Source organism: Maniola hyperantus, chromosome 26 (assembly GCF_902806685.2).
Source record: "Maniola hyperantus chromosome 26, iAphHyp1.2, whole genome shotgun sequence".
In the NCBI taxonomy this organism is placed as follows: Eukaryota; Metazoa; Arthropoda; class Insecta; order Lepidoptera; family Nymphalidae; genus Maniola; species Maniola hyperantus.
The window spans coordinates 1,839,389-1,896,906 of NC_048561.1; the positions used below are offsets into that span (position 1 = coordinate 1,839,389).

General features: G+C 38.9%; 6 protein-coding genes and 1 long non-coding RNA gene across 12 annotated transcripts; 5 read left to right on the forward strand and 2 right to left on the reverse strand.

Annotated features, from left to right (window-relative positions):
• Positions 1 to 1,975: 1,975 nt before the first annotated feature.
• LOC117994356 (zinc finger protein 271-like) lies at positions 1,976 to 6,338 on the reverse strand. Of its 2 annotated transcripts, none has more exons than XM_069507451.1 (8): positions 6,122 to 6,338; positions 5,426 to 5,597; positions 5,145 to 5,237; positions 4,913 to 5,047; positions 4,459 to 4,836; positions 3,998 to 4,098; positions 3,775 to 3,818; positions 1,976 to 3,696 (listed from the first exon to the last, which is right to left on the reverse strand). In XM_069507451.1, the coding sequence occupies exons 1-8, from the start codon at positions 6,214 to 6,216 to the stop codon at positions 2,054 to 2,056; spliced, it is 2,661 nt and encodes an 886-aa protein (XP_069363552.1). In that variant the 5' UTR covers positions 6,217 to 6,338; the 3' UTR covers positions 1,976 to 2,053. The 2 variants fall into 2 exon arrangements, with proteins under 2 accessions (XP_069363552.1, XP_069363553.1); XM_069507452.1 differs by lacking the exon at positions 6,122 to 6,338 and adding an exon at positions 5,888 to 6,049.
• A 6,098-nt stretch (positions 6,339 to 12,436) lies between these two features.
• On the forward strand, positions 12,437 to 14,323 carry LOC138404209 (uncharacterized). Its single transcript, XR_011238233.1, has 3 exons — positions 12,437 to 12,623; positions 13,103 to 13,237; positions 14,187 to 14,323. It is a non-coding gene; the product is annotated as an uncharacterized lncRNA (long non-coding RNA).
• Positions 14,324 to 14,709: 386 nt separating this feature from the next.
• Positions 14,710 to 16,624, forward strand: LOC117994378 (cytochrome c oxidase assembly factor 4 homolog, mitochondrial). Its single transcript, XM_034982299.2, has 2 exons — positions 14,710 to 14,864; positions 16,471 to 16,624. The coding sequence occupies exons 1-2, from the start codon at positions 14,763 to 14,765 to the stop codon at positions 16,579 to 16,581; spliced, it is 213 nt and encodes a 70-aa protein (XP_034838190.1). The 5' UTR covers positions 14,710 to 14,762; the 3' UTR covers positions 16,582 to 16,624.
• An 807-nt stretch (positions 16,625 to 17,431) lies between these two features.
• On the forward strand, positions 17,432 to 18,984 carry LOC117994353 (ribosome assembly protein METTL17, mitochondrial). Its single transcript, XM_034982267.2, has one exon. The coding sequence runs from the start codon at positions 17,659 to 17,661 to the stop codon at positions 18,964 to 18,966; it is 1,308 nt and encodes a 435-aa protein (XP_034838158.1). The 5' UTR covers positions 17,432 to 17,658; the 3' UTR covers positions 18,967 to 18,984.
• A 2,407-nt stretch (positions 18,985 to 21,391) lies between these two features.
• LOC117994383 (uncharacterized) lies at positions 21,392 to 31,519 on the forward strand. 3 transcript variants are annotated; one of them, XM_034982304.2, is made up of 8 exons: positions 21,392 to 21,474; positions 23,593 to 23,783; positions 24,185 to 24,330; positions 25,834 to 25,976; positions 27,090 to 27,208; positions 28,389 to 28,523; positions 28,754 to 28,918; positions 30,421 to 31,519. In XM_034982304.2, the coding sequence occupies exons 1-8, from the start codon at positions 21,405 to 21,407 to the stop codon at positions 30,661 to 30,663; spliced, it is 1,212 nt and encodes a 403-aa protein (XP_034838195.1). In that variant the 5' UTR covers positions 21,392 to 21,404; the 3' UTR covers positions 30,664 to 31,519. The 3 variants fall into 3 exon arrangements, with proteins under 3 accessions (XP_034838195.1, XP_069363658.1, XP_069363657.1); XM_069507556.1 differs by having other exon boundaries at positions 21,400 to 21,479; positions 23,615 to 23,783; XM_069507557.1 differs by lacking the exon at positions 28,389 to 28,523.
• Positions 31,426 to 38,546, reverse strand: Vps50 (vacuolar protein sorting 50). 2 transcript variants are annotated; one of them, XM_034982242.2, is made up of 4 exons: positions 38,267 to 38,546; positions 37,742 to 37,836; positions 36,713 to 36,853; positions 31,426 to 35,969 (listed from the first exon to the last, which is right to left on the reverse strand). In XM_034982242.2, the coding sequence occupies exons 2-4, from the start codon at positions 37,814 to 37,816 to the stop codon at positions 33,507 to 33,509; spliced, it is 2,679 nt and encodes an 892-aa protein (XP_034838133.1). In that variant the 5' UTR covers positions 37,817 to 37,836; positions 38,267 to 38,546; the 3' UTR covers positions 31,426 to 33,506. The 2 variants fall into 2 exon arrangements, with proteins under 2 accessions (XP_034838133.1, XP_069363551.1); XM_069507450.1 differs by having other exon boundaries at positions 37,742 to 37,924.
• Positions 38,547 to 39,263: 717 nt separating this feature from the next.
• Positions 39,264 to 56,154, forward strand: slmb (beta-transducin repeat containing E3 ubiquitin protein ligase slmb). Of its 2 annotated transcripts, none has more exons than XM_069507532.1 (12): positions 39,264 to 39,413; positions 41,550 to 41,666; positions 42,371 to 42,479; positions 43,739 to 43,925; positions 44,800 to 44,935; positions 45,462 to 45,590; positions 46,007 to 46,198; positions 46,781 to 46,924; positions 47,932 to 48,122; positions 49,004 to 49,121; positions 50,364 to 50,546; positions 51,215 to 56,154. In XM_069507532.1, the coding sequence occupies exons 1-11, from the start codon at positions 39,372 to 39,374 to the stop codon at positions 50,544 to 50,546; spliced, it is 1,548 nt and encodes a 515-aa protein (XP_069363633.1). In that variant the 5' UTR covers positions 39,264 to 39,371; the 3' UTR covers positions 51,215 to 56,154. The 2 variants fall into 2 exon arrangements, with proteins under 2 accessions (XP_069363633.1, XP_034838144.1); XM_034982253.2 differs by having other exon boundaries at positions 50,370 to 50,546.
• Positions 56,155 to 57,518: the final 1,364 nt, after the last annotated feature.

A 57,518-nucleotide genomic window follows, 5' to 3' on the forward strand; every position in this document is an offset into this window, starting at 1 on the left:
GGGTATAGCAGCAACGCTATGCTAAGTACGATGTTTTGCAGTGCGTTCGGTTTGTCAAGCCTTTCATTTCATAAACAATTAGGTACTTAAAGGACTTTTTGCTGTGCGGACGCATAGCATTAAATGGAGCGCTGTGATTGGTTACCGTTGTGTTGCGACTCGAGTCGAATGATAGGACAGATAAGATACAAACGTCAAAAGGAATTGTCACCTGTCATTGCTCAATAGAATTTTTGATTTTCGCATCTCGTTAATTACGCATCTTTTATTTCTGGTCGGTGTTACGCATATAATTGAGAGATCCTAATGAAAACTGTTCAATAGGTAACTAGGCTCTACTTTTTAATGTTAGTTTGTTTGATTGTGAATTTAAAACTATTGGAAAGTAAATAATTGAATTGTAGGTAACTAACCTGGAAAGTCCCAGATGAATAAAATCTCAAGGCAACCAATAACTGGTAAATAGGGGGCACAGGAAGGCCTCTGCTGGCTAATTTCAAAAGGTCTGCATTTATTAAAGGCAGAATAACATTTAAAACTATATCTTTTGAATTCCTCGGCACTGTAATACCTAGTCAAAAGGATTTTGAAAATCCCGTATCACTTTTCGAGTGGTTATAGTTCTTCGGAAGTACAATCTCTCACGAATATAATTATCAAACTCTTCTTCATGATTGTAATACATTGTATTAAAAGCAATAAAATACGACAAATCACTGGCAAGTTGCAATCAACAAGCAAACATAACCTATATTAGGTTCGGCCATACAGTTTGACAAGCACTATGCGTCCCGAAAAGTACCTCGCGAGCTACTTTACCTGTGCGCTCGTTTTGGTGAACGCATACTGTCGCTCGACCCTCAAGTGTTGTTTATGAATAGGTTTTCTGTACGCTGTGCGTTCGAGCGCACTATGAGACCTCATAGTAACGTTTGTGAATACAGGTGAGATTTGTGTCCTCTACTTTGAACCACAACGTAGGGGATCCCGAACACAACGATACTGAACTCGATTAGTTTATTGAACTCAATAGCACGTATTAAACCGTGCTACAGATGAGATATTGGCGCGAGACAAAGGCAGACAGCGTCATCTAGTATGATTTTTTGTTACTAAAACTAACTTAGACAAATTTAACCTAGACAGAAACATTTAGAAATCTAAACTTCGAGAGAATAAAACGAATGCAGAGTAGGTATCATAAAGATTTATTTACAAGTTTAAAAAATATTTTACATTTTATTCTACCATATTATTTGTAAGTTTGTCCAACATATAATTAGTTCTTGCAATTCACGAAGGCGAGTGAACTTTACTTGTGGTTACGATGTATACATGAGCATTGCGTGAGTGTGCGTGCATGTCGGACCAATCAGTTGCGAGCAAACGTTCGCAAACGCACACATTGTAGCTTAGACCGGCCATACACGGACAGCTTGAAGCAGTCAGGATGGACTGCTTCAAGGTGCGACTGCATACTGAACTGCAGACTTCTACGTACGTACATTCACGAACCGCTCAAGCAGTTGCAACTGCTTCGGGCGGTTGCTCGACGGCAGCTTCAAGCTGTTGACTCTGACTGCAAAAGCTAGAGTGTATGTTGATCACTGGCTAACCGCTCGAGCAGTCCGTGTATGGCCGGCCTTACTTTTACCGATTCAACTTAGACCAGCCATACACGGACAGCTAGAAGCAGTCAGGATGGACTGCTTCAAGCTGCGACTGCGTATTGAACTACAGACTTCTACGTACGTACATATACACGAACCGCTCAAGCAGTTTGCAACTGCTTCGGGCGGTTGGGCGGTCAAGCAGTCGCCAGGCATACACTGACTGCTGGAGCCGTCGACCGCTCTCGCGCAGTTACCTCCGCCCGTACTCCTCATTCCACGTCGCGCACGCTTCCCGCCCGCATTGAAATTGCTTGACTCTGACTGCAAGAGCGGTCCATGTATGTTGATCACTGGCTAACCGCTCGAGCAGTCCGTGTATGGCGGGCCTAAAACACAAACATGAGTCACTCGCCACTCGGTGGTGGAGTGACACGTGCGGCTCACGAACATGATGAAGGCTTTTCACCAGTGGCAGTGTGAGTTCTTATATGATTTATTAGACTACATTTATATGCACATTTGTACTCGCATATCTCACACGAATATGGCTTTTCACCTGTGTGGGTTCTCATGTGCATCACTAGAAGGTTATTTCGTGCACATTTGTAATTGCATAACTTACACGAGAAAGGTTTTATACCAGTGTGAGTGGTCATGTGCGTTACTAGATGACTATTTTGTGCACATTTGTAATTGCATAACTTACACGAGAAAGGTTTTATGCCAGTGTGCGTTCTCATGTGCCTCACTAGATTGTCATTTCGTGCACATTTGTAATTGCATATCTTACACGAGAAAGATTTTATACCAGTGTGAGTGGTCATGTGCGTTACTAGATTACTATTTCGTGCAAATTTGTAATCGCATAACTTACACGAAAAAGGTTTTATACCAGTGTGGGTTCTCGTGTGCCTCACTAGACCACTATTTGTTGTACATTTGTAATCGCATAACTTACACGAGAAAGGCTTTATACCAGTGTGAGTTGCCATGTGCCTCACTAGACTGCTATTTTGTGTACATTTGTAATGGCATAACTTACACAAGAAAGGTTTTATACCAGTGTGGGTTCTCATGTGCCTCACTAAAAGGCTATTTCGTGCACATTTGTAATTGCATAACTTACACAAGAAAGGTTTTATACCAGTGTGAATTCTCATGTGTGACACGAGACTGCTATTTTGTGCACATTTGTAATCGCATAACTTACACAAGAAGGGTTTTATACCAGTGTGAGTTGTCATGTGTAACACTAGATGGCTATTTTGTGCACATTTGTAATTGCATATCGTACAAGAGAAAGGCTTTATACCAGTGTGAGTTCTCATGTGCGTCACTAGATGACTATTTTGTGCACATTTGTAATTGCATAACTTACACGAGAAAGGCTTTACACCAGCGTGAGTTCTCATATGATACATTAGACTAGCACTATGTGCACATTTGTACTCGCATATCTCACACGAATATGGCTTTTCACCAGTGTGGGTTCTCATGTGCCTCACTAGATGACTATTTTGTGCACATTTATAATTGCATATCTGACACGAGAAAGGCTTTACACCAGTATGAGTTCTCACGTGCGTCTTCAAATCACTTTGATATTTACATTTGAACTGGCAAATCTTGCAAGTGAACAGTCTTAGTTCAGCATGAGTGTTTATGTGATTAACTAAGAGACTTTTTTGTTTAAATACTATTTGACAAATATCACAAATGTACCATTTATCTTCCATGTGTGAACTACTTTGTAACGAACATTGTATATCAATGACATTCTCCAAACAAACAGTTTTACTTTGTAACGTTTTTGATCCAATTTCTTTTACCGATTCTGTTGTAGAGACTTCATTGTCACTTGTTGCCCAATAACTCATATCTTTAGAGACAATGCTTTGACTTACACAACACCTAACAGCTGTTCTGTCTCGTCTTGGTACAACTTTCTTAGAGAAAACATCATATAATTTGACAAAACAATCTGTTAATCTGTTGTAACGGCAACTGACGCTTGTGTCGGCTTCTTTAGTCTTAGACACTTTTATATCGTTATTCGTCGCAAGACTCGCGGGCAGAGGAGCGACTGAAACAAAACATATTGACTATTTCCTTGTTTATAAAATGTGTAAAATGTAAAATGATAAATAATGCCATATCTTACCTAAGGTCTGAGCAGAATGTGCAGAAGGGCTGGGGTCTGCCTGCCTGTGAAATATATCATCAGAATGTATCTATAGTGTACTGGGGAGCCACTAGCCAGCATGTAGCTGTACTGGATATAGCAGGTTACAGAAGTAAAGAGTATTACAATTTCTGATACTAGTATGAGGGTATACTAACTGCAACTTGAACTAAACGTTATTGGTACTGGCAGGTATACTGACCTGTTCTCAGTGATGAGTGGAGAGTGTGCAGAGCTGGAGCTCACAGCTGTATGAGGCTTGCATACTTGTGGCATCTCACATTCACCATCACCGTCACCGTTCTGCTGAATACAAAAAAATAGCATGTAAAGTATAATTAACAGCACGAGAGCTGGCACAAGATTAAATGTTAAAATAAAGAAAGGTTAAGATTAAAATCTATGGCAATAACTACTTGGTACAACTACAGCACTACACCACTACTTGGAGGCCCCAAAACAGCTGATTTTCAACGGTATACAACAGCCGTACAAGTGACGTATGTACTATGAACGTTACTTCCGCCAGAAAAAGATCTAAATTGCTTTCAAGAAATCTCACAAAGGAAATTTTACTTCATAAATTCATTCCCCTCCACTACTAACAGAGGTAATGAACTTAAAAAGTTGTTAAAAGTGTTTCATGGTGGAAAACTATTTCACCTCAAGTTTTTCACTCATTTCGGGCATGTACACATGTTTCATCTTGAGAGCTTCATCCAGTGCTTTATCTTCCAACATAGTGTTATCATCAGATATATTTTTATCATCAAAAGTTATAAACTCATCTTTGACATTGTATGCATGATTGTCATCTTCATTCATCACTCCCATGTCCTCGTCAACCGACATAGAGTCATCACTTCCTTCAGTTTTCACTAGACCTTGGTGTCCGGTTTCCTCTAATTCTGCTTGTTTATCTTCTGAGGGATGTTCTTGTATGTATAAGTCACAGTGGTCAGGTCCTAGCGTTGTCAACACCATATCACAGTTTAGTTGGTGTTTTGTGCGGTTTATCATTTGTATATGCTCTCGTGTTATCTGTTGAGAGACAAGTTAGTATTTAATGTGTACAGTACAAGGATAAGAAAGGATGCAAGTTGTATTAAGTACTTACTAATTCATGTTTTTCAACTAAGTCCATCATCAGTGCACGGGCTCTCAAGCTCTTGTCTCTAAACCTACTAAAGTTTGTCAATCTCTGAGCACATCGTACACAAAGTGTATGTTTTAGGTTTCCTTGATCACACAACTGAAACAACATGTAATTAAAATATTCAAACATTGTTTATACAATCCTTGTTTATACATATTATTCTCTATTCTTAGATCATAAATTAACAACTTACAGGCTGTCCAGTTAACTTTTCATATGCTTCTTCCAATTTGTGTTTACTCATTAGTACCAGCTTGCTGTCAGTGTCTAGGCATATCATGCAAACCTGGAAATATTCTATTAGTTACTTCTACATTACTATACTAACCATACAATACTAAGACAAATGAGGAAAAAAGGCAAATTCAGATCCAAAGTCATAGCTCCTTCTCCGTCCTCAGCCACACTTGATCTGATTGAATTACTTTTGATTTACTGACAACTACCAATACATAACATGACATTATGAGTTACCTGCACTGTTGAAGGAATAGCACCAATACGAATTTGCCTTAAGCCACTCTCAGTTTCATAAATATCATCAGTTAAAAAATGCTGCGAGCAGACCACAGCAGAGTCTGGTAGGTTGTGTTGTTGGCCGAGGGCTCTGAGCCAAGCAGCGCAGAGATGCACTTCACTGGGGAAACTGGAAATTACCTTTAATGTTATACATAACAAACCTGTACCATAGTACCATAGCCACCTATACTCATGTATTATACAGTAATCTAAATACGTAAAACGAAAAACGCACAGGTCAAACTACTGGATCAGGCTGAAATTTGCTATTCAGACTTAGATATCTGCTAAGAAAGGATTATTGAAAATTCAATCCCTGTGGGGGTAAAATAGGGGTCTAAAATTGGTGTAGTCCACGCGGGCGTAGTCGCGGGCATAAGCTAGTCAGTTATATTTAAAGTAAGTACCTACACACACATTTTGATAACTTCTTAAAAGCTCTTGCTTTGCTGCAAGTGGGCTGCAGGACAGTTTCAACGACCACCAGCGTGACTAGCTGATCTGTACTGACTACTGCTCAGACCCAGTCTGCACAGAACTGATTAGGACAATCTCTCAACGTTTACATTGTGGAGTTTGACAAGTGAGAACTCGTAAGGTTATGAGTACGGTTTAGGAGTCAACCACCGGAGTCAACTGAAACATACTCACCCATGAAAACTAATCCCTTTCCCTTCTCCCTCCGATGTTGATACATTGTCGGAAGACTCGGAAGTGTATTTACAGAAAGGAACACAACACCGCATTTTCAAGGCTTTTTATCAAAGAGAATATAATCACTTCATTGTATAAAATTGGATAAAAAAAATAGGTAAATTATATTATGTTATTATATTATGTTCCTTGCCTTTTTTTTTTTTGCTTGCCACTTGCCATCAACCACAGAGTACATTATATATTGATATATACTGCCATCAACATATTAATCTATGCAGCACAGAGTACCATAGAGATAGCAGAGTACATTGAATGCTATGCAGTATGCTTGCCATTTGCCACTTGCCACGATAAAAGGCTATTTGCCAAGCTTGCCACCAAGAAACATATTTACGTGATATTTACTCTCTTGCCACTATCCACATGATCCACCCATGATCCACCCACTATCTCTATGGTACGCACAGATCACTATTATGGTACGGACTACGGGCAATAAAACATAGCATGTCTCTGTAAAACGTAGGTATATAATATACCCTGTGAATATAGGTACCATAGTTTAATTATGGTTTAATTACTGGGTCTCGCTCCGCAATATAGGTACATATACTCTTTGTTCGATGGGTGAATTTTGATGGTGACGAGCATGTGACGAGCATAGATTATCTACTTACTAGAGGTGACGAGTTACCAAAGAAGTTAGAAGTACTACTACGTATGCGAGTTACTCACAAGCTTTTATTTCTGGTCGGTGCTCACAAGCTTGTTCACAAGGCTCAAAAGGGCTAGAACCCAGAGTCGTAAAAACAGGTAAAAAAAAGATATTTACAGAGGACTTTGTAAATACGAGTTATTGGTCTGTGGTCTGTAATATTTTTTTCCTGTCAACTGAGGGCCATAAAAGATGCATCAGTCCATTTCTTTCGCACTTTCTATTCCTCTTTCGAAATCCACAGGACTATCTCGCTCCACTCACACAGTATTAAAGGCACATGTACATACAGCACACCTATGATATTTTTTGCTCAAATCTTATTGGTCGGTGATTAGATCCAATCGGCTTTCATTACATAGAATTTCGAAATAAAAACATGTCGGTTTTGAGAGATTTTATAACCTAACCTAAAAAACTCAAATTTTCTAGTCTTTAATCCATTGCGAGAGTTTAAACGTTATTGGTCCGTGGTTTAAACCTTGAAGTGTGCTGCAGTTATAACAGGATATTCATTTTATATTTCTATTTTCAGTTTTTTATGTTTTTGTTTTAATATGACGGTTTTACATTACAATAAAACCGATATTATGTGCCGAGAGGGAAAACATACAGCATTTATGTATGAAGAAGCAATTATGTACTCACCGCATATATGCGCGCTTCATCCATAAACATGTATATTCCTATGCAATAATGTAGTTTACCTTACCGGATATAGGGGCGCTAGTGTCTCACCCAGCAAGGCAGTGAGCCGCTGCCATCTTGGATGTCATAGTCTTCACCAGGAAGAAGTTCCTGCAATGCTGTATGTTTTCCCTCTCGACACATAATATCGGTTTTATTGTAATGTAAAACCGTCATATTGATGTGCCTCCGGAAAACATACAGCATTTATGTATGAAGACGTGTTTGTTATCTGCTGGTGAAATGTATTACCCACAACGCTATGATGAATCAAAGGGAGTTAATCTGTCAATTGAATAACAAAAATATTAATCGTTAAGTTAGATCATATAACCACGTCCCCTTCATTCATTGTCACCTATTAAAGTTATTGTTATTTCTAACCAGGGTTAATAAGTTAAAATATAATGTCTAAAAGACAAACAATTTAAATGATTTATGTCTGTAATTTTGATAAGGATTACTAAAACTCAAACCGGACCATATAATGATTATATTGAAAAATAAGCTTCAGTTATTTTGAGATCTCCTCCGGGCAATAATGATTTCAACAAGAGTGTCTGGTAATTTCCAGTTACCACGAGATACGAGTATATCGTCCATTGATTGGTTATCTGTCCCCAAAGAAACTACTGTTGATCCACTGATGAATCCCTGGGGATACAGGAATGCTGCCACATTGCTTAAGAACTGAACTGTTCCAGTGATCTATTACAGTACGTGATGCGGCTTCAGTTTCATTACAGTTGGTGATAAAAAGATTACAATATATTTAAATTCTTAACTTCATTCTGCTTGACCTATTTTCCTGTGTCAAAGACATACATGTAGTACTACTGTAGTATACTAGTACATTAATAGAGAATTATGTTTTCTGTTATACTATTATGTTTTGAAAGTGTCCATCCGTATTTATGTTAAGAGTGAGTGTCAGTCTTTGGGCCAAATAAAGTATATAATATATTTTTCCCGGTGACACAGACTTTCAGTTGTCAACCCTTCGTTCCAGGGCAACAATTGTCCATATAGGTTCGTCTAGATATCTCGGGAAGTGTGTGCTTAAATGAGAGCTTCTGTAGTTAGCGCTTGAGCTCTACCTTAAGGTCCTGTATGATAAATGGTTTAGTAATTTTGAGTTTAGCCACGTCAATAATTGCCTAGTGTCCACATGTGGATCATAGAAAGTTAACCGCCACCAGGTTTCGTACCAGTTTAACCATTTTTGATGTCTGGTAGGTAGGTAGGACAAAAATTGCTTCCAACAAGCACCTGTTCTTTACTTCTCGTATAGACTACTCCTTTATTTGGGCACCCATCCTCAATTTTTTCAGCTTCCGTGTAAATGTCTGGTGGACACTGTAATGTCGTGACATCTATCAGAGTCCCTGATAGGTTCTATAGTTCATTTGAGCTCTGCTTTCAAATCTTGAAGCCCAAAGGTCTTTCACGTGCCACATTTAAGTACACCCCAGCTGCACTTGTTCAAGTAAGTCAGTACTTTTGGCAATTAGTTTGGAGAAGAAAACACCCATGCTAAATTGATGTCTCAATGACCTGTTGAAAGCATCTATAACTTGCTGATCAATCTTTGCAGTCGATAAAGACATCACACCATCTTTATTCCCTACTACAGTAATCTGTTGTGCTGCAACCAAATCGATCTCGGACGGCGCTTGAGGGAAAAGATGACACTCTGTGGGAGGTTTTCCTCGTGACAGCCTTGAGCCAATAATGTAATCTGTTATGTGCGGGAGTTCGATTGTTAGAATCAGTAAAACCCACGACTTTGTTCATTAAAATGAACGTTAGAACGAACGAGTGAGTGAACGAATGAGTGTTCGATTGAACTAAGACTTGCGATTTTTACAGAGTTCTTGTGCTGTCTTCAATTGCCACTATAACTGCATAAAGTTCCTTCTATTGCTGTGCTATCATTTTGATGCACTCACCAAGTTTCTGGCATTAATTTCCCGTTTAATTGGGCACTAAAAGCCAATCAGAGGCATTATTCGCCAAGCAGTGGATGGCAGGTTTTAGGTGTACATATTGGCAGCCTGAGACATGTGGTTCCGCGCCGCCATGTCATTCCCTGTTCCACGATTGTGGATTCAGCAGTCTAAAACATATTATCGAAACGTTTGAGGCGTATTTGGATCTGATCAGAATGTAGTCTGCTTCTGGGAGTTACTAAACTGGCGAAGTCTGACTGTCCTAGCAACCGTTGCATTTCGTGAAGAGTGATTTCAGATATTTTCAGTAATAATTCTCTCAAAGGTCTCGTTGATAGTTTTTTACTCTTTATTATGGACAAGAACATTGAATTTTCTTATAGTTTGCCAACGAATACCCAGGTATTGTAGGTCTTGTGTGAGTGTTAGAATTGACTTTTAGTAATTGATCCCGATGTTGCTTAACTTCGGTGATCGGACGAGAACCGGTGTCTTCAACATGGTATGGACGTTGGCTTTTGGTAATTGATCCCCCTGCCCCGAAGTTCCAAGGACCTCACGCTTCCGCAGCGTGAAGGAATAACCTGGATTGGTCTTAGTTGACCAGAATTGCCAGCCCAGAAGTTCCAAGTGCCTCACGGCTTCCGCAGCCTGAAGACATAACTTGGATTGGTCTTGATTGACCAGAAGGAAGTCGTCTAGGTAGACTAGCACTCGACATTCCTTCGCATGCAAGGTTTCCGCAACCGAGCATGTTACAGGTGGGGCGCTGCCGCCAGACCCAAAAATTAGACAGGTTGTCCAACTTTTGTTGTAGAAAGCTACGAACCGGTATGACAAATCAGACGGGATAGTTTTGTTTCACAAATTTGTTTCGTTCTCGAGGGTCGAAAATCAGACGCATCGATCCAACGTTTTCCTTCCGCAGAAAAAGCTCGGAGATAAAACTGGGCATTTCCTTGTGAACCACTTCTACTAGTTTTGGTCCAGTAATTCTTGTGTCATTTAAGTCGTGACAGGTGACCAGGTTGCATGTTGCATTATTTGTTTTGTGGGCATTACCGGGGGTAGTTTCTTGTATTAGGGTATTCGAAATACCGTAATTGACATTTACAAAAACTATTTGCACCAAAAGCTTGCCAACGATATTAGAATGTCATTACATAACCTGTAACATATTGTGTTGGATAGGTTTTTCGATTGTAGGCATTTATAGCTGTAATATTTATAAATATGGGCCACCAGGGGATTGCATAAACGCAGTGAGTGTTGCTTTATCCAAAAAGAACCTCGTCACTATTGTTAAAGGCCAATCCGGTATTTGACAACTAGTCAAATCAGTATCCTATAAAGCGTTAAAACACACGCTCAGCACGCGAGGCCCCATGAAACACTGGCATGTGACGTCACAATGATTTGACGTACTTTTCCAGCTTAATCAATAATTTAAAATGGTTATCACACCCAAAACTAACAAAGGGTGCGGACCTCACATATCAGATATGTGAGGTCCGAGAGGCTTCCAGTGGAAGACCCTCCATTCAGCCATCACTGAGAAACCATTCACTTTTGACATATGCAAATACCGTATCCAAAATTTCCTTAGAGTATTTAAAATAAACATCTCCATGAAAATTCTGTCTGATATTCATCTCCTGCGCCTTACATAATATATTATGCTATACATTCGCCTGTTACCCAAACAATTTGTAAAGTTTGTTCTGATAATTTTTAAGACAAAGATGATTTGCTGAATGTTATTTATTTATTTGACCATCTTTATTGCTAATCATTATATTCAAAAGAATAAAAATGCAGGAGATACTTAGACCAAAGGGCGACTTTATCATCTGAATGTTTCAGTCATTTATTAAAGGGGGTATCTGGATTCTTAACTGAGTTCTGTTTGGTATAATAAAGCATTGGTGGTAACGGCCATGATGTCCTCAGTGGGGCCAAATAAGTGTTAGCTATTGTTTAGTGAGTACAGTTCTCCGTTATTTTCAGTTTACGAAACCCCTTTAAATGAGCAATTTAACCAATGTCTTGTTATAACCAACATCTCGCCACGTGGGCGAGATAAAATGTTATCATTCGATTCACTGGCGTAAAATTTAAATTGCACTCAATTCACTTTGTACATAAAATAAATAGATTCAATAACCGATTATAGGTAACCATTGGGACTTTTCCTCGCCAAAATTTGTATTAAAGAAACCTAGATCCAGATTTAGATTTCGGTGTCGGTGTCGACACGTTCGTCAACCAAATCGCCATTTGTTTAATTTGGTTTCTCAATTAGCATCTCATTTGCATTAGATACACAATATGGTTAATGCATTATAAGATATGTAAGAAAACTCACCTGGTTGTATAACGCATCGATCCGAGGATCGATCGTTACCTGGTAATTTCTCGCCGTTTCTCTCGGGAGTCACTCTCAATCCTGCTCGTTGCTTGAATCGCTGCTGGATGTCGAGGTATCCCCTTTTTCAAGAGCCCTCTCAGGCACCAATAAGCGCGAAACACCAGATCGATTAGCTTACGTAGCCTATCGACATTGTTCGCGCACGTGGGGTCCAACCAAAATGTCCCCACGGTAATATTACGAAATAATAAGAAAATATATATCATGATCACCGTATTATCACATTTATTGCACTTATTGAAAATAATTTTTTTGCAAAGGAAGACGGATTAACGATATAATTTTAGATTCGACGCGCACGCGGCGAAAGTACACAACGCTATGACATCCAAGATGGCAGCGGCTCACTGCCTTGCTGGGTGAGACACTAGCGCCCCTATATCCGGTAAGGTAAACTACATTATTGCATAGGAATATACATGTTTATGGATGAAGCGCGCATATATGCGGTGAGTACATAATTGCTTCTTCATACATAAATGCTGTATGTTTTCCGGAGGCACATCAATTGAGAGATATAGTGATGTGCTCTTTAACCTTGCCTGCCTAATTTAGGCTTAGTAATAATTGTTAGTGTTTCTAAATACCTAGTATCCTTTTTATCTGATATGAGGCAGTGTAGTGTACCTAAGTGTAAAAGCACCCTACATTTACACGCCGTACCTTTTACCGACACAACTAGATGGAAAGCATGGTTGATTAACTGTACATATTTGCGTAAGTACTCCCTTAGGCAATTAAAAAATGTCAGGATTTGCGAATCCCATTTCTTACCTCGGTATATCGTAAATAATAGATTGACAAAAGATTCAATTCCCACGCTGAATTTGCATATTACACAGTCTTCTAAAAACCCTGGTATAGTACATTTTAAAATTGACAAATTTCTAGAGATATCCCCTTTACAGACTGGTAAACCCCTCGATGTTAACATAGTCGATATCCCATCGACTTCACAAACAGACAAACAAAGTAGGAATGAGCAAGCTTCTGTTATTTCAAGTCCTATAGATTTAGTAAATCCCTTGCCAAATATCCCGATTCCTGACAAACAGAAGTCACCAGATTTAAATCAGCACTCTATTTTAGAGCCAACAACTTCTATTACCTACTCATTACTCTCAACCACTGAGTCTCAAATATATCATATATATGATGTCCCACATTTACTCAAATGTTTCCACAATAATTTTCAGAAGAAGGACTTGCTCATCGGGAGTCAGTGGGACTACATCGAGAAGCTGTTTGCTGTTGATGGTGTGGCAGGTGTTGGATGGTCTACCAAATTAACAGACAAGCATGTGAAACCAAATTGATATGACAAGTTGAAGGCAAGTAACTGAACATTTGTTTTGTAACAATAGCTTTGTGATAATGTCCTTGCCATGGAAAAAATCCAATAAAACTATGGTGCGCAGACCTGAGTTATTGGTACTAAAACTTCTTGTTTTCATGGTGTCTATGTTATCACGTTTTTGAAAGCACTGTCTCTGAAACTATGGGTTGTAGACCCTGTTGTTGGTCAATTTTAAGTTTCAGCTTACAAAAATCTCTTCACGTGATCACATCGACACCATAAAAACAAGAAGTACCAATAACCAGGGTCGGCGCCCAATAGTGTCGAAGATAATTATGAGCATACTAGGTGATGCCAGCGACTGCGTGGATTTTCATTTTTCAAAATCCCGCGGGAACTCTTTGATTTTCCAGGATAAAAAGCAGCCTATATGTTAATTCAGGGTATAATCTATCTCCATTCCAAATTTCATCCAAATCCGTTCAGCTGTTTTTGTGTGATTGAGTAACAAACATCCAAACATCCACACTTTCACATCCATACTAATATTATAAATGTGAAAGTGTGTCTGTCTGTCTGTCTGCTAGCTTTTCACGGCTCAACCGTTCAACCGATTTTGACGAAATTTGGTACAGAGATAGCTTGCATCCCGGGGAAGGACATTCTATGCTACTTTTTATCCCGGAAAATTGAAGAGTTTCCGCAGGATTCTTAAAAACCTAAATCCACGCGTACGAAGTCGCGGGCATCGGCTAGTTTATAATATTAACATTAGGATTAGGATAATTAGGTTTAGGATAGTATAATTATGAGCATAAAAGATAATTTTTTGAACAAAAATTTGAATCCTAATGAATTTCCAAACTACTCATTTAAATTCTTTAATTATATTTTAAACCCAATGTCTACTTTAAATCTAAATTGCATTATCAAATTTAGTTTATTAACATAATTATCTATAAAAAAATAACTATGCATTACAGGTGAAACTTGCTGCGCAAGTCTTCAGCAGAGATGTGGCCCACAGCTTAAGAATACAGATGAACACTTATCGTCAACTACAACTGGAACATGGTTATTGTCTATTCTTAATAAAGTTTTTATATTTTGATAAATTTGATTGATTTTTTTTTGAAAAACTAAATTCCTTAATAAATTATTAGTAGGATTACCGATAAATGCTGAAAATCGGTAATTAATAGCGAAACCGTTAAAATCTGTAAAAAGGACATCACTAAAAAGTTACGGTTTTCCTGCTGTCACGCCATCCCTAATTTACGACAATCCGGGCATATAACTGCTATATATTATATAAAGTTAGAAAGAGATGGTCCTGTGGATTCTCATAGTAAAAACCAATAAAATGTGAGACAGACGATCACTACAACAATGACAATTTGTTATATAAATTCCTTGCCTCCCACTTCCCCTTACTACTGAAACAAACATCGTCTATGGAGTTGGTGGTCTGTATCCTATATGTTATTGGTCCGTGATTTTTTTCTGGTCGGTTGTAATTATGTGGTTGAAATTACCGTAAAAATAGTATAAAAATTAAAATGACTATAAAACCAAGGGCAAAATTGGCTGATAGTGACGACGATCCAGTAGAATCTATGTTAAAAAAAGCTGGGTGTCTCGATTTACATTATAAAGTGCAAGTAGGTATTATTTAGATTTTCAATGATAGTATCGTTCAACTTTCTCAAAGTTATTTTTGTAGCGCTAAAAGGGTATGAAAAGTTTCTTGTTTAATTTTTAATTAAACAACACGTTTTAGCATATGTAATACTAGCTTATGCTCGCGACTTCGTCCGCGTGGACTATACAAATTTCAAACATCTATTTCACCCCCTTAGGGGTTGAATTTTCAAAAATCCTTTCTTAGCGGACGTCTACATCATAATAGCTAGCTGCATGCCAAATTTCAGCCCGATCCGTCCAGTAGTTTGAGCTGTGCGTTGATAGATCAGTCAGTCAGTCAGTCACCTTTTCCTTTTATATATAACAAGCTTATGCTTGCGACTTCGTCCGCGTGGACTACAAAATTTCAAACCCCTATTTAACCCCCTTAGGAGTTGAATTTTCAAAAACCCTTTCTTAGCGGATGCGTACGTCATAATATCTATCTGCATGCCAAATTTCAGCCCGATCCGTCCAGTAGTTTGAGCTGTGCGTTGATAGATCAGTCAGTCAGTCACCTTCTCCTTTTATATATATAGACTAGCTTATGCTCGCGACTTCGTCCGCGTGGACTACAAAATTTCAAAACCCTATTTCACCCCCTTAGGAGTTGAATTTTCAAAAATCCTTTCTTAGCGGATGCCTACGTCATAATAGCAATCCGCATGCCAAATTTCAGCCCGATCCGTCCAGTAGTTTGAGCTGTGTGTTGATAGATCAGTCAGTCAGTCAGTCAGTCATTCAGTCAGTCAGTCAGTCAGTCAGTCAGTCAGTCAGTCACCTTTTCCTTTTATATATATAGAAGATATATAGATAATGATACCATATAAGATAATAGTCATGTACCTATGTGGTTCAGTTGTGCCATATGAATGAGTCAATGAACCAGTTCCTGCGTTTCTATTCTATATTGAGCTCACACAAGCAGAATAAAAAGGAAGCATTATAAAACTAGTAAATAATTACTAAAATAATATAAGTAAGGCGGTAAGATTGGTATAATAGTGCGTCAAAACAGGGTTTTAGGATATCATTTACGTAAATATATATTTTATTGAGTAATTAGGTGGGCTTGGATGTTATTAAACAGTTTACAGTCGGTGATTGAGTTTTTTTATAATTTTTATACCATTAATTCCATTGAACCATCGACTTTTGACATTGATTTTTGACATCTTTCCAAAGTTACCTGTAGCTACTATACCAACTCGGTGATTCTTTTTGCCCCCCCGTACTATTTACTTTTCATAAAAATCTGGTAGCACTGGAAATGTCAAAAAAACGTTTAATTAAAAATTCAACTATAGGCTGCATCATCCCTTGCTAGTGTGATTGCAGTCAAGCACAAGCCTGGTTGGAACTTAAAAAATAATAATCAGTACCCATATATGTAAATGCGAAAGTGGGTTTGTTGTTGGTTTGTCCTTCAATCACGTCGGCAACGTTGCTTTGACATTAGGGGAAAAATCTGAAAACCGTGAATTTGTGGTCACATAACAAAAAAAATTAAAATTAAGATTTTTTAGATTGGTCAAAACTTTAGAACTATCAAATTAAGAGATTATAATCTCGTCTTTTTTACAGGAATGCATAAACACGACAAGGGACTGGAGGAAATGTCAAGGTGAAGTCAACGATTTTAAGGACTGCATCACGAGGCACAAGCAAGCGGAGATGACTAGATCAAACAGTTGATTTGTTTTTGTTATTAATTTATTAAAATAATTGTTTAACTATATGAAGGCATTTCACCACCAGAAGGATATTATTATGATTGAGATTGAAGACTGAACCACTAACAGTAACGTTAGGTAATGGTTAACCGGATACGTCAGGTTTACAACCTTTAGATTAACTGAGCCTTCGTGGGCGCACTGACAATGTTCTCGCACACTACGAGTGACAACACAAACTACCCTCAACGATAACTATAGCAACCCTCATTAATTATGAGCCATGACAACAACGTCTAATATGACCAGACAACGCTTAAATACCCTATTCATATATTATAATAGGGTAGTATTTAAACGAGTGACTGTAAATTAAAGTTTTAAGTGGCAAAAATAATTTAAGTTATAGTATTACTAAGTGAGCGACTGACTGCGAGAAACGAGAAATCAACAGAACGGCAACTTACAAACACTAATTTGAGTTACTTAAAAAACAAAATGAGAAGCTAATATAATTATGTTCCTTGTTTTATATGTTACTCATTGACTTATTATAGAAACTGGTAACGTAAAGAATTACGGGGCCTACGAGTTCTAAAACTTCGTAGAGTTGCGCAGTTGCGGAAAGAATAGAGCGTTTTGTCCAATTTAGCGAGGGTTGAGATACGAAAACCGTTAAGTTATCTTGAGCCTGAAACCATAGCAAGCCTAAAAACTTGAAGGTGTTTTTATCATCAAGCGGTATGTCTTCAGATTGTCTGTGCGTTTGAGGTATGTGACGTAGTAATTCGGGAAAATTACTAGTCCATTTAATTAAGTCAAATCCACCGGATTTGAATATGTAGATCAGCTGCTCAGCTATCTCTACTTCTTTTAACTTTTGGCAACACTTTTAGGTTTAAAAAGGCTTGAATCCAGAGCCGTAGAAGAAGTTTAAAAAAACATGTTATATGTCAAGAGTGCCAAAGATGTATTTTTTTAGTGATACAGATGCACAGAGTACCCCAGTAACCAAAGAGTATATAATCACTCCAGTAACCATAGAGTAAAGTAATACGTACCTATTGCATTTTAGGTTATAAAATTATAAACAAACAAAATGTTCAGAAAAATTAGATTTTCACAGTTATCATTGTACTCAAATTATTCGACAAGAGTAGAAATTGATGCCAGTTTACGTGAAAACTTCGATAAACAGGAGTATAAGCCCCGAAAGCATCCTGGTAGGTCACAGGTTAAAGTGGCTGTGATACCAGCCGATATACAAAAGGCTATCAAACTCATTTTACAAGACTCAGGTGCTAAATCGTACTACCAGGAGAGTGTGAAGTTGAATAACTATATACATTCGCGTTCACTACCACCAGAAGATAACCAAATCCGAGCTAAAGCGTCAAAAATCCACGCTACTGTTTCGAAAAACATTTTCTCGAAAATCGACAAAGAACTGACGCGAGAAGAGTTAGAAACTTGTAATAGAAAGATAGACACCACAGTGTTCAACGTTTTAAAGAGGAATGTTTACCGTTGGGGCAATATATCATATGACAAAGCCACTTCCTTGCAATACTTGATGGCGAGAGCTCCTCCAGAATATGCCATCCTGGTACGTGTGCTCGATGAAATTAGACGGAGATTGCCAGATTATAAACCTAGAAGTCTATTTGATTTTGGTTCTGGAGTCGGTACGGGCACATGGGCTGTGAACTCGCACTGGAAAAATGACATTTTTGAATATTTCACAGTTGACACTTCGACACATATGAATGACTTGGCTCGGCTGATCCTATGTCAAGGCAGAGACAACGTAGCCATGCCATACAAATCCTATTTCCAACGACAGTTCCTACCGGCATCGGCAGATTTAAAATACAACATTGTGCTATCTGCATTTTCACTGTTCGAAATGCCCAACATGCAAACTCGTTTAGAAACTATACAAAAGTTGTGGAACAAAACCGAAGACTTCTTGATTATCGTTGAAACTGGTTCCAATGCAGGATTTCATATTGTCAACGAAGCTAGAGAATTCATACTAAACAGTAACGATAAAGGTTATGCATTCGCTCCGTGCGCTAACGACAATGTATGTCCAAGATATTTGGAACACGAAACTCCATGTAACTTCTTAATGAAGTATGAAACTATAGGGTTTCCCTCGAAAATAGAAATAATGGCAGATTTGTTCTCATATGTAATCTTAAGGAAAGGTGACCGTCCGTCGAATGATCCTCAGTGGCCAAGAATAGTACGAGCCCCCATAGTTAGATCAGGGCATACAATATGCAAGCTATGTACGGAACATGGTGAATTGAAAGAAATCATTTTCTCCAAAGGAAAGCACGATCAAACGACGTACAGATGTGCTAGGTCTAGCAACTGGGGTGACATATTGCCTATCAAATAAAATTCATATGAAAATGTGTATGGTATTTTCTATTAATCTCATCATGATCAACCGATCGCCGGCTCACAGGTCTCCCCTCAGAGTGAGAAGGACCTTTGAGAACATTATGGAAAACTCTCAGGTATGCAGGTTTCCTCACGATGTTTTCCTTCACCGTTAAAGCAAGTGATAATCAATTACTTAAAACGCACAACTCCGAAAAATTAGAGGTGCGTGCCCAGGATCGAACCCCCGACCTCCGCGCCAATTAGAAGGCGGACGTCCTAACCACTAGGCTATCACAGCTTTCAATTAATCTATTCTGATCGCCTGTCGTCACAGGATCCTATTACTTAGCCTCTGCAGTCCGTCCATCTGTCTTTTTTATTTTAAGGGTTCCGTACATCAAAATGAAAAATGGAACCCTTATAGGATCACTTTATTGTCCATCTGTCTGTCTGTCAAGAAACCCACAGGGTACTTCCCGTTGACCTACGCTCACGCACCGAGGGTTCCGTACTACAGTCGTATTTTTTTCCACATCTAAATATATAAAAGGAAAAGGTGACTGACTGACTGAATGACTGACTGATTGACTGACTGACTGACTGACTGATCTATCAACGCACAGCTCAAACTACTGGACGGATTGGGCTGAAATTTGGCATGTAGATAGCTATTATGACGTAGGCATCCGCTAAGAAAGGATTTTTGAAAATTCAACCCCTAAGGGGGTGAAATAGGGGTTTGAAATTTATGTAGTCCACGCGGACGAAGTCGCGAGCATAAGCTAGTTTATATATAAAATCAAAAACTATGATGCATAAAAATAAATAAAAATCTGTTTTAGAATGTACAGGTGAAGCCCTTTCATATGATACCCCACTTGAGTTATCTTACTTTGAAAATACTAATTATTGGTTCATAACCACAATTAAGTTTTTTTATGTGTGATGTAACCACAAAGTCACGGTTATCAGATTTTTCCTTTTTTGTCTGCTATGAGACCTACCTACCTGCCAAATTTCATGATTCTAGGTCAACGGGAAGTGCCCCGTGGGTTTCTTGACAGACGGACACAACAAAGTGATCATATTATAAGGGTTCTGTTTTTCCTCTTGAGGTACGGAACCTTAAAAAAATGCCCAGTGCAAGTTTTGAACGATAAATCAAAAACTATGATGCTTAAAAATAAATAAAAATCTGTTTTAGAATGCACAAGTAAAGCCCTTTCATATGATACCCCACTTAGTATAGTTATCTTACTTTGAACAATACATTGCTTTGAACATTAACCTACCTTACCTTTCATGATTCTAGGTCAACGGGAAGTACCCTATAGGTTTTCTTGATAGACACGACGGACAGACAGACAGACAACGAAGTGATCCTATAAGGGTTCCTTTTGAGGTACGGAACCCTAAAAAGTTAGATCACGTTTATTTGCTGTTCTTAAAACATAAAGAGGTTACCCCTACCATTTGTTTTATTTTGATACAAAATAATATGGAATTTGCATGCCATAAGAAACAGTTTTAGTCCGCTTACACTGCGTACAAAGAAGATTAAAAAAATAACAATAGGGAAACGCTTAACCACAATCACACCCGATGGGAAGACTTTGCGAGCATGAGAATTGAAAATAGACTAGCTGATGCCAGCGACTTCATCGGGAATTTTGGTTTTTAAAAATCCTAAGGGAACTCTTTGATTTTTCGGGATATAAAGTACCTACCTGACTCTCCGTGCCTATACCCATAGAAAAATCATGTCAATCGAGCGTTGTCTCTGTCGTTGAGACCGACAAAACGTCGCAGAGACAACGTTCTACGAAGTCGAATTCTCTGTCTAAAGATCGTTGTACCTACAATTTTTCCTGCCGGCTACTGAAGAAACTTTCAGCTTTTATAAATTTAACGAAAGTCTGGCTCTCACGGACTTGTACGGGAGCGGTGTGCAGGCTCGACCGTACCAAAGGGGAGATCTCCCACCGAGCGGTTGGTTGTGCTCGGTAGCGCCAGCTGGGCCGACGGTTATGTCTTGAAACTTCTATATATAGTCCAGATTGCAGAAAACTCTGTTATTGCGAGTACTGTCGGCGGTACATTTGTTCGGGACTATGTCATCGATTGAACAGCGCCATCTAGTTTCTATTGTGGCAACCGCCACAGACTCTTTATTTAGTAGTGAGATATGTGGTTCTAGACATTGACTTATATATTACTTCGTATGGACAGGGCTATTGAACAAACAAAATGGCACCGACTCAGTGGTGCTTTAGTACCAATGCAACCTCGGTGACGTCTGGATCTAAGAGGTGGCGCTCATTTATTTGGTTCGAAAACCGTGCAAAATTTCGATGGGTTCGAGAACAGATGGTTGGGGATTTCCATGCACCGTTAATCGATACACACGTAGTAGGTAAATACGTTTAGTAATTACCCAAACGCGCAACCATTATGAGCAAGTTCAGAGTGCTGGCTTTTTTATTTTTGTTCCTTCTAAAACTCTGCAACGAGGTCTATGGCGGTAAGGTTCTATTTGTTTTTTTTTATTGCTCTATTGACCTAGTTATTTATATTATCTGTGCCTCGGCCATTTCGAAATAAAGCGAGAGATATCTAATATCTAATCTACGGCGATTATTTTTAAATTGTATGTTTTTGTTCCACAATGTTTTATGGTTGCGTTGCCAACGGGACCCTATTAAAGATTCCGCTGTCCGTCCGTCTGTCTGTCAGCGGGCTTTATCTCGTGAAACGTAATAGCTAGAGAGTTGAAAATTTCACAGAATGTGAATTTCTATTGCCGCTATAACAACAAAATGTACCTATACATGCATGTGTTATGTAGGTACCTACCTATTTCTTGTACGATGGACTTTTCGGAGTTATGTTTAAGTAGGTAATTAAATATCACTTGCTTCAACGGTGAAGGAAAACATCGAGAGGTAAACTGCATGCCTGAGAGTTCTCCATAATGTTCCCCAAGGTGTGTGTCTACCAATCCGCACATGGCCAGCGTGGAAGACTATGGCTAAAACCCTTCTCACTCTGAGAGGAGACCTGCTCTGTAGTGAGCCGGCGATGGGTTGTTATGATAATGTTCATAAGAATTTAGGCTAATTAGGGTTCCGTACCTCAAAAGGAAAAACGGAACCCTTATAGGATCACTTTGTTGTCTGTCTGTCTGTCTGTCAAGAAACCTACAGGGTACTTCCCGTTGACCTAGAATCATGAAATTTGGCAGGTAGGTAGATCTTATAGCTGACATTTGGGGAAAAATCTGAAAACCGTGAATTTAGGGTTAGATCACACGAAAAAAATTAAATTGTGGTCATGAACTAATAATTAGTATTTTCAACTTTCGAAGTGAGTGACTATATCAAGTGGGGTATCATATGAAAGGTCTTCACTTGTGCATTCTAAAACAGATTTTTATTTATTTTCATGCATCATAGTTTTTGAATTATCGTGCAAAATGTCGAAAAAATACGACTGTAGTACGGAACCCTCATTGCGCGAGCCTGACTCGCACTTGGCCGGTTTTTTTATAGGTGTACACTGTACATAGGTATTAGCATATCAGCTATTACAAACAGGTACAATAATAATGACGTCAGGCCAATTATGTACAAGGAATTTGTAGTTAATTTATATTCCTACTAGATGATGGCCGCGTGTTCGTCCGCGTGGATTTAGGTTTTAAAAAATCCCGTGGGAACTTTTTGATTTTCCGGGATAAAAAGTAGCCTATGTCACGCTCCAGGTCTTTAATTACACCCATGCAAAAAATCACGGAAATCCGTGGCTCCGTTGCGACGTGATTAAAGGACAAACTAACAAACTCGCATTTATAATATGGGTAGTGACTAAGGAAAAACGGACAATACCTACGTCATACATAAATGGTATTGTAACAATACCCTTTGTTCTATACAGAGTGTAACCAGAACGCTAGCAAAAACTTATCGTTATTGTTATACTACCTAAACACAATCCAATACCAATAACCTTTTTGCCTTATACTTGTAGTTTTACAAACCCGTAATGTATAGCGTGCAAAACTCGGGGTTATTGCTCCCTCTACGATGCGGTATTGGCTCCGCGGCACCTATTTACGCAACGTTCGTTGACCTCTAGCGTCAGTCAGATGATATTTTTGCAATACACTGCGATCTTTTTTAGGGTTCCGTACCTCTAAAGGAAAAACGGAACCCTTATAGGATCACTTTGTTGTCTGTCTGTCTGTCTGGCTGTCTATCAGTCAAGAAACCTACAGAGTACTTCCCGTTGCCCTAGAATCATGAAATTTGGCAGGTAGGTAGATCTTATAGCTGACGTTTCGGGAAAAATCTGAAAACCGTGAATTTAGGGTTAGATCACACAAAAAAAATTAAATTGTGGTCATGAACTAATAATTAGTATTTTCAACTTTCGAAGTAACTAAGATAACTATATCAAGTGGGGTATCATATGAAAGGTCTTCACCTGTACATTCTAAAACAGATTTTTATGCATCATAGTTTTTGAATTATTGTGTAAAATGTAAAAAAAATACGACTGTAGTACGGAACCCTCATTGCGCGAGCCTGACTCGCACTTGGCCGGTTTTTTAAAAAAATAAGTATCTTTGTTATGCTTCCAGGTTGTAACATAACCCTAAATAGCGACCTGGGTAACCCTTCCCCGGTATATATCCACAATGGCGGGTTCCTGGCGCCAAACTCGAGCAGTGGCGCCATCTTGTTGCGTCGCTCGGAAACCCTGGAGGTCGCATGCCCGGGAGACAGGAAGTTCGTCGTTTTGGGCAACGATTCCACGGAATATCAAATTTTTGTAAGTCTTTTTAAAGTTTGCTGTTCACATACATCGAAGTGATCCTATCATCATCATCATCATCATGATCAACCCATCGCCGGCTCACTACAGAGCACGGGTCTCTTCTGAGAGTAAGTAGAACTATGGAAGTATGGAGAACTCTCAGGCATGCAGGTTTCCTCACGATGTTTTCCCTCACCGTTAAAACAAGTGACATTTAATTACTTAAAACGCACATAGCTCCGAAAAGTTAGAGGTGCGTGCCCGGGATCGAACCTGACCTGACCTCCGATTAGAAGGCGGACGTCCTAACCACTAGGCTATCACAGCTTTTTAGTGATCCTATAGGGGTTCCTTTTTTACAACGATGCTTTTTCCTTTTGAGGTACGGAACCCTAAAAATATCTGTTCTTTTCCAGGCAGTGAAATGTGTGAAGGACACAACGTTCCGAGCTACTAAGACGCCGTGGGTGGGTACTCTGAAGGACATCAGATGCAACGCGCCCCCATGGTTCACCACTGAGCTGACGGGGGCTAGCTGTTCCGGGGCTCATAGGATTTATAGGTAAGTAACTGATGCCCACGACTTCGTTTGCGTGGATTTAGGTTTTCAAAATTCCCGTGGGAACTCTTTGATTTTCCAGGATAAAAAGTAGCCTATGTCACTCTCCAGATGTAGTTGTGTATCTATACCCATGCAAAAACACGTCGATCCGTTGCTCCGTTGCGACGTGATTAAAGGACAAACCAATAAACCAACAAACAAACACACCTTCGCATTTATAATATGGGTAGTGATGAGCTAAGAGCCCTTGAGGGCCCGACCTTCGATATTTTATAAAAGCGGAAATGTTAGGTACTATGCGCATTGTGCAACATAACACGGGTATGAACGATCAGTGACTATGAAGTTTGGATCATTGAGGCTATAACAGATATTAGGAGATAACAGCAGGGCGATTGTCTAAAACCTGCATCAATTATTATTACAATCTCAATTGTTCTGATTGGCTGAATTTGTGCGATTCTTGTTGCAACAATGCATTGTGGCCAATAGTGAGCGAGCATTAACCAATCAGATGATTGCGATCGTGACATTGTAGCTGTCAAACAACCGCGGTAGGGCCACGGGTAACAAAAACGGCAAAAGAGCATGGACCGGAGAACTCATAGTTCATACCCAACCTTAGCGCGAGAACAATTATTGTCAAATCGCAATTAAATGATTTAAATTTGAAAATAATTGTTTACTGGAGCCTTTACGTAAAAGTACTAAAAGTCTACGTATTACTGTCAATAGATGGCGGCATAACAAAAATTGCTAGTTTCAAGGTGAAAGGCTTATTGCCTTATTGGTATTGGATTATGTTTAGGTAGTCCACAGTATAAGTAATAGCGCCGACTTTTGCTAGCGTTCTAATTACAGCCTACAGACCAATCCTACGTAAAATCCTACTAAAAGGAAATAATATTTTGTGCTCAAAACGCCGTATTTTGTACTTTTTCGTCGTGTAGTGGCAATCCGTGTTAAGGCGACTCACTTCAGTGCTTTCTTCATACAAACGTAGGAGGGAAAATACAACAATATTCGATATTGTACGCACAAAACTAAGAATTATATCGATTTATCTCGTCTTTATCTAGGTACATTGATATATAAAACATTGAAAAAAATATTGATTTAAAAGTTACGAGCCTCTAAGATTCCTATTTTAACACTAAATTTATGTCAACTTTGGGCGTAAATAAATAAGATTAGGAACAAAATTAGGAAAAATATCATAAGATATAGTTTATTTATTCATTAGTTGAAATAACTTTACTTTGCAAACATAAATTCAGTAGTTTTTTTCTCAAAAATACTTTTCCTAAACCCTTTTCGCGCGCTTGATTTCGATGAAAATCATCGTGCCTCTCACCTTTCTCATACAATGTCAAGTGAAAAGCAAACATGTTACCCACGTGCGCTGCCAATTTCGGTCGAGCGTCCTGCGTCACCTTAAGGGGTTGTTCCCGTTGAGTCACACTTTGACTCAAGATGAATTAACCTGTATGTTTATAATTTCAGAATAGGCTACAGGATAGGAAGCAAGTTCTACGAGCTTTATGAGGCGTGTTTCGACGAGGTTCTCCTGCGTACACTGTACGTCAAGCAGCAACTCAAACCGGAGAGCAAGTTTATACAAACAGGTCGACGATCTTCCTTTGTCGGTAGGTCTCTATCTAATAAAAACTGACCAAGTCTGAGTCCGACTCGCACAAGAAGGGTTCCGTACCACCGTACAAGAAATAACACTTTATATGACTGCCATGTAAAAAAAAACCGGCCAAGTGCGAGTCTGGCTCGCGCAACGAGTGATCCTTGCTAAAGTCCTATTTTTTCGACATTTTGCACGATAAATCAAAAACTATGATGCATAAAAATAAATAAAAATCTGTTTTAGAATGCACATGTAAAGACCTTTCATATGATACTTACCCCACTTGATATAGTTATCTTACTTCGAAAGTTGAAAATACTAATTATTAGTTCATGACCACAATTTAATTTTTTTTGTGTGATCTAACCCTAAATTCACGGTTTTCAGATTTTTCCCCAAATTTCAGCTATAAGATCTACCTACCTGCCAAATTTCATGATTCTAGGTCAACGGGAAGTACCCTGTAGGTTTCTTGACAGACAGACAGACAACAAAGTGATCCTATAAGGGTTGCGTTTTTCCTGTTGAGGTACGGAACCCTAAAAAGGTTGCAACTATGATTAGTAATAATGTGACCTATTAGGAAAAAATCTATGAGTTCCCAACTAGTCCCAACCCACCCAATTTAGATGATGACTAGCTTATGCTCGCGACTTCGTCCGCGTGGACTACATAAATTTCAAACCCCTATTTCACCCCCTTAGGGGTTGAATCTTTAAAAATCCTTTCTTAGCGGAGGCCTATTTCGTAATAGCTATCTGCATGCCAAATTTCAGCCCGATCCGTCCAGTAGTTTGAGCTGTACGTTGATAGATCAGTCAGTCAGTCACCTTTTCCATTTATATATTAAGACTAGCTTATGCTCGCGACTTCGTCCGCGTGGACTACAAAATTTCAAAACCCTATTTCAACCCCTTAGGAGTTAAATTTTCAGAAATCCGTTCTTAGCGGATGCCTACGTCATAATAGCTATCTGCATGCCAAATTTCAGCCCGATCCGTCCAATAGTTTGAGCTGTGCGTTGATAGATCAGTCAGTCAGTCAGTCAGTCATTCAGTCAGTCAGTCAGTCAGTCACCTTTTCCTTTTATATATATTGATGATCTGTTTCCTTTGTTTACCAGAAGGGGATGTATTCGGAAAAGTGAAAATGTCAAAGGCGTACAAAATAGAGAACCAAAAACTGAGACTGAAGGAGATTCTCGGCAGTGGCATGGAAGATAAATATGTTACAAAGTCACAGGTAGATAGATAGACGTACTTTACCTACCTACAGATTACAGAATGCGGCTAGAAGTAAGTCTACATCGACCTTTAGAAGGAGATAGCAGATTCGTAGAGCACTGTCTCTGTCGTTGAGACCGACAATGGCGCCGATTCTGTTGTCTTTCTCTAGACTAGATTTAGAGTGTCTACATCTTTTTAGGGTTCCGTAGTAAACAAGGAACCCTCATAGTTTCGCCACGTGTCGGTTAATCTCAGAGACTATTAATGCTAGAAATCTGTAATTTGGCATGGGTAAAAGTGGTCAAATAAAATTTTGATAAATATTTTTTTTAGGGTAGCTCCCCTACATGTAAAGTGGGGATGAACTTTTTTTTCTCGTCTACCCCATAGTGTGGGGTATCGTTGAATAGGTCTTTTAAAAATACTGTGGGTGTGTGTGGTCTGGGAACATCATTTTTTGAGTACTAGATCCGTTTGTAAAACATGATGTTTTAAAGTGTTAATTTTTATTAGAGTCAAGTGTCGTGTCCCCCCCCCCCTCTATCAGCCAAATGGTAGTACAAAAGTCAAAGTCAAAGTCAAATGATTTATTCAAAATAGGTAATTAATAACTCTTTTTGAAGGTCAGATGTTGGATTTCTAAGATATAGTGGTGATAATTATTTCGCAAACTTAAAACTAAAGCTACGAGGGTTCCAAACGCGCCCAGGTCTGAGAAGAGCCCACAACAAATACATATATAGGAACGTGAAAAAATTCACAGCAGTAGTATAATATAATCAATTTTAAAGGAAAACTATCATGGCTAAGTAGGGTTCACAGGTTAAGGAGTTACATCTGTTTTTCGAGGATTGTGACTACGGAACCCTACACTGCGCGTGGCCCGCCACGCACTCGGCCGGTTTTTCATGGTATCATATCAGTATAATCATCAGTACTATCACCTGTCTTTGTTTTTGCCAGCGTTCTGTAGGGCGATTGTCTAAAACCTGCATCAATCATTATTACAATCTCAATTGTTCTGATTGGCTGAATTTGTGCGATTCTTGTTGCAACAATGCATTGTGGCCAATAGTGAGCGAGCATTAACCAATCAGAGGTGATTGCGATCGTGACATTGTAGCTGTCAAACAACCGCGGTAGGGCCACATTTTACACCCTGCATAATTAGATTTTAATTTGTCATTCATTGCTAGCGCATCAACCGCGGCCACCTAGCAGCACGAGCGGATTTTCCATTGCGCGCTGAGCAGAAGGCGACGTTCCACTACATCAACACCGCGCCGCAGTGGATGCGTGGCAACGCGGGCGACTGGGCCGCTCTAGAAGACGTGAGTTCGAATCCTGACGGTTACATTTTCCACGATAAATCAAATGTTATGCGTGTAAATAAAAATCTGTTTTAGAATGTACTTTCATAATATGATACTCCACTTGGTATAATACTAACTAGCTTTTGCCCGTGGCTTCTAAAAAAAATTAAAAAAATTACTTAGTGTTATTTCTTGTACGATGGTACGGAACCCTTCGTGAGTGTATTTAAGGTAGCTTTACACTGCAGGCGCTGCGTCGTCGTGTTCACGCCTACGGCCGGGCAGTGACAGTGTACACGGGCACTAATGGTATATGCACACTGCCCGACAGTTCGGATGTACATCGACAAGTATACCTGACCACGGACCAGAATAATAATCGAGTGGTGCCTGTCCCCATGTACTTCTATAAGGTATAGAATAGAATAGATTTTTATTCAAAACTAGCTTATGCTCGCGACTTCGTCCGCGTGGACTACAAAATTTCAAAACCCTATTTCACCCCCTTAGGAGTTGAATTTTCAAAAATCCTTTCTTAGCGGATGCCTACGTCATAATAGCTATCTGCATGCCAAATTTCAGCCCAATCCGTCCAGTAGTTTGAGCTGTGCGTTGATAGATCAGTCAGTCAGTCATTCAGTCAGTCAGTCAGTCAGTCACCTTTTCCTTTTGTATATATAGATAAACTTTTATATGTGCTTTTGAATCTTCAAAATAATTTACCACGATTATTCAAAATACCTAGGTAACTTACCACGATAAATTTATCACCCAAGTTATTAGGCTGTTTTAGTGTTTTTAAACTATTATTTTAGCTGCTTTAGCGTTTAAACTACATTGTTATAGCAGTTTTAGCGTTTAAACTATTGTTTTAGCTATAAAAACTATCGATTCAGCTGTTTTAGCGTTTAAATTAACAATTTTGAGCTCAGCGCGTTTAAACTACATTGTTATAGCTGTTTTAGCGTTTAAACTACATTGTTATAGCTGTTTTAGCGTTTAAATTAACAGTTTTGACCTCAGCGCATGTTTGAACTACATTGTTATAGCTGTTTTATCGTTTAAACTATTGTTTTAGCTGTTTTAGCGTTTAAATTAACAGTTTTGACCTCAGCCTTTCGGAATGTTGCAGCTCCTTGTAATTAGGTTAGGAGTTGGGGTGGCTGGCACCCTAACTCTCATAGAGGCTAGACCGACCGTCGAAACCCTATCCCTAAAGGCGTGTCCATATGTATCACTTGCCCGATCCGATCGCCGTATCCGTATCGCTGACGCGTATCATGATCGCATATAATATGTCCACGAAATAATAAACTTTTCGTGGTCCCACATCATCGCACTGTTGCTAGATCTATGTCACCTATACCCCGTTCATTAGCATCGTTCAACGCGCTTTTGGACAATAATGCTCAATGGGACCCATTTAATGATGGGTCTATAACACTGGTTCGGGAGTTACTGAAATACGCTGAGAGCATTACATGAATATGTCATTCAATGTTCTCAGCGTACATATTCAAAATCCTTTGGTTTTATCGTTTTGTATTTTATGTCTTTTTTCTTGTACCTTTATTTGTATTTAAATTTATTATTAATTATCTAGTTAGTAAGTGGCACTGCCGTTCTAATAAGATGTAAAAAATAAAAAAAAATAAAAATGATACGCGATGTCGATACGCGTTATGATACGGCCCGTCCCATGTCGTGTCGGTTTTTGTCCGATCATCAAAGGTGATACAGAGACGAGGTCATGACTATTGTGAAGATACGGATTCCGAGCAAATCGAGACGTCCACAACTTGTACGGGGCTTGATACGTGACATGCTGATACCGATACGGTGATCGGATCGGGCAAGTGATACATATCTGGACCCGCCTTTATGCATTTCTAAGTTACTTTCTCTCTGTTTCCAGGTAGTATACGATCCTACGAAGCAAACAGCAGTCGCTTTCATATCCATCAACTCGTCATACTACAACAACAGCATGATAGACGAGCTCGCGTTCTGCGACGACGTGTGTGAACACAACCCGCAGTTCTCGTGGCTAAGATGGCGGCCGAAGGATGGCACTCACAGCTTTTGCTGCAACTACGAGGATTTCGTCAAAACTATCCACGATTTGCCCAAACTTAATGTCAGAGGTCTTTTTTATTGAGGTTGTAAAAACTTAAAACCACGAAAAGTTCCGTACTATCGTAAAAGATAATGACACTAAGTAGGTATGTATTTTTTTTAAAAGCATGGCGGCCATTTTTTTAAAAGCATTTTATTATTACTGTTGTTCATTTGTTATAGCGGCAATAGATATTCGCACAGAAAATTTCAACTCTCTGCTTATTATACGGTTCATGAGATACTCATACATCCCACGGACAGACCGTATAGGTACCTACACGTAAAATCCATACTAATATTATAAATGCGAAAGTGTGCCTGTCTGTCTGTCTTCTAGCTTTTCACGACCCAATCGTTCAACCGATTTTGATAAAATTTGGTACAGAGTTCGCTTATATCCCGGGGAAGGACATAGGCTACTTTTCATCCCGGAAAATGGATGAGTTCCCACGGGATATTTAAAGACCTAAATCCACGCGTTCGAAGTCACAGGCATCAGCTAGTTGTGTTAGTAGGTACAACTTTTTTTTGAATAGGTTATTTTTGTGGCCGCCCTTGCGAACTGTAAAAAGTAGGGTATTAAAAATAGCGCTGTATAAGTCCCTCAAATTGCTAATGCGCGTGGCCGCCATTTTAGTGACGTCAGCACTAGACTGAAGTTTCGAGCTGATGTTATATTTTTATTTCGGATGACGTCATTTCGATGTTAATGAGACGTGGTTCCAGCGCAATAGCAATTTGCGGGACTTACACTTACCAACTATAATATTATTAGAAAATTATTGTAATTAAAACAAAAAGATTGTATATATAGCTATTTTAATAGCTTATTTATTTAAAGCATGATTATGTGTATCTATAAGTTATAACTATAAAATTAAAATAAATATCACTAATTTTGTCTTTACATATATTTTTGAGATTACCTTTTCCCTGTATCTACTTAAAAATAATACAAAATTCTGCAATCTACAGATTGTATAAAACTTGACTTTGCTCGGACCTAAGCTAAGCCTTAAGCGAGGTTTAGATTAGCAACAAAACTTGCAGAAGTTGACTTCCGCAAGCTATTTCTACCGTGTAAACAATCACGTCAAGCTCACTTCCGCAAGTTTTGTAACTTGCTGGACTTGCCGCAAGTCACAAATGTATGTACATGTACAATATTGAATAGAATAGAATAGAAATCAATTTATTGGTTGATCCAACACACTATAAACACTATAAACACAAACACAAATATTTACAAAAAAAACATTCCTTAAAATCTAATTCAAACAAAATATAGGTACCTAGTGTCTAAAATGTGTCGTGCCAACGAAAAGGCCCGAACTCAGCTGTGGTTACACGATGTAACCACAACGCTGGTTTTCAGTTCGAGCCCCATATTGCTCGTAGTGTTAACAATTCTGCAAGTAGGTACTTGCGGAATAACTTGCAAGAAGTTCTTGTTAGTCTAAACCTCGATTAAGAGCGATCAGGCACTCATGATCCGAGCCCGTGAAAATAAAGATATAAAAAACTCGAACCGAACTCGGATATTCCTCACGCACATAAAAACATAAATAAATTTAAAAAAAGTGACTGTCATAATATAAATACTAGAAATAAAAATAAACTTGTAATTCCCGCCTCTAGGCTCAGTAAAGTTAGCAATTCATTTGCTCGTAATTCCATACGTTTCTATAATAAGCTTCCAGAAGACATATTGGAGATGTCTCTCAACAAGTTCAAAGTTTTCATAAAACGTAAACTAATTGAAAAATCCTATTACAATGTAAAGGATTATTTAAATGATAAGCAAGCTTGGGAATGAGTTGCTTAACGACTTTGTGATAGTTCTAATAAGTTTCAATAAATTTGTAAAGTGGTGATAATAAAAAGAATACCCGGCTGAGATGTGATGCTTCACGTTCCTATATGTGTATTTGTTGTGGGCTCTTCTCAGACCTGGGCGCGTTTGGAACCCTCGTAGCTTTAGTTTTAAGTTTGCGTAATAATTATCACCACTATATCTTACAAATCTAACACCATACCAGACCATCAATAAGACTTTGACTTTGACTTTGCACTAATCCGATCTCTGATCCAAATCCAAGCTAATCAGTGGACATCTTTGACATATATCTACGTCATACGTCCGATTTGAATCCGAGGCACATCCGAGATATTGTCACGGATAGAGAACTCGGATGACGGAAGTCGAAGCTAGTGCGTAAGCTACCATACAAATAGTTCTATAACTACTTCGGAACGTATTTTCACGGATCGGATGCAGTGCGTAATCGCCTTTAGACAGTGATAAAACTAAACAGAATTTTGTTTTCGCCCATAGCAGAAACCTTATGGCTAACTGATGATTACAGACCGTTTTAGTACTATAACTTGTCCCATGCCGTCATGTTGGCACCATTGCAGTTCACACAAAAATAAACCCTAAGTTCTAAGGTATAAAGCAAACAAAGCAATGGTGCCAACATGACGGCAAGGGACAATTTATAGTGAACATAGTATGGTGAACTGATTCTGAGAGTTCTGAGACCAACTAAATTTTAGAGTATTCGCATCCTCTTCTTACTAATGTAAAATGAAAAGGACAGCCACAGTTTGACAGTTTTAAATTTAATTTTGAGCCGTCAAAACTCGTGACTTTAGCTGCCAGTCGCGAGCCTATTGTTTAAATTTGTAGCGTGCACTAAAAAGTCTTTAAATGTAAAACTCATGTTCCCTCACTTTTTTTATCAATATTAAAAAGAAAAGGATGCAGATACTCTAAATTTAGCTGTTTATAGAAAGACCTGCAGAATCGACGCCAGTTTGTAGTTATTTAATTTTTTAGATATACCTATAGTTAATTAAAGTTTGCAACGCCAAAAATATATTTCAACTACCCACATCTCTACTTTCAATAATAGCTGTCAGAGCCTGCCTATCCCTCTTGTTTTCACACGCACAACTCACTAGCGCTAGCAAATGCTTATTCGAGTACTCTGTACTGTCCCTGACGAAGATTTCTAACTCATTTCGCGGCAAATAGTATGCCTTAACATACTTATCTACATAGTCTTGGTAAGGAACTGGTTTTAAACCGGAGATTTTCTCCAACTTCACAAATAACTGCCTATAATCTAGTTGCATAAGCCCTCGACCTCCGTTAGAACATTTCGTAGCGTTCGAAAATCCTTCAACCAACAAATGCACAACGAATTTCGAAACCATACTCCATATTGAGTTAACTACCCTCAAATTTAAAGTCACTCTCGACGAAATGTTTTCTAAACGCAACGCGAACACTTGAATTTTCCGGATTATCATATCAACGTACGGACTATGTTCCACTGCTACGTTTTTAACATCCCATCTAACTTGGGACATAGCTATTAAGGCGGATCGTGCGTCTACAGCTTTAGACGCAGAACACATGTAGACTGGCTTTCTTAAATCTTCTACTACTGCTAAAGTGTTGTCCCGAAAATGCTCTAGAATCATCCGTTGGTGAGACACTACTATTGACTCTAAATAAGGCTGGAGCAACTCAAATTGTTTAGCCAAAAATATAACGCTCTCTACCCCAACGATTCTTTCGCTCAATCCATGTAAATTCTCCTCAGAAACCATGTCCAAATGTTGTGGATTACTCGGACATTCAAACTTAGTTTCATCCGCCCCGTTTATGCTATTAGAAATCCGTTTCAAAACTAAATTTAACTTTGTACTGTACAAAGTGGATGATGCTACTTCTAAATCGGAGGTGAAAAATGAGTGTACCGCATAAAAGTAATAGTCGAATAACTGATTCATCAGCATTATAACTTCTAACGAAATTTGGGGTAAGTATCTACATATTTGGAGGTACTGCCCACAATTCCGAAGAACTGATAATGTCGTGTTAGTGACTATTACGCTTTCTTTTATTTTCGACGGACTCTGTAGTGTTTTATAATCTTGTGCGTCCATATCCTCGACGAAATCTCGTTTCAACTCGTCCGGTTCGTCATCTGATTCGTCACTTCCTTCCGACTCAGGTTCAAGACCAAATATGTCGTCGTTAGTAACGTTTTCATTTCGAAAAATTTCAAAAGGTGTTCTTGAAGTTTTTTGCGTAAAGTATTTCGCTATGTATACGCTGTCATCTTGAGATGGGACTGAAGATGTTGCATCAGATAACGGTGCTTTAGCTATCGAATCAGATTTCGGGTTTAAGTACTTCTTAAACTGTGTAAACTCTTGTAGGTTTAAGATATTGAAAGTCGCTTTGACGGGACATTGTTCCCAACCTTCGTTCTCCAGAAACAATTTCAATTCCTCCATTCTGCCTCTATGATAATTCTTTATGTACGACACGGATTGGGTTTTGATAAAATCTTGTAGCAAATCTGATTTGTCACCGCAAAAAATTTCGGCGACTTGCGTCAACTTCCTCAGGATTCCCAGCATTTGGATGAATTTCTCAAAAGGGAACTCCTCAAGACCCGAGCTTTTTAAGAAAATTGATACTTTCGCTTGCACGTCATGCCATATTCTTATCAGACCAGCTTTTAACTTCTGTTTAATGTATTCTCGACTAACATTCTTCTCGATGTCGAAAACGTTTGAACTCGGTTGGATTTCCTCGTTCTTTAAATGCCAAGTTACCAGGAGATAATAGCTTCGCATGACGTGAAATAGATTTTCGCATAAGTTCAAGAGGCATACTGGAGCCTTGTTGGTTGGGACAGATTGACACATCTCCTGGAATTTCATTTCTATTGTGTATTCGTTTAGAAATGGTCTAACAGCTTCTATTGCTGACTCGTTAACTGCTGAGGAATAATGCATATGCAATTGTTCCATCGCAGCTTGAGTCTTCCCGAGCAAATCATAGGCTTTTTTCAATTTTTTAAACACCTCCTCATCGAAGTTATGACAAAGACTGGCAAGTACTGAATCCAGTTTTTCTTCCGTCATATCCAAAGTATCTTGTAGCCTAGTACTTAAATCTGCTATACATGTATACTCCTTATGGTTACCAGCTGCCTTTTTGCTTTTCAAAATTAAATCTATTGCTTCGAAATAATCTTTTTTGTTCAACAAATCGGAGACATCCTTTTCGACACTGCGTAAGCTTTGTAACAGTTCCAAAGATTTTAATACAGATTTGATTATTTGTCTCTTTCTAACGTTAGCGAGTATGACAAAGGTAGATATAGTAAGGTGGTTGGAAGCTGCTTTTAAGCGTTCTCTTGCTTTTCTACACGTTTCTAGTGTTTGTGTGAGTTGTTCCCGAATGTTCTGGATTTCGGCGAATTCTCTGTCGCAGTTGTCCCGTTGTTGGGATATGAGATGGAGAGCCTTACCTGATACCACCTGTGAATGAAAGAGATAGGAAACTAAAATACATCACCATCATCATGATCAACCCATCGCCAGCCCACAACTGAGAATAGGTCTCATCTCGGAGTGAGAGTCAAGTGCGGATTGGCAGACTTCACACACCTTTCTAAGACTTATTAAGATTTCTTTTTGTAACCTGTCATTTGTGTTTCTTTGGTGCAATAAAGTATATACATACATACATACACACCTTTGGAGAACACCATTATGGAGAACTCTCAGGCATGCAGGTTTCCTCACGATGTTTTCCTTCACTGTTAAAGCAAGACAACCCCAAGCTAGACCATGTTTAGGGTACATTTGTTTGAGACTACGTCATGAAATGTTAGCGATTGAATAGCGCCATCTAGTTGCATCTGTGGCAATCGACACAGGGGTATGAGGAGGGGGGATGCCCCGCACACCTACACGTCACCCGCGCTTTCCCGCACCGGTTAGCGCGGGGGCTATGCGGGGCGTTCCCGCCCCGATATACTAGGCTATCATACCTTGTAAGGAAGTCTATTATACAATCTCACCTGCTGTAATCTTGAATGTACAGTACGCCACAGGTTGAGATGGCAATCGAGGTATGAGGCGGGAGGATGCCCCGCACACCTACACGTCATCTGCGCTCTCCCGCACCGGTTAGCTCGGGGGCTGTGAGGGTGTGCGGTGCGTTCCCTCCCCGATATACCAGGCTATCATACCTTGCAAGGTCTATTATACAATCTCACCTGCTGCTGTCTTTTCAACTTGGTAAACATCCGTTCTATAGCCTCACAGTCGGGAGGAGACGGTGCGTGCTCCAGCACGTACTTGGCTGCATCAAACTCAGTGGGCGGAGAAAAGTATATGTGCTCTATTTCACGAAGGACCTGAAAATTATAATAATTTTGAAGTGAAAACTTATTTACAGTGCGACAAGGCTATCTTGGCGCGTGGCGAAGATGGGAACTAACGTTGCCGACAAGTGTCCCCTTTGTTCTTGTTTGAATATTCTAATCCTTTGTTCTCCAACAGCGCCCCCCTGTCAATGTCATTCAAGTGCCAAGACAGCCTTGTCGCACTGTAGCCACGTTGAGCGATTTTTAGGGTTCAGTACCTCAAAAGGAAAATGAAAACTCTATAGGATCACTATGTTGTCGGTCTGTCTGTCGGTTGTCTCTGGCAAGAAATCCTATGGGGTACTTGATACTTTCCGTTGACCTAGAATCATGAAATTCGGCAGGTAGGTAGGACTTATAGCACAAGTAAAGGAATAAATCTGGAAACCATGAATTTGTGCAGAAAAGCAAAGAACTCCTACAGGATTTTCAAAAACATTAATACACACAATTCCAGTTACATTGTTTTTTTTTAATAGAGATAGCGAGCAAACGAGCATGCGGGTCACCTGATGTTAAGTGATTACCGCCGCCCATGAACATTTGAAGCACCAGAGGAACCGCCGATGCGTTGCCGGCCTTTTAGGAATTTGTTTATTGTTAATATTGTACCCACGATGCAGAACTACCTAGTGTGGGTACCATTAGAAAATGTTTAAAGGAGAATGACAGATCCTGACCCACCAATTTACACACAACATAAATTAATGATAATTATCCTAGTATTAAATAAATAATATAGCTATTTATTAAAGTTACACTTAAAAATTAACAATTATCATTTTAAAATTGCGGATGTTTTTATTAGTTTCAGAAATTATAGGTAAATTGCATATAACCTACAATCATTATGTGACTTAATCTTAGAATTAAACAAACCTCCAAATCAGCAGCGGACTGTGCAGCTGTTTCTGATCGTGAGTTGACTCCGGGCGGAGCATGACGGTTCTCCATATTTTTGTACTAAGTATTACCTGAAACATGGATTAGTCCATGCAAAATGACTCCTCACGCGCCATTTTAACTCTATGGGTCAACTGTCATGTCAAAAGTATGGTTTACCTTTAACAAAAGTTCAACTGTACAACAGATCTGTACAACAGTGGCGAAGGGCCACTTGGTTTTTAATTTTTACTACATGTTACACTGGCAGACGCAGAGCTATTAAATAGCGTCCAAGAGCATGCTTAAAATGAGTATGCTTTTCACAAGCAAATGTAAACAGTTAAGGAGCATGCTATTAGCATGCTATATTAATAGCATGTCTATGTCTATCTGTACTTGACTAGTATGTACCTACTGTATACAGCTTTATAAAAGGGCGTATAGAAAAGTACTAGCAATGTTTAATATTATTTCAGCTAGGTACATAATATTATGCAAATTGTAACAATATACACTTACCTATTATGGTAAATATGTTAAACAAACAATTATTATGATTCCAATGTTTCTTTGATTTTACTTCGTAGCTTCGATTATAAATTTTTGTACTTAAGCAGCGAACCGTAGGGTTATATTATATCAAAAGTTATGAGGAAAACTTAAATGAAAATCCACTTGAACCAAAAATCAATTAAAATATTCTTGAAATATTCGGTCACTGCTTCGGTTTTCACTTTTCTGTGCTTTTGCTTTTCTTCAAAAATGACAAAACAATCACAACACAAACCACAAAACCACAGACCAATAACATATACATAAAATCAAAGAGTATTATAATATGCACAAAATAAAGAAACCACAGACTACAAACCACCAAAGAGAATATAATCACCAAAGAATTTGTATGTACTACTACGTAGATAGTCACTCAAATCACCAAACTGATCTAAAAATGACATCCACCATGGGTGTAAAAACCAAAATAATAAGTGGAAACCACAAGTGGAAACTATAATTCTATGAGTAGAAACCTTGGTAGAAACACTGCTGCATTGCAAGCGTAGATAGAATAATAGGAATGTAAGTACTGTGTAACCGTGTATGAGATAGCGATAGCACGACGTAACGATGAATAACACGACAGTTATTACCATTGTTTAGGAGTCAATTATTTGTATTAACCGATCAACAATATTTGTTTTAAACATTTTTTATGTGAAAACGAGTAAATAACTCATGAGAAATACAATTACGCCACGAATTCTCAAAGTTTGTTTTGCCACTTCTTGTATGTATTCTTGAAAAAAACCAGTTACACTATAGACAAAAAAATAGGTTAGCTGCGTCTCTGTTTATCACATTAGTAACTTCATCTGTGCTCTCTTTTTAGTGCGAATGAGAAAGCAAACGTACATGCATCTACCTTTATTACTCTATCTACGATTGCAAGTGATATTTTTGATTTTTCTTTAGTCTGTGCAAGTTTGTGGATATATATTCGTCTGTACGTCTGTACTCTGTGGTGCTGACGTCATACGAGCGATGAATATTTAGAGATTGTGATTTCGATATTTAGTGGCGTTTTGTGTGGATTCTTATTAATGTATTTAGTGAAATTACTAAAATGGAAACCGATTGGATGATAGAAGACTCGACGACACCAAAGGTATTGTTTAAAACTAGAAAATAGGCCACGGCAGTAACATCATGACAGTATATTCCGCCATCTTTATTGCCTTACTCCATTGTAAATTCACTAATATTCCATAAAAATTAAATAATTGGGTACCTACTTAGGAAAAAAACGTATACGATTAGTTAACAACTAGTATATTTTAAATTATTATTATATTCCATAACTTTCCACTTTCCTTGGCGCTCTGCATTGCAGTCAAATAATCGAAGTTTTTTTTTTAACCCAGTTAACTTTTCCTGCTATAATTCTCTTTATCTGGATTACAAATGTATATTTTGATGACCGAGAAAGAAATGCACTTATTTCTTTCACGGTGAAATAAATTCTGTCTATTTTGCTTGGAAAACCATACAAAAGTAGATGCCTATACCATGAGTCCATGATTTGTCATTATTACATTCATGAATAAGTCCATGATTACGTTCTAATAGAGAAAGATAATTATACAAATAGAGAAAGAGTCTGTTAGGGCCAAACCTTCGTTATTTGCCAGTCACCTAGGACATTAAAGTTTAAGGGTGTCTTTTGCCACGAAACTAAGTGTCTGGAAATGCATGACGTGATTTCTAATAACTAAACTATTTCTAAGAAAACATATTTAAAAAAAAACTAGACATACTTTGTCAAAAAATTTGTATGTCAGGGTTTCCTGACTGGATATGTTGGCTTAACTCTCTATTGTAAACACCTTGTCTTCCCATCTTCATACAAATAAATTATTTCATTTCATTTTATTTAATTGATTTTATTTAATTGATGAATTCATTTCATTTTTGTTATTATCATTATTATTTACAATAGACTAAGCAGCTTTTGCAGATGCAGCTTTTTTTTTTTATTATTTATTCAGATACAAGTTAGCCCTTGACTGCAATCTCTGATGGTAAGTGATGATGCAGTCTAAGATGATAGCGGGCTAACCTGGAAGGGATATGGCAGTTTTTATTAAACCCGTACCCCTTTGGTTTCTACACAGCATTGTACCGGAACGCTAAATCGCTTGGCGGCACGGCTTTGCCGGTAGGGTGGTAACTAGCCACGGCCGAAGCCTCCCACCAGACCAGACCAGAAACTTAGAAATTATAAAATTCCAAACCCCTGCCAGGAATCGAACCCGGGACCTCCCTCTAATAAGACCACAGCGCTCACGACTGCGCCAGGGAGGTCGTCAAGCTATCGTGGCTAGTCGTGGAGCTATATCATATCTTGTCTTTGTTACCTGTGATCTGCCAAAGCCACCATGATCCAAACTTCATAGTCGCTGATCATTCCTCCCAGTGTTGGGGACAGTGTGCATATAAATAGAAACTTTCCGATTTTATAAAATAACCAAGGTCTGGCCGTCACTGGCTCTTACTCCAAAACAAATTGAGAGCAAATTTCAATTGTAGACTCACAATTTTTTGAAAAATTGCATGTATTCTTGTTATAATGTGGCTATATTTCTGTTATACACAATCTCTAATCTAAATAAGAATGGCAGGTCTGAATGTATTGCTATCTCTAAGGAAAACACGTATTCATATTGTAAATTTTTGTGTAATTTTTTAATTTTTTAAAAGACTAAGCAGCTTTCGCTGATACATCTATATCAGAAGTCCTTCGAGTTTTCCAAATGTTTGTCCAATCTATTCTCGAACTGTGGCCCTACTGCGGTTGTTTGACAGCTACAATGTCACGATCGCAATCATCTCTGATTGGTTAATGCTCGCTCACTATTGGCCACAATTCATTGTTGCAAGAAGAATCGCACAAATTCAGCCAATCAGAACAATTGAGAATGTAATAATGATTGATGCAGGTTTTAGACAATCGCCCTGCTGGTTAACAGAACTTGACATAACCACATCCTTAGGCAGTTTATTCCATATGTGAACAACTCTGTTGGTCAGAAAGTGTTTGAATGGATTTGACCATGGCAATTGATATTGTAGCTTCATATCATGTCCCCTAAATCTAGGATTGCTCCTTCTCGGAAACATGCTCACAAAATTTGGGATATTATAATAATTATAGACTTAAAATGGAAATGAGAAGTCATTTTGTATAGACTTTTTTTGACTTTGAAATTGATTTGCTGTTTTACTGTGATTGTTTGTCTTCCAGGTGACGTCTCTAACATCGCTGGACACGGGAGTGCGGCCGGCGCCGAGCGGTGCTGCATACGTCGCTGAACGAAACACATGTTTGAACTTGTTCTCAAGATGGAACGAAACCGATCAGGTAATCTCTCTCTTTTTTTTAAGTGTTACCTTCTGTACGCCGGCTCCACACGCTGACTCCAACACTGTTGGAAAAGCTAATTTCCCGATCCACACGTTGGGTGAACAGTGTTGGGGCCAACGTGTGGAGCCGGTGTTAGGCACCGTTTTGGGAGATTTTGGGGACCATTCAAGATTGCATCACTGACATGGTAATCTATTAGGAGCCTTCTAATAGGAAGTCGGGGGTTCGATCCCGGGCACGCACCTCCAACTTTTTGGAGTTATTTGCGTTTTAAGTAATTAAATATCACTTGCTTTAACGGTAAAGGAAAACATCGTGAGGAAACCTGCATGCCTGAGAGTTCTCCACAATGTTTTCAAAGGTGTGTGATCTCTACAAATCCGCACATGGCCAGTGTGGTAGTCTATGGCCAAACCCTTCTCACTCTGAGAGGAGACCCGCGGGGAGATTACCTATAACTTTGCAGTAGTAGTAGCAATGCGACAGTTCATTTGGTGTCTTTCTTCTTATTTTGCTTTGTAGCTATTGCTGTCTCTCTCTAGCCGGACGTTTGACAGCAATGATCGCGAGATTTACGCCTGTCGCGAGATACGTAATCACCCCGCCGTGCTCTGTAGTGAGCCGGCGATGGGTTGATCATCATCATAATAGCAGCAACATGTACCAGGGTAGCAGGAATGACGGATAGATGCTTGTTCCAGGTGGAGTTCGTGGAGCAGCTGCTGGCGCGTATGTGCCATTACCAGCATGGGCACATCAATGCGTACCTGAAGCCCATGCTGCAGCGGGACTTCATCAGCATGCTGCCAAGTAGGTGGAGCTTATAGTAACCTTGAGGCTCCAATATTATGGCTGATTCTCATTGTTTTAAAATAGTAGGTGTACAGTGCGACAAGGCTATCTTGGCGCGTGGCGAAAATTGGAACTAACGTTGCCGTCAAGTGTCCCCTTTTGTTCTTGTTTGAATATTCTAAACCTTTGTTCTCCAACAGCGCCCCCCTGTCAATGTCATTCAAGTGCCAAGAGAGCCTTGTCACACTAGTGAACAAAATGATGTGGTCACGTCTTTTAAAAAATAAGAACAAAAGCATCATACTTATACTCAAGGTCGCCATTTTTTATTCACTATCAAATCTCACACTGTATGTCACTTTAGGCTCACTGTGCTGTCAAGATTCAACTATTTTTTCAACTTGACAGAAAAGGACATACTCTCAAAGTTAGACGCAAATTCTCTACGTTGTATTTTTTTATATAAAAGAATACTAGCTGATGCCCGCGACTTCGTACGTGTGGATTTAGGTTTTTAAAATCCCATGGGAACTCTGATTTTCCGGGACAAAAAATAGCCTGTGTCACTCTCCAGGTCTTAAACTATACCCGTGCAAAAAATCACGTCGATCCGTTGCTCCGTTGCGACGTGATTAAAGGACAAACCGACATACCAATAAACCAACAAACAAACACACTTTCGCATTTATAATAGGGGTAGTGATTAGCCAGTGGTGACTAATATTCCCCTTTCCCTGAACCTCATACTGTATGTCACTTTGTGCTCGCTTGCTGCAAAAATCCTACTTTTTTTCACCTTGACAGAAAAAAGCCTCGACCATGTAGCAGAGAACATACTCTCAAACTAGGACGCGAATTCTCTACCTTGTATTGTCTGTCAAATCTCATACTGTATGTCACTTTGGGCTGATAGCTCTGTCAAAATCCAACCCTTTTCTCCCAATTTTGCTAGTTTGCTACCCGATATTCACTGTCAAATCTCATACTGTATGTCACTTTGTGCTCACTGTGCTGTCAAAATACAACTTTTTTTCACCTTGACAGAAAAAGGCCTCGACCATGTAACAGAGAACATACTGTCAAACTTGGACGCGAATTCTCTACCTTGTATTGTCTGTCAAATCTCATACTGTATGTCACTTTGGGCTGATTGCTCTGTCAAAATCCAACCCTTTTCTCCCAATTTTGCTAGTTTGCTACCCGATATTCACTGTCAAATCTCATACTGTATGTTACTTTGTGCTCACTGTGCTGTCAAAATCCAACTTTTTTCACAGAAAAAGGCCTCGACCACGTAGCAGAGAACATACTGTCCTACTTGGACGCGAGCTCGCTTTGCGCGGCCGAGCTTGTGTGCCGCGAGTGGCAACGGGTGATATCAGAGGGCATGCTCTGGAAGAAGCTCGTCGAGCGGAAAGTGCGGACTGACTCTCTGTGGCGCGGGCTCGCCGAGCGACGAGGATGGTGAGTCATCGAACATGTTCCCTAACCGGCCGGTCTTGTGTGTCGCGGAGCTCGTCGAGCAGTTTGCCGAGCGATGAAAATGATAAGTCATCGAATATTTTGCGCGTGCTGAGCTCTCATTATTTTTTTTAATAATTTTTTATTTCACTGATAACTCCCGACTGAATAAAAAATTTCAGGCTCGCTGCGCTCCTGGGAATTTATCGATTTTTTATTTCATAGTAGAATGAACCCTTAATCATCATCATCATCATCAATCCGTCGCCGGCTCACTACTGAGCACGAGTCTCTACTCAGAATGAGAAAAAAGATATGCACTGTCATGTCAAAAGTATGGCTTAACTTTTGTTATATCTCAATTGTTGTGATTGGCTGAATTTGTGTGATTCTTTTGCAACGATGTATTGTTGCCAATAGTGCGCGGACATCAACCAATCAGAGATGATTGCGATCGTGACATTGTAGCTGTCATTCTATCGCAATCGAGCACCTGTATTTTGACACACATTTGACAGAATGCCAGAGCAAATATGGCGAGTCTTTTCTCAGATTGTACGCGTAATATAGTGGAGTGCAATAGTTCCTAGTTAGTGGTTTTTATAAAATTGTGAGATAGGCTTACGTTTGACGACAATCATGCCTGAGAAACAAAACAATGATGCTAAGAAGATGCCTGCCTTGCACTCTTGCCTTGAAGGTATTCGAGTCGTACTTGGCAGGATTGGGTCGCTCTATATTTGACGCATTTTAAACTGAGTCTTCAAGTTATCTGTCTGTGCGAGCGAAACAGACATAACTTGAAGACTCAGTTTAAAATGCGTCGACTATAGTACCAAATAATAGTATTAAACTGACTAATAGTTGTGTATTCCAGGATAATGTACCTGTTCAAGCCGAAACCTGGTTGTCAGCACCCGTCCCACTCGTTCTACCGACAGCTCTACCCCAAGATCATACAAGACATACAGTCCATTGAAGACAACTGGCGCATGGGCAGGCATAACTTACAGGTACAATCCAATCCAATCCATTAGCCTGTTTGCGTCCACTGCTGGACATAGGCCTTTCCAAGAGTGCGCCACCAAACACGGTCCTCCGCCTTCCTCATCCATCCGCTCCCCACCACCTTCTTCAGGTACGCCATCTATCAATTAACATTTTCACTTCTAGCCTAGCCTCCTATTCTTGTATGCTCTCCTGGTACTTAAATCATGTATGCAACAGTTGGTGTCACGTCAAAGGGTCTCTGACCTTGAACTTGCGCAGTCGATCACATTTGGCGTCTCGTTAATAGGCCTCTGATGTTATACCTGCGCAGTGGGTGATTTATGAATGAATGACATAATGACCAGAAAAGGTGAATGAAGTATGAGAGTGAGCTCACCCACATTAATCAATATATTATATGGCTTAGTTATAGGTCTAGAACAACAAAGCATAGAATAATAGGCGTAATATGCTTTGTATGGAGAAGCGAATAAGAAGTGTTCTCCTAACCTCAGTTTAATATTAACATAATTTTTTGTCGTTTTTCAGAGGATAAACTGTCGGTCGGAAAATTCGAAGGGTGTATACTGTTTGCAGTATGACGACAACAAGATAGTCTCTGGGCTCAGAGACAACACCATCAAGATATGGGACAGAAAGACTTTACAGTGTGTTAAGGTTTGTAGTACCATTTGTACCGTAAAATACAGTACGCGGCCGAAGGTGATGAACATCGGCTTCTAGAATGACATTTTATCTTTGTAGAGCGTTGTCTCTGTCACTCATACCCATATGACGCTTAGTCGGTTTTCTACATTTCGTAATAAGAAACATAGATGTGTATATGTGTGCAAACCAGGCCACTTAAGCGATGTCAATTCGTTTGTGAGCCCTTGTCTATACCTACTATGATAATCCCGCAAATTGCTATTGCGCTGGAACCATGTCTCATTCACATCGAAATGACGTCATTTTGACGTCAGCCGAAATAAAAATATACCATCAGCTCGAAACTTCAGTCTAGTGCTGACGTCACTAAAATGGCGGCATAATTGCATAATTTACAAAGTGTGTGTGTGTGTGTGTGTTAACAGGAACTCCAAGGTCACACGGGCTCAGTCCTGTGCCTACAGTATGACGAACGGGCCATCATATCAGGGTCATCGGACAGCACGGTCAGGGTGTGGGACGTCACCACGGGTGCTATGCTGAACACACTCATCCACCACTGCGAGGCTGTACTGCATCTGAGGTTCTGCAACGGCATGATGGTCACGTGTAGTAAGGTACGAGATAACACGAGTGCCGACTCCAACTCAATTAAGGAGTGTTCAGGAAGCTTCGAGATGTCTTGTCCAAAATTCCTCAGTGATTGAAGACCAAAGTATTCGAACAGTGCGTGTTGCCAGTGATGACATATGGATCCGAGACATGGTCGCTAACTATGTGCGGAGTTTCTCTACGTGATCAATGAGGAAATGAGAAGATCCGTAGGAGAACTAGAGTAACCGACATAGCTCAACGGGCTGCGAAGCTGAAGTGGCAATGGGCAGGGCACATAGTTCGTACAACCCACAAGATGACCCACTAGGTGGATGGACGACATCAGACGAGTCGCAGGGAGCCGTTGGATGGCGGCGGCGCAAGACCGTGGCTTATGGAAGTCCCTACAAGAGACCTATGTCCAGCAGTGGACGTCTATCGGTTGATGATGATGATAAAGGTCAATTTACTTTCATCATGATCAACCCATTACCGTCCCACTACTGAGCATGGGTCTCAAAGTGAGAAGGGCTTAGGCCCTAGTCTGCCCCGCTGGCCCAATGCGGATTTGCTATTACTTTAATGCTTTTTTTTTCAATTTCCAGGACAGATCGATAGCAGTCTGGGACATGACGTCGACCACAGAGATAATGTTAAGACGAGTGCTAGTGGGGCACCGGGCAGCTGTCAACGTGGTTGACTTTGACGAAAAATATATTGTGAGCGCGAGCGGCGATAGGACTATAAAGGTATGAGTTATACTCCTTGAATCTTGTACTTGACAAACTCCCTGGAGAACTGGAAGGTCCCGGATAGCTGATCAAAAGAACTAATTAGCTGATCAAAAAATTAATTATCTGAGCAAAAAATTTGTTAGCTGATCTAAAAAATTAATTAGCTAATCCAAAAAATTAATCAGCTGATCAATCAAATTAATTAACTGATCAATCAAATTAATTAGCCGGTCAAAGAATTAATTAGGCGATGGTTAAGTCAATTAGTGTTTCACCTTTTAAAAAAATCGTGATTTTTGGAATTATTCTCTTCAATAATGAATAGGCTACTTGACAATTTTTTTAAGTTGGTCTTAAATGGTTAATATTTGTCCTATTATATCAAAAAAATTAACACTATATTTTTTTGCGCCCTAAAAACCGTAAAACTTTAATTTAAAAAAATATTTTTCTTAGACAGGTGAAAACACTGTCGGCCATGTTTGGCCGATAGATTATCTGTGCTCTGACGTCATGCATTTGTAAACAACAATATAACCCTGTAGTTATACTGTTGTTTACAAATGCATGACGTCAGAGCACAGATAATCTATCGGCCAAACATGGCCGACAGTGTTTTCACCTGTCTAAGAAAAATATTTTTTTAAATTAAAGTTTTACGGATTTTAGGGCGCAAAAAAATATAGTGTTAATTTTTTTGATATAATAGGACAAATATTAACCATTTAAGACCAACTTAAAAAAATTGTCAAGTAGCCTATTCTTGCCCCATAAACTACCGCTATATAAAATATCACAACATTTTATTACTACCGTCCAACTTCGAAGACCTTACTTAAATGTAGCCCACCCATACTTGTTACACACGCAATATCTAGGTGTGACTCAACAGGAATTTTTAAAAATAGTTGTCCCATTGTGTAACAGTGTGACTAAACGGGACAACTATCTTAAAAATTACTGTTGAGTAACAGTGTTACACACGGGGGTGTGACTCAACCGGAATAACCCCATACTTACAGGTGTGGAACACATCTTCGTGCGAATTCGTGCGCACGCTTAACGGACACAAGCGCGGGATCGCGTGTCTGCAGTACCGCGACAGATTAGTCGTGTCGGGGTCGTCGGACAACACCATACGACTGTGGGACATCGAGTGTGGGCAGTGCATTCGAGTTCTGGAGGGGCACGAGGAGCTGGTTAGGTGTATTCGGTAAGTCAATGACTAAACTTAACAAGTTCATGACTAAGCTTAACAGTCCATGACTTAACTTAACTAGTTTATGACTATACTTAACACGTCCATGACTAAAATAAAAAATAAAATAAAAATCTTTTTTAGTCGTATAAACTTTTACAAGTACTTACGAATAGTCGGATGCATGTACCTAAACTTACCAAGTTCATGTCTAAAGTTAACACATTCATGACTAAACTTAACAAGTCCATCACTAAACTTAACAAGTTGCAGATTAATTTATGACTAAACTCCGACCAGTAGGTTAATGAATGAACTAACAAAGCAAGTACGTATCTGAACTCGAGAAGTTAGTCAAAAACTAAACTAGTTAATAAGGTTGGACATAAGCGCGGGGTCGCATGTCTGCAGTATCGCGACAGATTAGTCGTGTCGAGGTCGTCGGACAACACCATACGACTGTGGGACATCGAGTGTGGGCAGTGCATTCGAGTTCTGGAGGGGCACGAGGAGCTAGTTAGGTGTATTCGGTAAGTCAACGTCTGAACTTAACAGTTAACATGCCCATGACTAAACTTAACAAGTCCATGACTAAACTTAACAAGTTCCAGACTAATTTATGACTAAACTCCGACCAGTTGACCGAACTTAACAAGACAGTGACAGTGACCTTGACAAATCAATGACATCAACGAATTAACTCAAAAACAAGTTGACAACGGAAAAGGTGACTGACTGATTGACTGACTGTTCCATCAACGCACAGCTCAAACTACTGGACGGATGGGGCTAAAATTTGGCATGCAGATAGCTATTATGACGTAGACATCAGCTAGGAAAGGATTTTTGAAAATCCAACCCCAAACCGAAGTTTAGTATAAACATTCTGTTTCCAGGTTTGACAACAAAAGGATAGTAAGCGGAGCGTACGACGGTAAAATCAAGGTGTGGGACCTACGCGCCGCGCTAGATGTGCGCACGCCGCACCAGGACCTCTGTCTGCGCACTCTAGTGGTGAGTTGCCTTTATTTGTAGGCATAAGACCTCTTCAAAGCTTCTATACTCCTAGTACTTTTTCCTTCCATGTTTTCTTTGTCTTCTCCCTAAATAATTGAATGACTGAATTCATTTGGGCACGCTGCTCCAGTGTATGCGCCGCTAGTAGTGCTTTATTTGAAGGTCTTTGCTTCTTGAAGCTTATATATTCCTGTTACTTTTTGTGAAAGGATGTGCTTCTCTATCTATCCATGAAAAGAAGTTCGTATAGGGCTCTCTCTATTACGTAATCTCATACAAATGACAGAGACAAAATCTCAGTGGGCGTTAATGATTTTGAGTCGCCAACCAATCACAAACATGTTTTTCATTTCAAGAAACATTCGAAATTTAATTCGAAAATGTTTTAAAAAAATATTCGAAATTCAAGTCGAAAATGTTTTCAAAAAACATTCGAAATTCAATTCGAAAATGTTTTCAAAAACATTCGAAAATGTTTTCAAAAATCGAAATTCAATTAAAAACCATAGTTTCGTTTGTGATAACCGTGGGTATAGTAGTTGTGCCCTTATTTTTCTAAACATTTTTATAATTTTCACACGTCGTTTTTACTCCTTGAAGCTTCTATATTCCTGGGATTTTTTCCTCCAATTCTACTACGAATGTGACCAATGGAACTGAAACTCGTATCATAATAACAGAGATAAAATAAAATAGTCCGCGAATCTTAATAATGTATGAATGAATGAATGAATGAATGTTTTATTCAAGAAATGCAGGTATTGTACCTGGTTGAAATAGGTTGAAACAATGTCTGATAAGCCTTATACATTTTACCCATTGTAACTGGTGTTTGAATATTACCTTAAATTAAAAACATATAATTGAGTAAGGATTAAAATATAAGTTTATATAGACTTCATACAAGCAAAACAAAGTAACTAGATGATCCCCGCGACTTCGTCCGTTTGGATTTCGGTTTTCAAAAATCCCGTGGGAACTCTTTGATTTTCCGGGATAAAAAGTAGCCTACGTCCTTCCCCGGGATGAAAGCTATCTCTGTACCAAATTTCGTCAAAATCGGTTAAACGGTTGAGCCGTGAAAGGCTAGCAGACAGACAGACACACTTTCGCATTTATAATATTAGTATGGATGAATAAAATGTCAACATAATAATGCTTGTGCTTATCCTGCAAAATGTGGTTTCCAAACCTCGTATCTGTGAGCTAGCAATATAATAAGTTGTAATAATGTTTGAGTTGCAGGAGCACACGGGACGCGTGTTCCGGTTACAGTTCGACGAGTTCCAGATAGTGTCCTCCTCGCACGACGACACCATCCTCGTGTGGGACTTCCTCAACTACGGCGGCGCCTCGCCCTCGCCCGCCGCGCCGCCGCCACGTCGCTCCTCGCCAGATCACGACCGCGCCTTCTACGACTAGGTACGTACGACCAGGCTGGACTCACTTGGAACTAACTAAGAAACTAGTCAAATATAACAAAATTATGTAGGTTAGATTAAGAAATATTATTTAAACAATAGTATGTAAGATATATATAGCTAAGTTGTTATAATTACTGTTAGTCCATAAGCTAGGTTGATCATAAAACTTCACTCAATAAACACATCTACACCAAGCCATCTCCATCATTTTAACCACCAACAAATAAAGTTATATTTCAGCACAGCTCATGCTACTGCAGAGATTGATCTGAGGCATGTAGGCAGCTATTATGACATAGATGTCCGCTGAGAAAGGGTTTTTGAAAATTCAACCCCAAACCCCCCGTTCCCACTTTGTTGTTGTTGTTTGTTGGGCCCGAATTTAAATCAGATGTTCCAGTGACAGGACATTTTATATGAAGCTATTCACATTTCTTTCTTTCTTTCTTCACTCTGGGCTGGTTTCCACACCTTAACGTTTCCGTCTGTTGTGCGCGCATTGCCCCTCCCCGCCGAAGTCTTCACTCCAGCCATCCACACTAAGCTATTCACACTTGTCGGGGAAGGGGGGTTAAGAGGGTAAAATAGGGGATTGAAATTTGTGTAGTCCACGCGGACGAAGTCATGGCGATAAGCTCATACTAAAGTATTTTCTTTCTATTTCAGGTTTGTCTCGCAGACCGCATTTGTACGTTATCATTATGATAGCGGGCACGCAAATAACTGTATGCTGCATTGAAGTGGCTCCAGTGCAGTGACGTTGAACAAGTGGAGTGACTCCAGTGCAGTGACATTGAACAAGTGGAGTGACTCTAGTGCAGTGACATTGAACAAGTGGAGTGACTCCAGTGCAGTGACGTTACAAGTGGAGTGACTCCAGTGCAGTGACATTGAACAAGTGGAGTGACTCTAGTGCAGTGACATTGAACAAGTGGAGTGACTCCAGTGCAGTGACGTTACAAGTGGAGTGACTCCAGTGCGGTGACGTTGTACAAGTGGAGTGACTCCAGTGCAGTGACATTGTACTAGTAGAGTGAAGTGAATGTAGTGACGTTAAATAAATGAATTATGTTTATTTACACTGACGTTATCTGTGACTTGGTTGGTACTTTCATATGTATCATAGAATCTATCTACAAATGATAATAACTAGCTGATGCCAGCGACTTCGTTCGCGTGGATTTAGGTTTTTAAAATCCTGTGGGAACTGTTTTTTCTTTTTGATAAAAAGTAGCCTATGCCATTCTCCAGGTCTTTAACTATAATATATAATTCAAAAAAATATCTTTATTCAGGCATATTTTTTGTTTTTACAATTTCTATTGGCTACTAATAGTATATTACGCAACAGGTTGAGATGATAACTGGTATGGGAATGCCCCGCACACCCCGTGCTAACCCGGGCGATCGCGGGTGACGTGCGGGGCGTTCCCCTGCCTCATACCCCGATTGCCATATCGACCTGACGCGGAATATAGGTAGGTACAAGATAAAAAATAAAACTACAAGATTATAATATTAAGTAAATACTTATTTCGAACACTTAAATGATATTTATTCCATATTTATTTATTCTTGGACTGCCTCGATTCTTGTTTGCCATTTTCTCTTTAACTATGCCCATGCAAAAAATAACGTCGATCCGTTGCTCCGTTGCAGTGATTGAAGGACAAACCAACAAACAAACACACTTTCGCATTTATAATATGGATAGTGATAGGTAATTACACTTTTGATGGTCTGTTGTTGCATTTGTAAGATGATGATATAGTGGTGATAATTTTTACGCGCACTTAAAACTAAAGTTACGACGATCATGTAAAGAAACTCCGCACATAGATAGCTCTCTCCATTGTCCGCTGAGTGACTCTGAGCTTTCTTATGAGGCCCATAGTTAGCGACCATGTCTCATTCTCGATATTTCAATAATAACTAAAAATTATTGTGTGACGTCAGCAACAAGATTCGGCTCCATTGGACGCATCGAAAAAAATCGACTTTTTTTTCGATGCATCTGTTACTGCCACACTGTTCGGGATACGGCGAATATTTTATGTATCGTGAATTTTCGGATTGGAAAAAGACCCTCAGTTTGCTTGATTTCTTCTTGGGCAATTATCGTCATATTACAACAAATTAACATTTTCCTCCGATTCCTCTTGAATCATTGACGAAAACCGCATTAAAATTCGTTGTATAGTTTAAACGATTGAAGCGTACAGAGGGGCAGACGGCGGGAAGCGACTGTTTAATACTATGTAGAGAACCCAAAACTGTTCCTACTTTCCCTCCCTCAATGCCACTTTAATGGAGGACCATTTTAAATGTCCAGTAATATTGTACATCAACCTATATGGCAATTGTGCACTCATCCGTGATTTTACCGATACGTCAAAAAAATACGAATCGAATGCACATATTTGTATGACGACCACTTTGAAGAATCACGGATACGAACCGAATACGGATGAGTGCACAGACGCCCTTAGAAAGGCATTTCGGCTTCGTAGAGCGTTGTCTCTGTTGTCGAGACCGACAAAACGTCACATAGGTATGAGTGACAGATAACGCTCTACGAAGCCGAAATGCCTTTCTAAAGGTCGATGTCGAGGAGTTAGAGGAATGTGCAGCGCACAGACAAGTCGACAAGGGTGTAAAGAACCTAATGTAAATACTAAATACCTATATTTGTTATAGAGAAAAATAAATACCTTAGAAGGAGATAGCAGATTTGTAGAGCACTGTCTCGTTGAGACCGACAAAACGTCATTTATGTATGAGTGACAGACAACGCTCTACAAAGCCGAAATGTCATTCTAAAGGCCGATGTACATTACTTCCGGCTGCGTACTGTACAATATTTTCTGCCGGCTACTTGACTTTTTCACTTGTTAGTGAGCCTTTGTTGAAGCGGTAAACTCCATCGACGGAAAGAAGTTAGTACAGAGCCACGGTAATGTTATAAGCAGTAATGTAACTCGGCCGTATCTTTGAAATAAATGCCTACAGCAGCGCGGTACGTAAACATGCGATAGGGCTGCCCGCCTCCGGCATTTTAATTACATTTGCTTACTTTGTGTTTAAATATGTACTTGTCATATTAAATATGTACTTGAACTTATTTTTAGTGAAAAAATCGCGCTGTTATTAAAATAACAAAACACCGTCCGTTCGTCACTGCGGCACAGTCGCGACTGGCTGCACCACGAACGCACCGCGAGATCGAGGCGCGTAGGTATAGCTCGCGTTTCGCCCGTTTGTATAAAGTTTGAATACTGCTTATAACATTACCGTGACAGAGCTCTCCCTATTGCGCAATCCCATACAAATGAGAGAGCCAAAAATCTCAATGGGCGTTAACCATTTTGAGGCACCTACCAATCACAAACATGTTTACAAAAAACATTCGAAATTTAATTCGAAAATGTTTTCAAAAATATTCGAAATTCAATTCGAAAATGTTTTCAAAAACATTCGAAATCCAATTCGAACACAAAGTTTCGTATGTAATTGGCAGGTGTTTAAAAAACATTCGAAATTTAATTCGAAAATGTTTTCATTAACGTTCGAAATTCAATTCTGAAACAGTTTCGTTTGTAATTGGTTGGATGTCTCAAAATGGTAAACGCCCACTGAGATTTTTGTCTCTTTCATTTGTATGGGATTACGTAACAGAGAGAGCGCTATAATAACTTCTTTCCGTGGATAGAGTATAGCTGCAGCCGAAGCCTCTAACTAGACCTGAATTAAAAAAAATGATTTTATGTATACTTAAGTTTTCCTGAGTTTACTGAGATAAACAAATCTTTTCAAAGAAATGCGTAAGCGACGCGTATTGCCTGGCGCTTTCGACCTTTTTTACTCGTATCGTGATTCCATTGTCAGTTCGCAGTAACAATGTGGTATGGGCCGCGTATAGTGCGCCTCTTACGCATTTCAGCGGGAAGCTACAGTACGCGGCTGAAAGTAATGTACATCGACCTTTAGAAGGAGATAGCAGATTTGTAGAACGTTGTCTCCGTCGTTGAGACCGACAAAACTTCATATAGGTATGAGTGACAGAGACAACGCTCTACAAAGCCGAAATGTCATTCTAAAGGCCGATGTACATTACTTTCTGCCGCGTACTGTACTTGTTTACCTTTTTATGTAAACTAAGGAGAACTAAAGTAGGTACAGTTCTTGCATTTCACGAAGGCGAGTGAACTTTACTTGTGGTTACGTCGTATACATGGGTATTGGGGAAGTGTGCGTGCATGTCGGACCAATCAGTAGCGAGCCAGCGTTCGCAAACGCACACATTTACTGTACCTTACGTATACCGATACGACTTACACACTAGCATAAGCCACTCTCCCTCGTGAAATGCAAGAACAATAGTTATATTAAAATGACTGTTGAACTGTGAATCCATGACTGACATAAAATATCCAGTATATTATTATGTATTATGAATTTAAGTATAGTCCGTACAAAATGACTTCTCGCACGTCATTTTAACTATGAGTCAACTGTCAAGTCAAAAGTATTCAGCTTTAAAATAAGGACTAAAATCGTACTTTTGACATGACAATTGACACAAAAGTTAAAATGGCGCGTGAGTCTTTTTTGTCATTTTGTATTACTATTAAAGAATTTTTGGCTATTATACTTCGTCCATTGTATTTTCTCTTTGACAGATTTGTTTAGTGATGTCATGTCCATATCACTTACCGATTCGGTAGAAAACAGCCGTTTATTAAAAAACACTATTAAACTTCAATTTATTCGTTCAATTTTTTAACAACAAACTTATGGTGCTCGCTTTATTTATTTAGTTGTACTGCATTTTCAAACTAAATTAACAGGTCTAAAAGAATTTCTGTCCCTTTTCAGCGTAATGATAGAAATTAGAATTGGCACCAATGTTGTCTATCTTATTTTGATTTAGTGACGTTCGAATCGAGTTACACCGATTACCGATTCGATTATTTATCGATACAAATATAAAGAAAATCCCAAGTATTTTTTGCACAAAACTGATGTCGAATAGAAAATTACATAATGGACGGAGTTTATTTAATATTATTGTGTATGATAAGTGGATGTACTGCCGAGAACTTGTCAAAAATGTCAAGGTTATGCTTATAATATTATAATTATATAGATGATGTAAATATTAAGAGTCCGTTAGTACGTTGTTTCGATCGTAATATAATTGGGTATTTGACTAATAAACTCGCCGCGTCTAATTTTTTGACATCGCTGATCTAAAAAGTATTTACTCAGATTTTATTCAAGTTTTTACAAAAGTTGCAATACTTAATGTCAACATTAAAAAAGCCTAGATGAGATAGCTAGGTTAAAATAAATATGGTTATGTAATGTGACTGGTTTTCCAAGATTAGTTACCTAATGAAAATTTGAATAAAATCCGTTCAGCACTTTTTAGACCAATGCTTCCGCGGTGAAATGTCTACAATATACTTAATAGATAATTGAATCTATACTTTAAACTACGTGAATCTTCGACCAAGCATTTCTTTCAGCTTCTAATCTTGGACTTGACCTGAACTCTGGTTAAATACTGCGTACCTATTTACCTGATTGTACGCGTAAATGACAGTTTTAAATGAGATAAACTCTTTTGAAGTTAGTCAAATATTTGATTTAAAAAAATAACCTTTATCGATTATTAAATTAATGTTCCCTACCAAAATTTCTTTGAAAAGTCTTTTTCGATATTGTAATAATATGATGTTTTCGATTTTACAATTTCGCTTAAGCTAAATAAAGTATTATAACTCTCAGTTATATTGCACATATGAACTGATTGTATCGGTCTTGTACGGTCAAGGGGAAATTTCTCTTATCGGGTCACGCGACGAAATGAAACAATTCATGCGTAACTTTCTTTTTTGAATATTTATTTATTTGGCTACCAAAACAGATTACAATATTGTATTAACCAATTTTTTTTACTAATTACATTTTGTTATTATTGTAATCTTAGAGCCTTGCACTGCATGGCCACGGTTATTTGAAATAAAGCACGTGTTTAAAAAAAAAATACAAATATGAACCTAATATAATAGAAAAGTTTATACTCAAATAAAATTTTACGAGTGATTTCACCATTACATCTGGTTCGGAATTACATAAATAATCGTAATCCCACGCATTGTTGGCTAAATATTTTATTTTACAACCGAATACTGAAACGTTATTTAAGCGTATCTCAAATATTGAGATATAGTATTTATTATTATTTCTCAAGATGTACAGACAAAATATGACAGAACCAAATCAAATAAAATTTAAGATGCGCCTTAAATAGTGCGGGAGGATCAGTAAAACTTGACTGGCAGTAAACTCTGAAATCATTAAATAATTAATCATAATATTATGGAGTTGTTAACTACTAGCTAAATACCTAATCGGTTGGGTGGATTTTTTAAGTTAGTGAAAGAATCATCGAATACAGAATCGTTTTGAAGTTGTTTCAAAATCCTTTTTAGAAGGAGGCTACATTTTAACGAAAACTTAGTGCAAAATCTTAAATTTCTAGACCCAGTGGTTTGAACTGTAAGTTGATATTGTGTCAAGCAATCGGTCTGTTTCGCGTTTTACAAATATGGATAACGAATGAAAAATACTGTTATTTTTTAATTTTTTTGGTTGAAATATTATTTTCTCCTTGACTGTAAAATAAGGTACGATACGCAAAATGTAAAATAAATATAGATGATTTAATGAAACGATAGAGTTGCGTTTTTTATGTAATTGCTAGATAAATGCGAGGGTTTGACCACATTCAAATCGATATGACGAAAATCGGTAAATCGATAAACAAAAACCGGTAATCTCAAATATGATGGCGCGTCCCTAAAACTGCCGTGTATTACGAAACTTGTATTGCAATCGTGGCAATATTGTTATATAACGCGATAAATTGAATTCCTCACGTGCCATTTTAACTTTTTGTGTCAAA

Bases quoted from the DNA above. Each gene is read 5' to 3' on its own strand.
- LOC117994356 (XM_069507451.1), bottom strand. From the start codon at position 6,216: ATGCGGTGTTGTGTTCCTTTCTGTAAATACACTTCCGAGTCTTCCGAC. The intron at 5,048-5,144 runs GTAAGTTGTTAA...ATGTTGTTTCAG, and splicing joins AAAAGTTAACTGGACAGCCT to TTGTGTGATCAAGGAAACCT. The intron at 3,819-3,997 runs GTCAGTATACCT...TATATTTCACAG, and splicing joins CCACTCATCACTGAGAACAG to GCAGGCAGACCCCAGCCCTT.
- LOC117994378 (XM_034982299.2), top strand. From the start codon at position 14,763: ATGACTATAAAACCAAGGGCAAAATTGGCTGATAGTGACGACGATCCA. The intron at 14,865-16,470 runs GTAGGTATTATT...TCTTTTTTACAG, and splicing joins ATTTACATTATAAAGTGCAA to GAATGCATAAACACGACAAG.
- LOC117994353 (XM_034982267.2), top strand. From the start codon at position 17,659: ATGTTCAGAAAAATTAGATTTTCACAGTTATCATTGTACTCAAATTAT.
- LOC117994383 (XM_034982304.2), top strand. From the start codon at position 21,405: ATGAGCAAGTTCAGAGTGCTGGCTTTTTTATTTTTGTTCCTTCTAAAA. The intron at 21,475-23,592 runs GTAAGGTTCTAT...TTATGCTTCCAG, and splicing joins CTGCAACGAGGTCTATGGCG to GTTGTAACATAACCCTAAAT. The intron at 23,784-24,184 runs GTAAGTCTTTTT...GTTCTTTTCCAG, and splicing joins CCACGGAATATCAAATTTTT to GCAGTGAAATGTGTGAAGGA.
- Vps50 (XM_034982242.2), bottom strand. From the start codon at position 37,816: ATGGAGAACCGTCATGCTCCGCCCGGAGTCAACTCACGATCAGAAACA. The intron at 36,854-37,741 runs GTTTGTTTAATT...TATAATTTTCAG, and splicing joins AGTCCGCTGCTGATTTGGAG to GTCCTTCGTGAAATAGAGCA. The intron at 35,970-36,712 runs GTGAGATTGTAT...TTTCATTCACAG, and splicing joins AGTTGAAAAGACAGCAGCAG to GTGGTATCAGGTAAGGCTCT.
- slmb (XM_069507532.1), top strand. From the start codon at position 39,372: ATGGAAACCGATTGGATGATAGAAGACTCGACGACACCAAAG. The intron at 39,414-41,549 runs GTATTGTTTAAA...TTTGTCTTCCAG, and splicing joins AAGACTCGACGACACCAAAG to GTGACGTCTCTAACATCGCT. The intron at 42,480-43,738 runs GTAGGTGGAGCT...CTTTTTTCACAG, and splicing joins CTTCATCAGCATGCTGCCAA to AAAAAGGCCTCGACCACGTA.